The sequence below is a fragment of the Hirundo rustica genome, chromosome Z (genome assembly GCF_015227805.2).
Source record: "Hirundo rustica isolate bHirRus1 chromosome Z, bHirRus1.pri.v3, whole genome shotgun sequence".
NCBI classification, from domain to species: Eukaryota; Metazoa; Chordata; class Aves; order Passeriformes; family Hirundinidae; genus Hirundo; species Hirundo rustica.
Window position 1 is genome coordinate 85,007,913 of NC_053488.1, and position 69,381 is coordinate 85,077,293.

The window sequence follows — 69,381 nt, forward strand, 5'->3', positions numbered from 1 at the left end:
GCCAGAGACTTTAAGGATTTGGAATGATGAGCCCGGCCAAGCAGGCAAGTCTGAACCCTGGGATGCCTCTGAGGAGCAGTGAGAAACAACCATCACACGGCTCTGTGGCAGAGCAAGCCACACACCTTGGGATGAGCTGCAGAGCAGGACTGAGCTGCCCCAGAGCCAGTGCAGGGATGGGAGGGTGCAGCTCAGGAGCACCAGGGCCAGTGCTGCCCCAACCCCACAGCTGATGCCTGGAAGACCCGCCTGACTGCAAAGACTTCTCTGCCTCTTTGGATCTCCCTCCATCTGTGTCAATCCAGGCATGTCATCTACTGCCTGCATGATGCAGGTGCCAGAGCTGCAGCAGCAGGTGGCTGCAAGCACTGCTCCAGGCCCCAAAACCCACCAGAGGTAAAACCATGCTGGGCACATGTAAAACATTCAGGTTTTCCAGAACATTCTACTCACCTTCTTTGGGCTTTCTAATGCAAATGATGAGAGAGATGACAAGGAAAACCACAGCACCACACCCCACAGCAATCAGGATGACCACGAACAGGGACAAGCCAGTCCTCTGGAAATCTAAAGCAAAGCAACAGAGGACTTTCAGACAGGGGAGCCCTCCTGGGTGACAGCAGCAGCAGGTACATAACATTTACCATGTCCCCAAGGACAGTAGCAGCCAGCCCTGCCTGAGCACATTGAGCTGTGTCTCTGCAGAGCTGTGTCCCCACAGACCCCGGCTCCCGTGGCTCTGAGTGGGTGTCGTGTGACCCAGCACTGTGTTCACCTCACCAAGAGATCACAGCTGTACATTGTCCATCTCCTGCTGAGGTGACTAGAGATGTGAGCTGGGCAGGATAATTGCACTGCATATCATGAAAAGAAGCTTTCCATTCAAGGGTGCTGCTCAGTTCTGTATGGAAAGTGTCTAAACCTGTCATAATGTTGCAAAGCTGGAAGATGCGTAGATCTGCTTGAGACACACACTGAGGCTTTTCTGCTGTTTCAGCATTGACAGTTAAGATAAAAATGGACCAACTGCTCAGGAGCACAGCAACAACTCTGTGCGCCCCCTATTATCAACTTTTTTTTTTTTTTTTTTCATTCTTCCGTAAAAGCATCCAGAGCCTTTCAAAGAGTCACCAGGAATTTTCTAGGTCCTGTGAGAACAGCTGTTAATGCAATTTGCAGCTAAAAAGGCAGAATACTAATTTTGAGGCTGAAGTTCCTGCCTACAGAGCACCTGGTTTGGGTCTTTAATCTTCTCAGGTTTGCTGCTTTTGCTCTTACTTACCATGAGTTGTTTCATTCTTCCCTGGATATCCCACACCACTCTCAAAAGTTGTTGCTGTTGTGGGCAGATCAGCAAAACAAACATGAGTTAAAGTCAGAGTGCATTACCAAGCCCTCATTTTATCACCAGGAGATCTGGGATTAGAGCTGTCAGATCAGAAGGGAATGCCTCCATGCCCTTTACAAGGCAGTGAAAATAGGCAAACTGCAGAAATGAGCACTATATACACTATACTATGGAGAGAGTACATGTAGTACCACGTAGTCACTGGACGGATACTATATATAGTATATATACACACACCAGATACCTGTGTGTATTTTTATGCCTGCACACACACACCTGCAGTAGTGGTGGGGTCCTGTGGAATCCATGGGATTTCTGAAGTACCTCTGGACACCAGCTCTGTTTGATTTTTTCCTGCAAGAACAATCAACGTCTGTCAACATCTTCCCCCAGCATGTGGTGACCGACACCCGCTTCCACAATCCCCACGTGATTGCTGGGGCACCATAAATCCGGATGAAACATAATCCAACCATAGAATGTTTCCACAAGCAGACCTGCTCTAGTCCAGGCCTAAATTCCCACACCCCACAAAAACAAATGGGAAATCACAAGCCCCCCCTCAAAACTGCTGTCCCTGGTCAAGTACATTTTTTCAGTCAGATCTGAGGAAGCTTTTGCATCCCTTGTGTCTGCCACGGGAGACACCAGATCTGCCTCTCCTCAGCAGCTTCCATTCAGGATGGGATAACAAGCAAAAAGAAAAAAAAAAAAAAAATTTCAAAAAGAACCAAACCCAGAACATCCCATTCCATATACTCTGCAACATAGGAAATGGCATTTTCAGCAGTCCTAAGACATGTACATCTCTCCTACAAAGACAACTTATTAACCCTCAGTGGATTGGAAACTGAGGAAAGAAAGATCTACCTTCAGAAACATCTGAGTTAAAAACTGAGGTATGTGGACTTTACAATACTGTAAAGACTGTTCCCCAGCAACAAAGCCACTACCAAGCACTGGTGTCACACTGCCCCCAACACCCCATCCTTGCCATCACCTGTCACCCTGACCTGTGGTTGAATTGTGTGCCCCCATAGTTCCCACACTCGTCCACAAGGCCGCTGTTGTTGTGGGCAGACCTGCAAGGGGAGGGGGAGGGAGAGAGAGGCTTACACAGGGGTTTGAGCACGATGGTGATGCTGCTGTCATACAGAATTCCCCACATGCGGGAGAGGAGCAGGAGGAAGCAGTCCCCTCCCAGCTGACAGCAGAGGGATGCAGTGCCTGCAGCGTTAGGCAGCACCTGCAGCACTGAGCCCTGATCCTGTGCTGCTCCCTCCAATGTGTGACTGTTGGGAAAAGCAGCAGAGGGCTTCAGCTAGAGCTTCATGCCTGGGAGCTCAGCAGGCTCTGCCTGTTCCACAGGCCACGGTGTGGTCCCTGTGCTTGGCTCTGCCATCAGGGGCTTCACAGCTCTGCTGATTGAGTAACCAGCCAAGGAGAGCTGCAAGTTTTCTACCTGGCACCCATTGTGAAATCCTTTAGATTGAAAAAGGCCTCTGAGGCCACGGAGTCAAACTTGCCACAGTGTCCTGTGGAGCCTGGAGGTGTCAGAGCCCGGTGTGTGTGAAGTGCAGTGTGTCTCCCTGAGACACGCAGCTGGTGGTGGGGAGCAAAGGCCACTTTGGTTTGTTCTGCCACTGAGCTACCGCTCGCTTGTTCCTTGTTCTCAAAATAAAGCCCCGACTCCTTGTCTAAAGTTGCTGAACTGCAAAGGGCAGCATTACAGAGCCAGGGAGAACTTCAAAAAGCCCACAGAGGAATAAATAAATGTTTGAAGCAGAAATGCTGCTTTGCATCAGAAAAGAGCAGTTCCTCAAAGGGGGGGAAATGGAATGCAGGCGATGAAGAAGGACACGGGCCGCGGGCAGCGGGGAGGGATGCGAGAGAGCGCTGAAGGCAACGGCGTTTCCTCCTCTCCGGGCAGGGAAGCGGGATGCCGTTGCTCTGCCCTGCGGGCGGACGTTCTCCCGCCGGCCGCGGCCGCGGGCGCTCACCTGTCACGGTCAGCCCCACGGCATCGCTGCGCCGCACGGCCCCGCCGCCGGCCCTGTTCTGCGCCTCGCAGAAGTACGTGCCGCCGTCCGAGGGCCGCAGGCTGCGCCACGCCAGCTCGGCCCCGCTGCTCAGGAGCACGGCGTCGCCCGCCGGGGCGCCCCGGAACCAGCGGTAGCTGATGGGAGGGGAGCCGCGGGCCTCGCAGGTCAGGCTGGTGCTGGCTCCGGCGGGCACCGTCAGCCCCAGCTCTCCAGCTCTGATGATGGGCTTGGTGGCTGCCACTGGAAGACAAAGCGGAGGAGCTGCGGGTCGCGGAGCCCTGGCTGTGGTGGGGACAGTCCCCCTGTCACAGCAGTTCTCACTCTCGATGCCTCCCCAGGAGGAAGCGGCTCGGCTTTTGCGTCACCTCCATGCACAGGATGAGTTCAGCAGTGCTGCACATGGTGTCCTGCAGTCTCTGTGCCTCTATAACCCCCCCAGGCTGGGCAGAGGAAGGGCAAGCACCTTGTGGTGAAATTTAGTCAAAGAACAGCCGTGCACTATGCCTGGGACTTCCCCATTTCTTCATGCCCAGGGGAAACATTGAGTCAGTCATTGGCTACAGATGAGCCAGGGATGAACTGGTACTTGAGGACGCGCAGGTCCTCCCCGAGCCGTAGGGTGCTGTGTTCTGGGCAGAATTTCCCTGTGATTTATTTGCTCCTTTCACTGGCGACTCACCCTGACCAGCAAAATGCTTCTGCATGGAAACAACAGTAATTGACTACCTGCTCTGCCTAATTCCCAAAACCCCACCTGAGCCAAGCCTTTCCCTCCTGAACAGCCTCCTTCTTGGATTTACCTTTAACAACCTCCAATTTGGTGGTGATCTCCTTTGCTATCAGGCTGTTGTTGCTGTCTCTCCAGGTGACCTGGCAGGTGTAGGTTCCTCTGTCAGAGATCTCCAGGTTCAGGATGAGGAGAGACACATTTCCTGGGGCATCCTTTGGGACGCTGACTCTGTCCCTGTACTCAGACAGGAGGACGTGGTCACCAAAGCCATCCCTCCGAAAAATGGTGAGTGAATCCTTGTCATGTACCACAGTCCAGGCGAGGGTTTCCTGCACAAGCTCCTCCACAGGCACATAGGCACAAGGCAGAGTGACAGAGTCCTTCCAGATACCTTTGATCTCACCAGGGCCATTCAGGTCCAGAAAAGCTGCAGGAAGAAAGGCAGATGGAAATTAAGCCATGGAACTGCCAGGGTGAAGGCAGTGCCCAGGTGATGAAGCCATGGTGAGAGTGTTGGCAAAGAGAACCCACCAGATGAGAATCACAAGAAGTCAGTGGGGAGTGTGAGGGTCGGGCTGCTCAGGGGTGGGTTAAGCAAAAATCAGTGTGACATGATGAAGATGGGTGGAAGGCAGCTGATGGCCACGGGCATCGACTCCTGTCATGTGTGCAGCCTGGCTCTCCTGCTCTGCCTGCTGCTTTCCTGCCACCCCCAGCACTGAGTAAAGCATAGGGTCAGAGTTACTGGATAACTTAGGCCTGAGGGAAGGAGTTGGTCTAAAGTCCAAGTTGCAGTTCCCTGGTTTCGACCAGACAGATGTCTGCTCCAGACATCACCCTTGGAGCTTCTAAGGAGCAGCAAAGGCTTCCCTCCTCCACTGCCTATTTGTTTTTCTGAAATACACCACTCTCTTAGCCTAAGCCAGACACGAGAATCTTAAACCACTGAGTAAAGAAATCTAAAATTCTTTTTTCCTGTAAAAATGAGGACCACTGCCTTTGTCCCGGTACATTTCTCTCACTCTGAGGACTGAATCTAAGCTCTTCCCAAAACTGAGCCACCCCTGCCAAGCACTGGCAGACACCACAGGGCAGGGGCCCATGCCCAGCCCAGACTCACCGCTGCAGTGGAGAAGGGAACTCACGAGCACGGCTGCTCGCAGCACCATTCCCATCTTTCCTGGGGACAAAGCTGCTCCCTCTCCAGCCAGACTGACTCACGTTCCCCAAGCTGGGGTAAAGCAGGAACACCTCTCTGCCTGGGCTCACTCTGTCACTGAGCGTCCAGGACAACAGCTGGTGGTTTTTCCTTCCTCTTTATCAGAAAACAAGTGTCTCAGTGACCACTGTCAGAGGCGTGGGAAGAGCGGAAACCCTAAGGAAGGGTGCGAAGAGGAAAGTTTAAAAATTACTTCTATACTATTTCATATTTTCTGCTGAGTATATTTTCCCCCCTTCTGTTTCTTAATTTTTTTCCTGTATTTCTTTTGATTCCTAGGCAACCCTTTCTTCCTCTTTTCCTCCTTGTGTTGGTTGCTGACAAGTAAGCTTTAATGTGCAAATACACACACGGGTCCTCACAATTCTCTTTCTCACCAGCTTCTGTGACACCCACCACTATGCTTTAAGTTAAGATTCATAAAACTCCTTAAATATTTACATTACCAGTGCAAGACAGACGATTGTTGTAGGCCTCATCCAACTGAAATATTCTATATCACTCTACCACATTTAAGAGAGAAGGCATTCAGGTGTGCAAATCTAAAGCCAGAAATTTACCAAGAGCTGCAGGCATCTGGGCCGCCAATCCCACTGCATCTCACAGAAGGATTCTCCCCTCTCACAGGGCAATTTAGCTGCTTGGTTTAATAGATTAATTGTTTTCAATTACAAGCCCTGACTGGAATTATACATCCATCCAATGCCTTCAGGCTACTTGGGAAACAGGTGGACTTGGAGATGCCTAGAGAGAAAAAGAACAACTTGTCAAAGTAGGAATCTTTGAGACCATGAAATCATGGTTTCTTAACTATAATGATATATTTCTATTCGTTTAATGTTATAGTTAATCTCTATCATTCAGTAATTGAGCACTATCCCTGTCTGAGAGAAGTATCCATTTTCTACTGAAATACACTCTTCAAGGGATTTTACTGCCTTTTGCTGTTTTCTACAGCTCTCATTCATTCTTCTGCTCCAGTAAAAGAATCTATTCTTCTTCACTGCATTCAGCTGAGGTGAAATGAGCCTTTGCTGTGGTTACACCCAAATTCAACATCCTGTCCTCAAATACAAGTAATCAGACTAATTCAATGCAGCCAGCCAAATCCCAGTCCCTGTTCTGGACACAGCCCTGCTGTAGTGATAGTGAGACTGAGATAGTGGTCTGCAGTGGCACAGTGGGATCCTCCCTTGTGGCCCTGTATTCCTTCATCAGAAGTTTCCCATGAGATGCCCCTCCAGCCTGCAGCCACTGGGACAGGGAGAAACAGGAACAGCTGCTGTGGGCTGCAGTGTTCACATGCTTCTTGGTTCAAGGTAGGGAAAGACCACATTAAGGTCAAACCATTGGAACTCCTTTGCAGGGAACAGAGCTTTCTGGAGGAGGGTAGAAGCCTACATTGTCTTGAACTAAATCAAAGACAGTGGTTTGGCTGGGGTGGAATTAATTGTCTTCACAGTGGGTGATAATGGGGTTATGTTTTGCATTTGTGCTGAACACAATGTTGACAATATAGAAATGGTTTTGGTTACTGCTGATCAGTGTTTACCTAGAGCCTTTTGTACAGACACGTTGGTGAGGGAGCTGGGGGTACATGGGAGATGGGGAGGGGACACAGCCAGTACGGGTGACCCCAAGTGACCACACCACAGGACATCCTGCTCAGTATATAAGGCTGGGGATAAGGAGGGGGGACACATGGAGTGATGGTGTTTGTCTTCCTAAGTCACCATTACATGTGATGGGGCTCTGCTCTCCTGGAGGTGGCTGAACACCCGTCTGCCCCTGGGAAGCAGTGAAGGAATCCTTCATTTTTCGTTGCTTGGGTACCAGCTTTTGCTTCCACTATTAATCTGTCTGTCTCAACCCAAGAGTTTTCCAGCTTTTACTTTTCCAATTCTCTCCACAATCCCACTGGTGGGAGAACGAGCGAGTGACTGCTTGGGGCTTGATTGCAGGCTGGGGTGAAAACACAACAGGAAAGAATCAGTAGCAGGATCTGGACCAAAGGAAGCTGAAACTCAAACTGTGTGACTAAAAATGTTATGTAGTTATTTATTCACATGTTTACATTTATCCTGTTGGTTGGGGCAACAGTGGCAGGAAAAGACTTGTCCTTTATACAATGTAGCACCAGGCACCTGTACCTACGGTGACTGTGGCAGCAACACCTTGTTTCTGCTTTGTGCATCTCTAATACCATGATGCTGCTTTTCAAAACAAGAATCTTGTTTTAGGAGACAGCAAAACATTCTGAGCATAGATGGATGAGGTGGCATCACACAGCCCAAGAGAGACAGAGCAAAATCAGTTTTTCTTGTATTTAGAAAAGCTGTTAGCAAGCACACAGGAGATATGAACTGATGGCAAGGCTCCCACGGTGGGTGTGGGGATGGCTGGGTTGAACAGTGCAAAAGCAGATCTGAAAGGAGCATGCAAGGGGCACTTGGTACTTTCTCAGTCTGCTCTCGCCACGCCTGGGAGTGTTCTGTGGATTCCCAGCACGTGAACGATAAGGGAGAGCAATCTTTCCTCCCCAGACACAGAGTGATAAAGCCAAGGAGCCAGGCAGCAGCCATGTGCACTGATGCTGGAGAAGGAAGGAAGCTGCTGCTGCTGCGGTGAGGCCCCTGCGGTCATGGGTAACAAACCAGTGACTCCTCAGGCTGCAGTGGGCAGTGTCCCCACCCAGGCTGGCACACGGGGGCTGGAGACCCACTGCCTGGCCACTGGCCTCAGGCTCAGGCTGGGCAGCAGCTGCACTGCGCTGGAGGTGCACTGGGCTGCAGATTCAGCCAGCTTGTCACAGCAGAGGAGTCTGTCCATAGCTCCACATGCCAACTCCACTGCCGTGTCCTTACCCTGAAAAGCAGCATGTTCTGCATGAAGATCCTTCTTCTTGGCAGTGGAAATGAACAGTTCCTTACTTCTGGGAAAATCCCACAAAAACTGTAATGCCCAAGATGCCAGTTACCCTGGGTAGAGTTTGTAGAGGGGTGCCAGATCTGGGGTCTCCCTGATCCCACAGATGATCGGGTCTGTTCCATTTCTGTTATCTCCAGTGAATATTTTCATCCATACCTCATGAAGCTGAGGGCCTTTCCTACTGGAGTCTATGGAGAACATGTGCGCTACATCTGGCGTATTTTTCAGCACACAAGGTATTTTGAGCTTTGACATCAACCCTTTTGAAAAACCAGTCCCAGGTGCTGTTCTCCCAGGCTCTGGAAACAGACACTGGGCTCTCCTCATCATCCTAGTTATTCCTGAACCAGCAGCAGCTGCATCGTGAGACCGTGCCCCAGGAGCATGAAAGCTCTTAACTCTGGAAAAATCAGTAAACAGGTTTGGGAAACATTGTCACAGACAGGAACACACACAAAGAATGTACAAGAAACACAGTAATCTTTTTGCAACTCTTGCATTTAATTACTTCAGCATGTGGGTTTTTGTAGTTATTCAGTCTTCCCTTTTCTATTGCAATCTTAGGAAAGTTGCACAAATACTTTTCCCGGACCTGTACATAAACCAGACACATAGATGCACAAACTTTTTTTTTTAACTTTTTTTTTCCCAACTTTCTTAAGCCTTGGTTTCTTACCTTCTTAATAGAGAAAGTGTACTAAACACCCATGATGCACTCAGACCCAGTATCTGACAGTGAGCTGCGCTGAGGGGAGAGGACTCAGAGGAACATGACACTAATCTATGACAGAAACTACAGTCCAACCAGTGCAGGGAGTCAGAGGCACAGATCAACCTCCCAAAGAACTCTGTTGTCTGCATGGTGCTGTCAAACAGCACACCAGAAAATCCTGGTTTTCACTGATTCACTCTTGGCAAAACTGTGGCCTATGGGAAGGAATTAACAAACCAGACCTGACCTGGGACAGACACAACATGCTCACCTCCCCTTCTCCCTTCAGTTAATGAAAACTTGAGACTATGCAGCCCTTGGCCTCAACAAGCCAGAGAAATAAAGACTGAAGGCTTGAATAAGACAAACTTGACAAAAGGCAGTTCAAAAGATGGAAATGAGAAGGGTCGCGAGGTAAGAACAGGTACAGAAGCACAGAAATGAAATGACACTGAAGGCGTTACACACTCAGGAGCAGGACCTTCCTCTGCAACTCAGAGATTTGACAGTGAAGCACAAATCCAATCAAGCTGGGCCAGCACAGGTAACATGCATTATCTAGCACGCTTCAGAGTATCTACCTTGGACTCTCAAATATAAAAGAGCTCAGCACTTTTTAGTTCAGGAACGTTAGAGAGAACAAAGCCTGCAGGTAGCCTGAATTCCTAAAACTGGAAAAAATTTACTGTGCTGGAGGGAAATAACAGGTGATATCATCCAAGAGGGTTTCTACCTGCATCCAGGCCTCTTGTAACCCCAGCAGTTTGCTGTGACTTCTGCACATAGCAGGTTTGTGTGGGCTGGTGAAGCTGTGACATGCTTGGTACTAGCACACAACTTTGCTGCTGCACTGACACTGGGGCTCAGCTCCACAGTGCAGCTGCTCAGAGAGCTTGGGAAACAGCGCCAGAAGAAACTCTGGGGAAAGACTTTTTGGTGAAGTAGACACTAGTTTATGTAATCCATTGTCAAAAGACTCAGATGCATCAGGTTTACCTGGCTTTAGGATTCCACGGGCAGAAACCGCAGCATGAAACCTGGTGTCTGTACAGGGGCAGGGAACAATAGCTGCTACCAGCAGAGAGATACCTTAAGGTGACGCTCCGTGTCAGCACAAGGCACCCCAGGGCTCCCCTTCTCAATTTAAGGACGGCTGCTGGCCTTTGCTAAACATGAATCAGTCCTACTGACCATCTCCAAGGACACATGACCTGTGAACTGGGGGCAGGTTACCCCGGAACTGCCATGCAATGTGCATGAGAAATCAGCGCTACACAGGGGGGCAAGCACTCCCTACCACAACTCCTACAATCCAGGGCAATGGACGTGTGCTAGCATGTTAAAAAATAATACTCCACAGTTAAATGTCATTTTCCATAGGAAAAATGTTCCCTATACCTAGGAGCAAATCTAGGAGTATGAAAGTAATTTAAGCGGATGCAAACAATTGTAGCCAGTAACTATCAAAAAAAGCAATCTCAAATTAAAAACAAAATTTGAAAACAACTTAATTCCAAACAGTAGGCAACCCACCTATTGAAGCAGGCTCTCCAGACAGTTAAAACCAGGTTTAAAATATTACACACCACATTACTATCCAGCTAATAAAAACAAACACCACCCCCAACAAAAAAAAAACCCCAAAACCAAAAAACAAAACAAAACAACAACAACCCCTACCCCCCCCAAAACAAAACAATACAATAACAAAAACAAAACCCAAAAAAACACCGAACAAAAAACCAGCCAAACTTTACAAACAGGATACAAACAGATTTCCTGTTGCAATAAGAATATTGGATAAAAAGTTATGGAATACACTGTGGTATGTTTACAGGGTTGCTTCTTCTTCCCCTCTGTCTGGTGCCTTTACTCCACTAGCTCTTGATGTTGTTGAGCTTGTGTTCAGTTCTCCCAGATGTGCTCCCTCCTTGCAGCAAGAGAACTTCCATTAGTCTGCGCAGAGCAGGATCCCCAGGAAGCAGGAGAGGACCGAGCTCATACTTTTTGCCGCTCCACTCCTTTGGTGGTTATTCCATAGCACTAAGCCAGTTACAGATGTTCTATGAATTCAAGAAATTTCTATCTCAGAGGCCTCATCTATGAAGTTAGCAACAGGACTGAGAAGCAGGAGTGGAAAGAGTTTATACTCTCCATTCCCGTCTTCTGGGAGGAGAGGTGGATCACCCACTCCCAGAGTGTCCAGAGGCTCGGCCTGGCTTGCTGGAGCTGCAAGTGGCACAACGGTTCCACTGGCTGATGGAGGCTGGAGAGCAGGTTTCTCCTCCAGGGGAGGCAGCAGAAAGTCTTTCGGATCATCCACCTTCCCCGCAGCTTCACCTGAAGGCAGCTCTTCAAATAAGGAAAGCAGAGGGTTGGCTCTGTACTGGATCAGCTGCATATCTGAGGGGAAAACAAACAGTTCAAACTGTTTCACCAACTGAAGGCTCTTACTCAAGGCAAGGAAAGCTGGAGAGGTTGCCTCAAACTTCATGCACTACAGGAAAGCCCAGGCTGGGCTAGGATGAGATAAAGCCTACACCCATGGCTGTCAGAGTGAAGCCAGTGTCCCTGTGCCTGGAAACATCAGTGCCTGAGCCCAATTCAAGCCCCTGACTCTCACAGCATGCAATGGCAGCACAGCAGTGGTAACCCGAGCAGCTCTGCCTTTGGGGCCATCACAACCTCTGTAGGAGATACTGCCACAAGGGCATTTATAGTTCTGCTCCCCACTGTGGCACTCGTTTCAGGTTTCCATGAGAATAGGGACACAGGATGGGACCCACGTTTTCACTGTGAAAAACCACAGGGCACAGGAAGGGCCTTTTAAGACTGAGGCACAGCTTCAAGATCAGTGAAACATCACAGTCTTCACAAAAAGCTTAAGACCAGACCAAAGAAGGAGATATAGGCTATAACAATTCCATTTCAATATTCAACTTTCACAGAGTGTGGAGCTGCCACAGCACTCCGTGTTCCTTCCTGCTCACCTTTGCTTCCTGCTGTTTCCTTCTCACCTGCTCCCAGACCTTCAGTGCTCTCTGCCAAGTTCGCCATCTGAAACAAAGCAGACAGAGACTTAAGACAAATGTTTAACAACAAAAAAATGCAAGTCTTTACTGACTGGTTAACAGAATTAGATGTCAAAGGAGGAGGGAAGAGAGATGGAACAGCTGAGCAATGAGCCTGTCGTTGCACACAAAGGCCTGCACACAGGAGCTCTCAGGAGGCAGCACAGGGAAATACAGACAAACTTAACTTACTAAACAAAACAAGCTTCTCAACTAGCAATTACTTGATTTACCTTCCAAACCAGAAGCTTTACTATAATCAGTCTTGTTGGGGTAACAGTTAATCGTGGTTTCATCACGTAATTGAATTTTGCAGGCACTGCTTCAAGATAGCTGCATTTTACATCAGTCGTAGTCAAAGCTCTTCCTTACTGGGAAATCCTAGTTTAAACATTATTTCAGGACTACAACAAAAATAGCTTGCAAGGGTTATTTTTTAATGGTAAGAATCAATTTTAGGAACTGGACCAAGAGAAGTAAGTTTGTGCTGAACTTCTGTGTATCTTCTGAGGAAATCCCATAGAGCCACGTTCAGAACAACTACAGTTACAATTTTCATTTAGTACTTTTCCTTCAGTCTTCCGACAGGCATTCCAAGTGTATGACTGAACTAGGAATGTAGCACTGGAAATTATCTTGGGATCCCTCTTAAATTCCAACATGCCAACACTGATAATTGAAACCCTGGAGTCAGCTGGATGAGATGAACGAGCAGTGTCACCCTGTGCCATCAGCCCTGTTCCCACCCTTGAGTTGCATCAAGCAAGATTCAACTCCCAGCATCACACTTGCCCTCCCCACCACTGAATTAAGTCTTACTCTTACATTTTCAATACCAGCGGGAGTTTCCATCAAGCTCATGTCCAGGGCTGGCAGCTCCGGATTAAACGTCTGAAAATAAAACCAGATCATATGTCAACTAAAGTTCTTGAAATAAAACAGCAGAGAGCTCCTAAAAGGACTGCAGAACCCAGTGTGCTGCTCCTTCCACTGAAGCACGGGGACAGTGGCACCTCCATGGGCTTTCTGCTGGGAGCTTCAAGCTATGGCAGTAAACTGAGGTCACAGGAGGAGAAAAGTGATTCCAGGAATACAGCTAATATTTCACTCCATATTATCCGTATTATCCAGTTGAATCAAACACACATTCAGGATGTGATGGTATTTGATTAGGCTTGAAAAGGAGAAATGAGGCAAATTGTTTCCTTTTTTTTTTCCCCCACCTCTTCAGTTCTTAGAACAGGAATCCTGTATGACCTGGGAAAGGCTCCCAGTATTACCCTGTACACTGTGAATACCTATGAATCATTCTATTTGTAACTATTTGCTTTTCAATATGTTCCCAACTCTTACCCATTACAACATGGAATAAACTAGCAGCATTTCATGATACAACTCGAGGATGAATTCTGAGTATTTCTCGGAAATCAGAAATAGTGAGAAGACACTCACGTCGCTGAACGCTTCGGCACCAAAGTTGTACTGCTTCCCTGACAGCATTGCTTGGAGCTCTTCAAGGCTGGCATCAATGCAGTTCAGAAAATCCTGAATTTCCTCTCTAAAAAGACAAAATTGCATAGCACTGTAAGGCACAGGTGGCAGGCAGGGCCTTCTCCTGCCCCACAGGGCAGGCTGCCTACAATCCAGAATAGCCAAATGGATGAAACTGAATTCCTGTATCACCTTTCACTCCAGCTCTTTGAGGTACAGGAACAAGGAAGACTACCTGAATAGCTAGCACAGCTACAGCTACCAGGTCAAAAAGCAGCTCCTTCTTCCAAGCTTACTTCCTCTCTCCTTTTAATATCTGGTGAATATTCTCAGATCCCGGCCTGTACACCAATATCTACTGCCCTGGGACAATAAATGATAGGCAAAGGGCTGGAAATAATCTGGGCCTGAAGGAACTCCACCTGCTTTGAAACATCGGTTTGCTGCCCAACTGGACGTGTTTCCAGGGACAGTGGGCAGGATATGAGGGACAGTAAAGAACCTGAGAAGGCAGCTGCAAGCACAATGCCCACACTGCATGTCTTGCTGTGCCATGAGGTGCTACTGCACTGAATTCCCAGCTCTGAGGAATGGGCAGTTCCAAGGCACTGCCCCACATCCTGCAGTGCCCAGGAGGGAAGGTACAGCAGGGCCTTCAGACCATATGAGTGCTAGGACACCACCCCAGACCCTCCTACCTGCTGCTGACCACAGCAGAAGAGCTGTAGGAGTGAGGGTTAAAGCTCTGTCCTCGACATAGCTCTCCTGCAGCCACAGTGGGGCGGGGACCCACAGCCTGCACCCCTGACCCAGGGCTGTGTGATCTGACAGGGCACACGGGAAACAGCTTTGTACAAATGAGGGGCAGAGAAGGAAAGAAGAGCGAGGTGACCACCAGGACAATCCAGATCCCAGGAACAAAGTGCCAACAATGCCAGCCCGAGATCAGTGCCCTGCAGGTGCTGCTCAGTGCCACCTGGCAGTGACAGCAGAGGGCTGATGGGACACACTGATGGATGTTACCATAAAGGTGGGAGGGAAATTTGCCCTTTTTCAATGTGATACTAACACTTGGCTTTTTCAAGCCCTGGTAACAAAGGTGCAGAGAATTCACTTCATCAATGACAATTCAAAAGCTAATTCCCTAAGTTCTGCCAAACAACACACCTTCCGAAACTCTGACAGGATCCCACAGGGTGACAACAGCACAACACTTTTCAGAAACAAGTTAATACCTGTCCAGCAAAGGATCACTTTGGTTTCCAGAGCTGCTCTCATTTAAGATGGAGTCAATTACTGACACGGGGTCCTCTGGAGCATTTGGCTGTGCAGTGTGGAGCTCCACAGCAGCCGTGCTTATTTCGCCGGATTTGCTGACATCGTTTATAGGAACTGATGGGACGGGTTCTGCACAATTTAACTCACTTGGCTGTGACACTTGACAAAGAGGTAAGCCAGGATCCAGAGCTGCCTGTGGCTCTCTAAAATGTGACCCAAACAGAAACAACACACAGGAGAATTGATCAACTGCATTACTATTCATTTCAGGTTTAGTACTCCAAATCTTAGTAAGATTAGGCCAGTCAAGGATTCAAGTAACAAACTGGTCTTTAGAAAAAGCAGCAAAGTGGCAGATGAAGAATCTCTTACTACAGCTTATACAGAGACTATGTATTAGAGCAAAACACCTCTTTTTCCCAGGCAAAAGGCAGCAATATAGTGTATAGGAAGTAGGCAGGAGGGAAACTCCTAACAGACTCTGGAAAGAAAAGATTCCAAATCAGTCTTTATTTCACGCTGGGTATTAACAACTAAATAGGTTTTCAGTAAAATCTGTTGCCACACAGAGAATGACTTCCCTAGGATATGCTTAGTGAGAGCAGCATTGCAACTGGAGATAAAACTATACATCTTGATTTGTTAGTAATCTATATACGTTCTGGATTATTAGAGACCTATATATGCATTCAGGTCCCAGTCCAGTTGAAAAGTCAAGTACGTGTTTCATTTGTTGAATGGACAAAAAAGCCTCAGCAAATTAAACCTGCAGTGCCCATCAGTGTGACAGGCCTCCAGGGACTCCTGAAAAGACATGAACTCTGCTAATGACCAATGCTACATGCTGTAGAAAGAGAGCCTACAACAGGCCTGTCACAAATGCACATTCAGAGAGACATTTCTGTTTCCCCAAATCCAGATGGATCACCAACATTAACATAACTACCCAGTTAACAACCCAGGCATAAATACTTCATATCCTTTGGGCATACCTGGCTCTGCCACTTGTGTGTGCCACAGCAAGGAGGCCATTGGTGGCATTTTCCAGGGTGTCAGTGATATCTCGGATTATCAGACCGGAACCATTTCCATCCTCTTCATCTGCACTATGTTCAGAAAAAGCCATCTGCAGATACAGCACAGAATGAGTAAAACACAGGCTCTGACCTTTTATTTTTTCATACTGAAGCCCCATTCTGCTTGCAACTTCTCTTTTCCTGTTTACATTTCATCTGTGCCCAGGTGCACCAATTTGTATGATTTTACAGCCAGAGTGTTGCTCTAAAGCTGCCCATTACAAAAGGGAGTGCATTTGATTACCAGGTCAGGGTATTTGTAGCTATAAGGATGACTGATATCACTGTGCATCATCCTGTCCAACCCACTGTCCCCATCCCTGGGGAGACTTACAGCTTGGCCACTCTCCACAGGGATCCGGACATACTGACGACTGTACTTGGAGGGCGATGCACCCGCAGCATCCGTGAGAGACCTGAGACAAAGCACAACTTCAGTACATCCTGACTGCCAGAGGGAAGAGCTGCAGCAGTGCCAAAGACAGGCGGTAATGGCAATCATTCTTGCCCTCCTAAGAAGCTTGGCTTTTGGGATCGTGTGTCGGGATCTGCACGCAGCCTGTACTACACACACACACACAGTCTGGAAGAAGGCAGTCACATGTGCATGTTTTGAGATTTACCACTTCTGATAACTGTGCCCTTTGGAATTGAAAATGCACAGAATATTCTCTTCCCACCTGTTTTAGTGATAAGGAGGAAATACTTATTTTGTGCTTGACTGAACTGCCATCAGCTTTCTCAAGTTTGAATATACAAGTGATGGAAATAGCTGTCACACAACAGAAACTGATTTATCCCTACAATTCACATCTGGCACTGATCTGGGACCTATGAAGTAATTACCTTTTTCTTTTGACCCCAACAATATAATTTCCTCGCATCAGACTTAGTATAAATTGAAGAATCTAAAAAGGAAAAACAAAAGAAAACCAAAACCAAGTGGTCAGCATAGCAATCCTAAGACTAAATTCTTAATTCAGATTTTACTATAAAATGATATAGTTACATGACAGAAATTAACATGTATTTTAAAAATCCATTTGCAATTGTATCTTAAAGAACAAGGCAAGAGTTACAAACTGCACAGAAAAATTAGCCCACTTTCACAGTTGGCTTTTTTTGGAAATGCAATATAACAGCACAAGTCACTAGAGGATTCCAGACCAGAAACAGCTGAGGAGTAAACCAGAGAAATTCTTTTCCAGCGTGCAAGCTCCTACAGTTTCTGCATTCCAAGTTCACTTCTCAAGTGGTCTAAGTGTATCCTGGTCCAAGATCTTTCACCGACTTCATTCCATGTGCCTGCAATCTCTCAAGTTCTGGGCTCCTGTTATCATGCACTGTCTCCACACACTGACATCCTACTATGACTTCTCCTTAGCGCTTTGCTCGTGGTTCTTTACTGTGCTACTTCTGGGACACTCAGGAACTGTTAATATTTTCTTTATGCTGTATTAATACAGCCTGTTCAGCTCTGTGTCATTTGTCATTCTACATAAGCAAAGAATGCCATGAAGTATCACAGAGGCAGGAATAAGGATGGTAGCACTGAAGATGCTGCAATGGTACCTTAGACAGCAGCTTCTGTTGTTGACTGTGCTTCTGCCTTAGAACTGCCACTTCTTTCCACAGGGCCTTATTTTCTCTGCAATGCAGAATAAATCAGAAGACAGAGGATGAACAGAGTTTACTTTATATGCTCTAGTTTAACAGCTTTCAAACTTTTAGAGTACCTTGCAGAACCAATGGCAACATTCCCTCTGTGGATAACTAACCCTCAGTTAATTTGATCCACTAGCATAAACTCTAGGTTAACTTAACTCCATTTTCCATCAGCAGCAACAAACACTCACTCAATAAGGACACCCTCATCCTCTGCTGCTCCACCAATAATCTTGATCTGAGGTATTCCTTCAAAGCCTCAAAGCTGTTGAATAAGGACTTTGTGTTATACTCAGCCTGTTTCCAAACACTGACAGCCTTGGGACAGATCTAAAGGTGGTGTTCAAGGGACTTGGTTGTTTTCTTTTTTTTAACGAACAGAGAGAGAGAGAAAGGTGAACCTTATCAACCTGAACTCTGGTTGATATCTGCTGGCATACCAATGACCTGAATGAATTACCAGTGCCTATATGAAGGAGATTTGAGAGAACAGAGATGAGGATGTGCAAAGTCCACTTCCAGTTAGAAAGAAAACATACCAATTGTCTCTCACTGCATCTAACTCTGTTTGTATTCAAAAAATTAAAATGCTCTTATTGACCCAAAAAACTACTACAGGTGCTGGCAACCAGAGTGAAATCTCAAGGCAGCCAACAAACTCCCAATCTAAATCTCCAGTCTGTAACTGAGTTACAAAACCAAACAAGATTCAGAACGTTGTGTGGGGTGGAATGGGAATTCTTAGGAAAAAATATAGCTTCACCTGTTTCCAGTTCAAATGAAACCCATATTTAGCCAATCTCAATCAGATACAAGCACCATTCAAAGCATAAGCACCCCGAAACAGCCAAGTCTACCTCTTCATGTTAGCCAGCCTGACATCCATGTTGTTCTGCTGCTCTCTCATCTCCTGCACTTCAGACAGGACTTTGTGTAAATCCTCCGTGCAGACCTTGAGATCCTCAGTTCTCACTGCAGACACCTAGAATAGGCACACATGCTTTACTACAAACAGTGCATACTCCTTGCAGAGTGCAGTCAGCCTGCAGGGCAGCGCCAAGCCCCATTAAAAGACCAGGTAAGACTGCAATTCTTACAGGGCACAAAACACCACAACTGCTACAGGTGACAATCCTTAGGACAGGCTGCACTGTACGAAAAGAATGAGATGCCAATAAAAACACGAGATTAGCACTTTGTACCTGGAGACAGTAGATTCATGACTGTAATTCACAATAAAAACCACGGGCTGCAAAGGGCTTTCCCTAGGGGTTCTCTGCCAGGCCTGGTGACAGTTTGCCCTCTAGTGTCACAGAGTGAACAGCCAAAAAAACCCCACAGCCGATAGTGGAAGAACAAGATGATCATATTCCTCCTAGATGATCATAGTCCTTCCAGCAAAGGACTAACAAATTTGTTACTGGGAGATGAAGGTGCCTAGTCAGATGCATCCTACTCAATCTGAAAATTTATCTCACACCAGCTGAATTACTGATTCCTCTATTGGCGTTTCCTCTACCACCTCTCTGCTCGGTGACATTCCAAAGTTATGGAGACTTGTCTGCAGAAAGAAGAGTCCAAACTGCTCTTCTGCTTGCAGCACAATATGTGAATGTTGCTACTTCAAACAATGGTGGAAGAGCCATCAGAGAGCAAAAAGTTCACCATCTCCTTCCTGCTCTTCTACCTTAAACATTTTCCAGTTCCTTCAGCAACTTTGCAGCACAAGCATTGTTGGCTGCAACACAATTCAGGATTTTGAGAAAGCCATCACATGCACGTGTCTGCTGAATGACACATCCAGGTTTTGTGGGCATAATTTTAAATACCATTTTGTGAAATGCTGACTGTAATTGGGCCACATGGAGTCGTACCAGTGTCTCTCTCAACCTACAGCCTGCTGGGAGTTTTCTTGTCATGCTGCTAAATTCCAAGGAGGGTGTGAAAGCATCTCATGTGGATTCCAAGGGGGAGGGGAAAGCACCAATGTGGGATTGGCCTGCTGAAGTGTGAGGTAACTTCTGCGCAGGTTGGCTCACACATCTCAACTTTCAGAGGGCAGTGGATTGGTCAGAAACGAACCTATGGCATCATAAATCAACATCCCATCCCTTTGTGCTTGAACAGACCACAGCTGTTGTGCAATCACTTCTCAGACATCACTAACTACTTTCCTGACACAATCCCATGGTGCAAAGGATGGAATGAAGGGTCTGAGAGTTCTCCTCCCTCTCTGCAGTCTAGATGCTTTGCTGTTTGCTGCTTGCAGTTAGTAACTTAGGCTAATGTACACCGGATGCATCCCAAAAGGAATTCAAGACTGTCTGATTTCTCTTTAGCACACCACCTCTCTGAGGGAAGACAACCAAAAGTTGCAGGAAGTGTGTGGAAATTCTGAATGCAGCCAGCCGGCATCCAAGAAAACAAGAGACAATATAAATTCCGCCCAAGTACAAGTAACTGCTCTTCAGAGTCCCCAACTGGCTAATCGGGGTGTTCAGTCCTTGGCTGCTGAGGCACTGGCACAGGCTGCCCAGAGAAACCTGGGAGTCCCATCCACCCCTGGTTGGATGGGGCTTGGAGCATCCTGGTCCAGTGGGAGATGTCCCTGCCCATGGCAGTGGGTGGAATGAGATGAGCTCTAGGATGCCTTCCAACCCAAACCATTCTGGTATTCTGTGAAGTCAGACAGGGCATCTGCACACCAGTAGAGCTCAAAGTGAAATGGAGTAAGTAAAGCAAGTCCTGCATTCAAATCTGCAGTCCTGACAGAGGCTTGAAATACAGTTTATAGCCAATACTGGAATATAGTCCCATTCCAGACAGTAAAAAGAGCAAGAAAATTAATGACTGTTTTGCAAAAAACCCACTAACAATTCCTGTGCAACAAAGAGTGTATTTCACCAGCCTATCCAGTGCTTCCTACGAATGTCCTTGGCTCTGAGCAGAGCTTTTGTCTCTCCATCTAGAACACTCCACCCAGTGCACCACCCCTGGGACACATGGTGCCACACCTGACATCACCGTGCACCTGCCCTGCCAGGTGTGCACGCTGGGACACGCCGGTCACAGCAGCGGGGGGAGCACAGGCCCCAGCCAGAGCCACTCCATCGATTCTGGCTCCAAGCAGGGGCAGCTCAGCAAAGAATCAATCCAAACATAATTGTGGCTCTCCAGCCTGCCCTGGGCTTTTATTACCCTGGGCAATGCAGCCACACCTGACGACAGACTAAAGAAAAGATTCTGCTGTTCAAATGTCAACGTGATGTATCATGATACTCTCTTCCTCAGGATATTATGGGCTGTAATGTGCCAATAGAGGATAAATATCTGTGCAGAAACAGGTCAGACAAGGCCTGAACGTACAAAAGAAAAACAGAAAAGTGCTCATAAGGATGTAGCTTAGAGGCAACACAGTTTTGGAGGAGCAATATAATTTAGGCAAACTCATTCAAGTGAACTGGTTACTAATGACCGTGCTAATTTTTAATGGGTGTCAAATGGGCATGTATTTTCTTTTGTTCCTTTCACTTTGTGCCCTTCTTGGAGTTGGAGATGCTGACAGAAGTGCAGACCATGTTAAGCTGCAATCAGGGATATGAACTCTGGAGAAGGGCTGTGGTTTGATGATGGTGCAGAACATGGTCCTACCCCAGTTCACCACCAAGAGCAGAGCAGGTTTTGTCTAAGCACTGGCACAAGGAGGCCCAGCCAAGCACCGTCCTGGCATCACGAGGGAGTTACCTTGGTTCCCATGGCATTTGCTGGCTGTGTTTGAAACACCCATATGTGCTCCTGATAAGCCACTTCTCGTAACTAAGTGAAGTAAATATGCGCTTAGACTATACCTTGCGCTTGATGTTTTCCAGTAAATGTGCCTTCCCTTGCTTGAAGAAAGGGTGCTGGAACTCAATGACTGAGCTTTTCTCTGCTGTAATGATACCATTCTCCAGAGCAATCACCTTCCTGAAACCATCTGTGGAGAGGAAATCAACAAAGGCATTTCTTCCAGTTGAAAGCTGACCCAGAATACATACAGCTTAAGAAAAGCTCAATGCTACCAAAAAACCCACTGCACTGTAGTTACTGGGAGCAGAAACTATGAGAAACAGCCAAGGTAGCCTTTCTTAGTGCTCCATCATTTCACTGCTCTGATCTTCACAGCTAGAGAGTTCCACAGTACCACTGCCTGCCCTTGGCAGCTGCACAGCAGAGGCCATTGTGCATCCATGGGAAGGACGCCCACGGCCAAACCATCATAGCCACATACAAACCCTCACAACAGTTAGATAGAAATGAGATTTATTATGACATCTTGAATAAAATCATGTCCCAGTGGATGCAGAGTAATGGTACTTTCCCTTTTATCGCTGACAACAACACATCAAAACAAATGCTGTCATAAACCACCATGGTCTATAGAATAAAGCAAGGCAGAAAAGTTAATTCCTTGCCTGCCTCTGTGAACACCTGCAGCAGAGCACCTTCTTCATACTAGACTGCTTGCATAAAGTAAGATATTGCCAGTTCTATTTCCATCACTGCTCAACACACCACAGGGTAGATGAATGATTCAGCTGACAGGCCAATCCACCCCTCTCCTCAGTCAAGGTTTTAACACAATTATTGCACTCCAACTATTATTAGAAAGCCAGGATAGATCCAGCAGGAAAAGGAGGCTGCTACTACATTGTACATCTACGTAGGAATATTTAATCTTTTTTCATTTGTCCTGGCTATAAGGGAAGAAATGATTGTTTCTTTGGACTCTCCTCTATCACTGAAGTGATGGATTTTACAAATGCAAGCACACAACACAAAGAGAAGCATCTACCCTCTGTCCAGAGACTAAAGAGATGTGCTATAGGTTACAAAACCTATGCAGGCATCAGCTAGAGAGATCAGGCAAACCTACTGGGCAAGGACAGAGAGCTCCTCCCCATCAGTCTGAAATTCTAACTAAAGCAGTGCCTCCTCTGCTGTTTGTCCCTCCAGTGGTCCCAGAAGCTTCAGTAGTTATTCCTTTTGTTTGCTGCAGTCCTGCATGCTGCACTGTGCCCCTGAGGCACCCTCAGGGCTCCCCTCTGCCTGGCCACGCTGTACACGTGCTATGCAACGCTGCCAAATGATCCTCAAAAGTTGAGCAGAGAAAACATGATGAGAAATGTATTCCAGCTCGGCTCATCAGCAGGAATGATCTAGTTCCAACACAGCAAAGCAAGCAAGAGCAATGGCAGCCCCAAAATCCAGGCAATTTTTTTTCGCATTCTAGGTATATGGGTGTACACACAGCCTCTGCTTCCCTAGGGACACACAGGTCAGCTGTAAGAGCAACGCTGGAGCTCAGGGAACCTCACTCCACTGTAGGCACCAGCACATATACTCCTACAGCAGTTACTCAAAACAACTTGGAGCTAAAACACAAAAACTAAACAAAGCTCTATCATCAGTCTTTTCTTTTGCAAAGCAAACTTAAGGCCAGGGCTCAGGTTTTCAGGGATGAAAGAGTTGCCAAGTCCATTTGCTTGTTTAAAGAAATCCAAACCAAAGCCAAGTAGCTAGGAACTTGGCAGACAGAGTGGGAACTGCTGATGCTTACACATGTTGAGTTGCCGTATGAAGCTGGAGATATTGTTGTGTTTGAAGTACTTGGGGAGCAGCTCCTTGGCAAACCTCTGCTCATCCAGAATGCAGAAATTCTCGCCATTCTAGAAAATAAGCAGAAGTAACAGTTAGCGAATAAGCACAGCTTTTCTAAGGTGTTGCTCTTAAGCGAAGATCATAAATCAGCAGAGACTGTTCTGACAGCAGACAAGGGCAAAAGACTCCACCAAGTGAACTGTCTGTGGGAACACTTCTGAGTACTTGGGACTGGACTAAAAAGTTTGAATTCAAAGACACAATTACACTGAACACTTCTATTGAACAGGAAATTTTCTTAAAGCCCTGACACACCAATCTTAATCCAAAGCAAAATCGTTCTACAAACCTGCTCCCTTTGTCCCCGTGAAACATAAGCATTGCACAACCCCAATGGAATTCGTGCCGCTAAAGAGATTTCATCTCCCTTCATCAGTCTGCCCAGCTCCTGACAAGATTCTTCCATTGTGCATGCTATGTCATCACTAAAAATAACCACGTAACGTTGCTGAGTTACCGAAAGTTCAGACAACACAACCCAGCGGTGACCAGGAGTAAGTGTGACACCAGCACCGCCAGATTTATCATACGCTCAAGATCAAACTTCCTGGAAACAGGGAGAGCTTTTTGCATCACTTTTATGTTGTTCACGGAGAGAACAAAAATATTGTGTCTCTTTTCATCTTTGCCTTTGTAAAGGACAAACAGCTGGAAAAAAGTGTAGAAAAATCCTACGGACTTAAAAATGACAGGAAACGAAACTAAATACAGTGCGTGTCTGGGGCGTCTGGTCGGTGTGTCCGTGCCCTGTGCCCGCAGGGCACGTATCTCTCCGCTCCGGAAGGAAAATGGGCAGCTAATGGCTCCTGACAGCGTCCTTTCACCGCTCAGAGCTGCTGACCGGGATTTGGGGACTGTCCCCCGGGGCTGTCCCGCTGCGCCGGCACCGCCGCCGCGGGCCGCACGCGGTGGGGGGGGGCCCGGGCGCGGCCCCGCGCACGCCGGTCCGGCAGCACCGCCGCAAGCGGGGCGGGGAAGCGGGCTCGGCGCGCTCCGGGCGGCCGGGTACCCTCCGCCACCGCCCGCCCGCCCGCCCTCAGGGCTCCGCAGCCCCGGCCCGGCGCCTCCACCACCCTCGAGTCCTTCGCGCGGGCCTCCTCGGGCCGGGCCCGAGCCGCCACCTTACCCTGCTCCAGCAGATGACGTCGTCGCTGTCCGGATCCTCCAGCAAGGCCCAGAGCTTGGCGAGGAAGCCGGGGACGGGCACGGGCCCGGAGGCGGGCGCGGCGGGCGCGGCGGGGCCGCGGGGCAGCGCGGGGCGCCTCCCGCATCCTCGGACCGCGACGGGCCGCGCGAGCGGGGACGGGCCGCGCGGGGCCGCGCGACGCAGCCAGGGGCGGGGCCGCCGCGCGGAGCGGCCGCCGATTGGCGGGAGCCGCCAAACCCCGCCCCTCGCCCCGGCGGCCGCGAGCGTGACTCTTGTTGTGCTCCCGGGGGAGCGCGCGGCCGCGTGACGTCACCGCCCGCATTTAAAGGGACCGCAGCCGCTGTTCCGGTCAAGTCCCCGGGGAGCGCTCGCCCGGTCCCGCCGCAGGTCCCGCCCAGCAGGTGGGTGCCGCCGGCCGCAGCTCTGCCTGCGCCTCCGCCCGCCTCCCCGCACCGGGGGCCGAGCCCTGGGCGGGGCGGGCAGGTGCGCGCCGCGGGGCGGGCTCCGGGGCGCGGCTCGGCTGAGGCGCGGCCGGGCCGAGGCGCTCCCGCAGGTGCGGGGCGGAGCAGTCCGGCCCGCCCTGTGGGCGGGAGCGGGCGCGGTCGGCGCTGCGGGGCCGGGCCGGGCTCGGGCTCGGTCAGCCCGCGGAGGCAGTGCCCCTTTGTCCCTCCCGGGCTGGTCCCCGCCGGCGCTCCCGCGTCCCGCTCTGCAGCCCCGCCGCGCCGCCTCCCGCTCCGCACGTAAGGGATGAGCCGCCCGTCCTCCTGCCTTCTTCCGTGCTTTCCCCTCGCTCTCGGGCTGTGGTTTCCCTGCAGTCAGGTGTCGGGGAATATCCCTGCATCGTCCGCCTGGATCAGATGGGAGTTGGATCCCACCAAGCTGCCTGAGTTCTGATTTCCGTTCATTCGCGATTCCTGTGCTGTCGGGGACCTGGTAAAGGGCAGTCCTGGGGGAGGATTCTGCTGTAAAGTACAAGGTTCAGGGATGGATGTCGTATAAAACTTGGGTTGGTTTTGGTATTGTTTCTTTTTTTATTATTATTTTTCCTTAATCAAGGCAAATATTAATATCGGTGAAAAATGGAAAGCAAAAACTTTTTGAAACTAATTTAGCTACTTTCACCTTGCACTAGTCGAGTAACTGAATGGTGGTTAGCTACTGTGAAGGGCGTGTGAGCACTGACTGTGTCATCTGCTACATCTCCATTCAGGGATGTTTTTTGCCGCTCCCTAGAATTGCCCCCAGAGGTGTGTGCGATGTTGTGGTCAAACTCCAAGCAGAATCCCAGGTGGGGCTCTTTGTAAAGCTTTGGGAAGGGTGTCCCGAAGGCTTGTCCTTGACTCTTCAGTGGCAGAGCACGGCACAGAGCACACTGCGTGTGACTCCCCTGACGGGCGCCGTGCGGAGGAGGTTCGGTGCGGTGAGCAGGGGCTCCGGCACGGCGGGTTTGTCACCATCTGCATTTTTCATGAGAAAAATGAAAAGAGAGAGCCGCTGTTCCCCCGTGGTGTGGCACTTCCTGCACAGGCCAGCGGGATGGGAGCGCACAAAGAGCAGTGTGCCCCGGCTGCCTGGGCTCGGCGGCTCCGGGCCTCGAGGAAGCCGCCCCGTGCGCAGGAAGCTCCCGCGAACTTTGCCCTGAGTTGACACGAAGGCCGCAGCTTGGGCTGACTCAGGAGCATCCCGCTGCCCTTCCCTCGGGGTGTGTGGTGGCAGGGTTCAGGCTGGGGACTGGTGCTGCTGTTTCTGCGTTACCGTCACCTCTGCCTTTTGCTGGTCTGCTGCGTGAAGCAGCGCAGGTACGGCTTTCCGAACTCTATCCTTTGAGTCCATGTTGGCGCAGAGCGAGTCAAGAAAGGTATTTTACCTCCCTGTGAACAGCAGCGGGGAGTAAATCAGTGGCTGAGTGGTGTGTAGGGCTGGGTATGAGCCAGAGTGCTGCTGTTGCTCCCACCCTGCTGAAGCTGCTTTGAAGGGGCTGTTCTGTATCTGAGTTTTGTCAGGTGTATGACCAGGAGCTTCTGAAGGGGACTTGCTGGGGGAGCCACTGGAGCAGAGCTATGCTGTGTTGGATGGATCCAGACCACCGATTTAGAGATCCTGACAGCTCCCTTCTGAGAAAGGAGGGAAAGAATGTGTGTCCAAGCTTCCTCCAATTTAATGACTGTTTGGAAACATTGGCTTCTGAGAATAGCACAGCATGTTTGGAAATCAAGAAGTGAAACTTTGGAAGGTGTTTAGTCTATTGCTGTGTGCTGGGGCTGAATCATGGCTGTTGGGTATTAAGTGTTAGAAGAGATTTCAAAGCAGCTCTGTGTGACGCTGTGCTGACTGAAAGCTTAGAGAATATCCAGCTTTGCTGCAGACAATTCATGTTGCTGTTACGAACAAAGACAGTAAGAATAAAGAATGACAGTCTCTTTATGAAAAACCGTAGCCGTGGTGCTGTGTCACCATCCTTTTCTGTATGAAAACTGATTCTTCTGAGTCTTCTTGCTAGGTCATGTTTCTGATTCTCTTGCTATCTGTTTCTCTCTGCTATTCTAAGTTGCTGTTATATGTCTCAAGAGCTGTATCTCAGCATCTTGTTTAGGTGCAGTTTGTTTGTTGGCTAAATCCAGCTTTGTTAAGGGTATCGTTGTGTGAGGGCTTTTGTCGTCATTTTCATGTGATTTTTAAATGCAGTTTAATCCTTCCTTATCTTTTGGTGTAATTCTACTGCCTCATATTGCATCAGCTTCGCCTTCATTCAGGCTGTTGTTTGAGCCTGTGTTCACATAACTGATGATTTCAGACAGTTTCCCTAACTTTTTCCCAAATCTCTTTGGAGTATTTCTGATGTTTATTGCCAGCAAGCTTGGTGTCAATTGGAAGTTTTATGAGCGAGCTACTTACTGATCAAAATCATTGGGGAAATAATGGAACAGAAAGGAAAAACCTTGTACAGCCTGTTTGAGATATAATCCTGTATTACAGATAGCTGCTCCCTAAGAGCCATCTTTAAAGAAGTTAAAATTTAAAATTACTTCATACTGACTGAACTGTACTTGCTCGGGTGACTTAGAATAGCGAGATCTTGGTGACAGTTTAAAATATGCACATACCTGCTCAGGACTATTTCCTTGAGCTTTGTATGCGGACCTGTAGGATGATTTGGAAGGTGGGCAGTAGTGAAAAAAGAGTTAATTAAACTATTATGAAAGCAGCACTTTTGGTATTGGGGGCTCATTACCAAGGCATGATCTCCATCCACTTGAGGTGTCAGTTTTGTTACAGAGTGATTTCCTTCTTCAATATTTGAATAATGATACCAATAATACTTACACCTGATTTCTTCATACCCTCTCGAAATGTCCAGGACCTTCAAACCAAATGGTCATATTCTGTTTCATTCTTTTTGTGCTTCCCAAATAGGTGTAGCTTCCAAGGACGCCTTCCCTTCAGGCTGCGATGGGGTCAGTCTGGTGGTTGCTGCTCTGCATCCCCGTGCTGTCTCCCGCATTTGCTGGGGGTGTCATCCGAGTCTATTACCTGGGGATCCATGAGGTGAACTGGAACTATGCTCCAACTGGGAGAAATGTGCTCGCTAACCAGAGTATTGCACAAAACCGGTACGTTCGCTTCTAACAGAATTTAGTCTGGGGCTGGCTTTAAGCTGTCATTTGATGTGTAATTTAATGCAAGTATTTTGGGGCATCTCAGCAAGCAAGAGACACACTCCTGTAGATTCTGATATTTATGAGCTTAATGTTTAACTTGTTTTATGCTCCTGTGGTAAAACCTGTGTCAGTGGGAAAAGGGATGGTTAGTCTGGAGAGTCCAGAGCCCACACACTAGAGAGAAGTGTATGGAAAACAAACACGGAACAGAAAATAGAGGAGATACAGAACGGATTGTTCTAAAATAGCCCAGATTTTGCAATGCTCTACCCTGGAGTTTCATTTTGCTTAGTTCCAGCTGGTGATCAGCTTGTTTATCCTGAAGCATGATGACTTTTCATCTTTTTATAAATGACTTCGCAGAGCCAGCTTGTTTTCATTTTGGTGGAATTTCGAGCCTTAGACTTAATGGGACTTCCTGCAAGGGATTTTAGGGGATGTTTGAAAAACATTTTTGTTTTCCTTACGAAAATAAATTTGGAAACTGCAATAATTGGTTTGAGTAACTACACAAACAGTGTTTTGGGTTTAGCTTTCAAAACATCAAGCCTTTTTCTTTGGTTGCTGTTTTTTTGTATGTGTGGTTTGCTTTGTTTTTTATAAGGTTTCCATAGCATTTTAAAGGCATTTGTGCTTTTTTTCCTTGCCCTCATTTTCTGTGGCAGATAGCTGGTATTTTTTGACCTGCTCTCAGTGTTTTACCCCTCCATAATAACTAACACTCAGGTTCAGACACCCCCTTCAGAAACAGCAGAGCGGAAACTGGAAGGGTGCGCAGAAACATCAAGGTCTATCAGTTTAGCTTGGAAAACTCTGTTCTCTGGAGAGGCTGTGTGGGTGTAAATAAGCTCACAGGAAACACCCCAAAATTCAGGATTAATAAAGATGTTACCACTGACTCCTAAAGCGATAATGAATGCAGTGGATTTTGTTTGGTTTCTCTCATAATACACGAAGAGAAGGAAATTAAATTCAGGGCCATTGAATTTAAAAGCAATTTAAAAACTGTTGTCACTGCAAACAATTAGTTAATGGGACCTATTTGTACAATGACTGCAGAAATGAAACTGCTGGTGATTAGAAAGGGATGAGATGTTGATATGATTGGTAGAGGTAGCAAATTATTTCAAGGAGGTTTTTTTTGATGGGAAGAGATGGACTGTTTGAGGAAAAAGAGGCACATCTGTAAAACAAAGTGAGAATTATCTTAAACTCTTTGCTGATAATGGCTGCCGGGATGACTTGGCAGGGCTGAACTCTGGAATGTATAGCCAGGGCCAAGCCCTGCCTGTTTTTGCACAATGGGGCCAATGCTCAATATTTGGGTCTCCACTATTCATTCTCTGAGATGTGCGTTAGAGTTTAGCTCCCTTCCAGGGCTCCTCTATTGCTGTGGGTTGTCAATCCGAAGAGGGAAGTGAGGGGAATGACCTTGGATCTCGTTTAGGCTGGTTCTACTAATACCTGGACTGTGATTCATCTCTTATCTATTAAGAATTACCCCTAAAGAGCAAATATGCTCGTGAGTTAAACTTTAGTATCTGTATGAGGTTTTAACTCTAGAAGCTGGTTACATGCTAGGTATGTACCTGCCTGACTTGTCTGCCACTCTGGAAGGAATTTGGAAACTGTTAAGTACAAAATCATCTTTCAGACTTCAAATTTTGGCCAGAGAGCTCAGGACCCCACTCTGCCTGCCTTGTGAATTAGCTGAAAATGCCTCAAAGGAATTGAAGTGTGATTTGAAGAGCCCAGTGAAGGCTGAAGGAGGCATGATTCTCCCTGTGACACCCACGTGGGATTGCCTGGGAAGCACTGTCCTTCCCATTTCATGTTTGCAGGGCACAGTTCAGGGTGCATTTTGTGTCTGTTGGTGAAGAGCTGGGGTTGAGGTTGTGGCCATGCATGGGTGGCTTAGAGCATCCCAGGGTCCTCTAATGCCAAGGCTTTTGGCTGTATCCCGGAAAGTGAAGTGTCACCATCACTCTGCTGCAGTATTGACCAGCTGTTGTGTATAATGATGACTCATAGTGCCTATCCCTTTGAATTCAACAGCCAGGCCTCAGCATTCCTGCAGTCTGGGAAGGACAGGGTGGGAAGCACGTACAAGAAATCTGTCTATAAGCAATACACGGACTCCACGTACACCACTGAGATCCCCAAACCCGCCTGGCTGGGGTTCCTCGGGCCTGTCATCCGAGCAGAAGTAGGGGATACCATTGAAGTACACCTAAAAAATTTTGCTTCTCGACCGTATACAATCCATCCTCATGGTGTTTTCTACAAAAAGGACTCTGAAGGTAAATGAGCTACTGCCATCATGGAGACAGATTTTTCTCATTGGGAATTTAGGAGTATGTGTGGAGGAGAACTGTCCATAAAGCCCCACCTGGAAAGCAGTGGCATTTGGGTGCTTGGTAAAGACACCAGGTGTTGGGTTAGCAGGGTCATGGGGCTGGAGTCCTGACCTGGGCCCAGGTTTCTTGATTTTAGAACCTCCAAAACACTGATCAGCTCCAGAGAATGTAAGGAGACTGACTGTGGGGGCACAGTGCAGAATTGAAGGCAAAGCAGTGCCAGGCAGAACGGAAATAATCCTGCTGACTCTGTGCTGACCTGTTTACTGGGCAAGTTGCCTTACAGTGGCTGTGTGCCTCTGCCTCTTTGAGGAAGTGATGATTAAACACTATTTCAGCCTTGGGATGGTGCGTCTCAGTTCAGTATAAGGTTACATGTGTGGGCGTCTTGGCTCTTCTTGAATGGATGTTGTGATTGCTCAATTGTTCTAGGATCCCTGTATCCTGATATGTCCCCCCAGGATCAGAAGAAGGATGATGCTGTTTTCCCAGGAAGGAATTACACCTATACTTGGACTGTCCCTGAAGATCACAGTCCAACTGATGATGACCCAAACTGCTTGACCTGGATCTACCACTCTCATATTGATGCACCAAGGGACATTGCATCTGGATTAATTGGGCCTTTACTTACATGTAAAACAGGTGAAAACACCAAGAGAAAGCAGCTGAGGCCTGCAGTTCTGTAATGTAAAGGTCTTGTGGTGACATGAATAAGGATAGGATGTGAAGATACTCTGGTGTGCAGCTCCCAGCTTCAGGGGGAAATGCAGCTTGGTTAGAGAGGGCAGTACCTTGGTTCTAGCTGGATTCTGGTCATTGCATTGTCATTATCCCTTAGTGGTTGGGCAGGTGGGCTTGCAGGCCTCTTGGTCCCAGAGAGCTGCTTGAATCCATGTTAAAAGCAGGTCTCTTGTCTGAGATCTAGTTTCTGTATTAAAAATGTGGCGAGTGGTTGGTTTCAGCAGGAGTGAGAAGACTGAAGGTGGTGTAGTTGAGGCCTGCAGTGGCAGAGCTGCTTGGGAGAGGGAACTGTACGAGTAGGGGTATTTTGGAAAAGGGTGCGTTTGCTGCTCTGTGATGAGCTGTGAGGATGTTGGGAAAGCATCTGTCTCCAACTCATGTACCAAGACTTACTCTGCTACTGCTGTTTTAATCTCTTGCCTGATGTATGATTTTCTGCAGGAGTGATTTTTCTCCGTTCATTCCTCTCTCCTTTCACCTCAGGAACACTGACTGGCAGCTCTCAAAGACGCTGGGATGTGGATGTTGATTTCTTTCTGATGTTCAGTGTGGTGGATGAGAACCTAAGCTGGTACCTGGATGAGAACATTGCATCATTCTGCTCAGATCCCGGCTCTGTAGACAAAGAAGATGAGGAATTTCAGGAGAGCAATAAAATGCATGGTCAGTGCCACCTCTGTGAGGCCACTGTGTCTGCTGAGACACTCAGGAGTATCAGTGCTCCAGGATCTGCTCTGAGATCCCGTGCTTAGGAAATAATATCTCAGGGACAGGGCAACAACTCCATAAAACGGAAGTATTGTTTTGGTTTTATCTTTGGCTTGAGTGAGCTTTTATACCCTTTGTTTTAGGAATGAGCTGTGGAGCTGGGCTCTCCAAAGGAGAAGAGGAGGAGGAGTTCTGGTTAGGTCCACCCTCCTGTCGTGTCTGTGCTGTCACCTGCTGGCAGGAGCTCTGAAGGCCTCTTTTCTGCTCTCTAATTTTGGCTTGCTTGGTTTTGCAGCTATTAATGGTTATGTGTTTGGCAACCTCCCTGATGTGAAGATGTGTGCTGGGGATTCTGTTTCATGGTACCTCTTCGGGATGGGCAATGAAATTGATATTCACACAGCCTACTTCCATGGAGAGACACTCAAAATCCGGGGCCACAGGACAGATGTGGCCAGCCTCTTCCCAGCCACTTTTGTTACAGCAGATATGATCCCCAGGAACCCTGGGAGATGGCTGCTGAGCTGCCAGGTCAATGATCACATACAAGGTAAGGCAGAGGGTGGAATGTGTCTTGGACTCTGTGTCCTCTGTTTTTGATGTACATGATGTACAGTGTGGTAGGGAACAGTGCCTTGGGCATGAAAAATGTCCCCAGATGAGCGGGTGATGCCTTGTCGTGTAAAACTGGGAGTGGGCTGGTTACTAATGTCCCGGGCAGCTTTGGTGGGGCTGACTTGTACTACGGTGTGATGTTTGATATTTGGTACAGCTGAAAGCTGAGATGAGGCGGTGCCTTAAGAGCTCTGGTCCCTGTAAGAGGCACTTGCAGGATAGATCTGAGGACAGGAGAAGACTCCAGTTGCTCTCTGCCCATACTTCCACAGCATCCAGTATCTAAGGATACAAGTTCTGCTCACTGACACAAAACTTGCTGTGGAGTCACTTGCCTTGTCCCATCCATGTGACTTTTGGGACAGCAGAGGGGAGGAAGGTGTGACTGCCCTTTAGGCTGGCTGGAGGGGCTAAGTGAGTGTCTACCTTTGTGTCTTGGACAGCTGGGATGGGGGCACTCTATGAAGTCCGGCCCTGTTCCCGGCAAGCTGCGGAATCCAGCCTGGATGGGAGAGTTCGGAAATACTACATAGCTGCCAAGGAAGTGCAGTGGGATTATGGACCCTCGGGGCTCGACCGGATCGGTGGGAAGCAGCTCAGTGACACAGGCAGGTAAGTGAGAGGCTGCTGGGCTTGGGCAGTGTTTGGGGAGCCTGGCCTGTATCAGGAAGGCTGCTCAGGAAAATGTGGAATTTCTCTTTTCAAAACACATACCTGCCTTTCACATATGGTCCATTTCCTGGGGAGGCTGATCACCCCATCTAGAAAGGGAGGCTGCTGTAGCTGGACTGCACCAAGAGCAGTACAGGTACCTTGGGGTCTTCCCATGAGAGTGATGTGTGGCTCAGCTGTACCCACAAGCAGCAGAAGTCCCAGCAGATGTATTGCCACATTTGTCTCTGGGCTTAATTTCTGCTTGCTAACCTAGCAAACCTAACCTAGGAACAGGCTGATCTATTTGAGAACATTTCTGTCTAACCTAGGAACAGATTGATCTGTTTGAGAAGTGATTCAAAAAGCCCCTGGTGCAGCAGGCACAGGGTGGCAGAGCTGGCCTGCAGATGGGCCTCAGCATGGTGTTGCTGCAGGAAGCAATTTCTAGGAAATCAGATGCAAGGACTTGGATGGCAGCCCTCCATCCCATGTTCAGGTGACTGGGGTAGCAGTTGGGAGACTTCCCATTCAGTCTTTGGCTAACTGAAAGAGAGATTCTTCTCCTTCCACAGAGATTACTTCCATTCCCTAGTAATCTCTTGGAGAGGATATACCTTATTCAGATGGAGAAGGGAAATGTAGAGTGGTTAATTATTTACCCAATGCCATGCAGCAAGCCTTGCAGACCTTAGACCTGTGAGCTGGCCTTGTAACTGCACTGCCTCTCCTGCAAGGCTTGTTACTTATATTTGGTGAGGGTGGTAGTGGAGGAAATAAATACCTTTACAGCTGTTTATTTTAGTTGTGAGCAGGGCTGTCCCCAGCTTCTGAAGAGGTTGAAGTCCTAGCACTGCCTTCCCACTGACTGCACTGCAGATTTGTTCATTCCTTCACAGATCTTGTGTAGTGATGCTGATCACACCTGGCAGGTTCACCTGGGAGAGGGCTGTGTGCTACAGGTGCTTCCTGAACACACAGGTGGATGAGTCTGTAAGGGGAAAAAAGGCTTTGCAGAGTCAAAGCTGTGCTTGTTCCAGACTAAAAGTGTTGTCCTTATCTGAAATACTGCTTGATTTGGAGATGCTGATGGCCTTGAGCAGGAGGACAGAGCTGATTTTTCTATGACATGCCCTGACATTTGCTTTTTGCATTTAGTCCTGCTGAGCAGTATTTCAAGCGTAGCAGCTACCGAATTGGGGGTGTCTATTGGAAAGCAAAGTATGTGGAATATACTGATGAGAGCTTCCGTGAGGAAAAGCAGCAATCAGAAGAAGAGAAGCACCTTGGAATACTTGGTGAGTATCATCCAGGAACACAAATTCTCTGTCGGTGTCAGTGAGAAGGATGCTGGTGTGCTGGGTGGCTGTATCTGCCTGCTCATTTTGAAGTGCAGGAAGGGGCACAAGAGGTGCTTCACAACAGTCATATCAGAGAGCAGAGGGAACAGGCCAAGGTGCAGGGTGGTAGAATGGACAGAATCGCTTCAGGGGTCATTCCTAAGGTGTTCCAGAGGTAAGGGACACAGCATGGTATGTGTGACTAGAGCTAAACAGGTCACAGCAATAGCTCCTGTTGATGTGGCCTGAGTCTCTTCAAGGCATGCTGCAAACCCCATGTTCTCACAGAGAGCCTTCTCTCCTGACTGGGTGCTTGGGGACAGGTGTGGTAAGGGCTTACAACTCCTCTCTGGCTAGCTAGGTCATGGGTTTACAGGCTCTGGTGGGCTTGAAGCACATCACGTCTCTGAGGCACATGTTTTGGGTGGCTGAGGGGCCTTCTGTAGGTGGGGGAGAGATGTGGGCCTGTCCTGAGGGCATTCCATCACATCTGGCTGTTCTGTTACTTACCCGTGTGAAGGCGTGGTGCCTCTCTGAGTTCTCTTGTGGACCCAAACTGCTTTCAGACAATCCTTGCCATCCCCTGCTTCCACTGAGCTCCCTTCTGCAGCAGCAAGGCCAGGCCATTGGCTGGCTCTCATCTTTGGCCCTGCAGCTCGGAGGAAGGTGCCCTGTCTGCTTTGGTTTCCCTGCTGTCCTGCGGAAATGCTCTGTTGCTGATGTACTCTTCTCTGCTATATTCTAGGTCCAGTGATCAAAGCTGAAGTCGGAGACACCATCCTGGTGACATTTTTTAATAAAGCCTCCTGGCCCTTCAGCATCCAGCCACATGGAGTGTCCTATGGGAAGGCGTCAGAAGGGATGTGGTACCATGATGGTTGGTGGATCCCTTTTCTTGAGTACACCCCCATCAGAGGTGCTGGGTGCTTGGTTGACACAAATGAAGTAAAGCCTGCTTTGAAAGTAGCTGGTGGGAAGGTGTAACTGAGTTTGTTCAGGGACTCGGGAATAACCCTGTAATCCCTGTTTTAAAGGCCTGTCCCAGAGTGGGGTTTCTGTGGCGCCGCTGCACAACTTCACCTACCGCTGGACTGTGCCAAGGCATGTGGGGCCCACGTCCAGCGACCCTCCCTGCCTCACCTGGATGTACAGCTCGGCTGCCAATCCTGTCAAAGACTCCAGCTCAGGCTTAGTGGGGCCTCTGCTCATCTGCAAGTCAGGCACTTTGGATGACAACAACAAGCAGGTAAAGGGGTTTTCCTGGCCCGTTCCTTCCAGGTTTTTGCTTTCATGTAGAGAAAGGAAGCATCAGCAAAACATTAGGGAGCATATTAAAAAGAAATGTGCAGTAGTGTAACTCTAGGAGAGTCGAATCAAAGCCTTGTTCTTGGCCAAGTTAATGCTGGTACAGCTGGTGCCCAGGTCTCGCCTGGGAAAGGCCAGTAATGTTCTGGGCTCTCAGAGCTGCCCTCAAAACAGTTCCTGAGCTCTGCTTTTAGCTCACAGACAAACGTGGCTGAGCAACTGTATCTTGGAACAGCTACCTTATAGGCAACTCTTGTCCTGAGGCTTGTGTAGCAGGCGGCTGAGAGGCATGTGGAATAGACCTTGCAGTCCCAGAAACACTGAAAAGACAGTTTTGCTTACAGGTGTTCTGCTTGGGTGATACAATGCTTTGGGATTTAAGTGAGCCTCATTTATTGTGCCAGAGAAGTTAATTTTCAAGCAGAGCTGGTTACAAAAAAGCATGTGAAAATCCATGACAGTCTTACGCTTTTGATAGAGAGGTGAAACCTGAAGGGCAGCCAGAACTTCCTCTTGGAATTTCACTCAGGAGTAGTCTATTCCTGGCAGTAAGTCTAGGGAGGACAGTAAATTCATATCTCCTGGGGAGATACCAGACAGAGGAGCAGAGCCTAGTTGTGAAGGACAGCAGGTAACAAATCAAACCCCCACTGCTGTCCTGCAGGGTGGCTCAGGGAGTGGTGACAGCTCTGGGGACTGCTGCCCTCAGAGCCTTCCCAGGGGAGCTCACATGCAGTGGGGACACCATGTGACTTAGGAGTGCAGAAGAAATCAATGTGCTACCCAGGGTGGAGATGTGGATCTGCTGAGCAAAGAGCATTGGGAATACATACAGCCCTCTAGGTGAGGGAGCTGTGTTAATGATAAACATGGGCAGGTATTGGAAGGGTGTAAGCGAAAGAGACAGACCTTTGTAAGTGTAAAACAGGGAAAAATCACCTGGGGTCGCAATTCTGGCTCCACAATCTCAAGCAAACCTTTAATGAATGCTTAATTGTGGAAGGTGCATGGCCACTCTGCTGTGGCTGTGTGCTGCAGCCTGGGAATCGCTCACCTTCTCAGCAGGCTGGCTGCCTGTGTGCTGCTGGGGACAGTGACACCAGTGAGGAGAGTCTGGACACCATCAAAATGTTATTTTAGTGGGGAAACACCATGCATTTCTTAGGAGAATTAACACTGTTGAGGATTTAGGGTAATTAAAAAATCCCCGATCCAGGCCTGTGATAGGAGGCAGGGGGGATACGGTGTGGTCATCAGCCTGCCTTGTGTCTGGGCTCTGGTCTTGGGTCTGGTTTGGACAGACACCTTTGGCATGGGGGAGGAAGGAGCCACTGACTTCATGGCCTTGGCTGTGTTTTTTTCATTTTATTCATGTGACATATCATGGAAAATAAATAAGTGGTGTCTTTTGTGAAATAAAAGAGGAATGTTCAACATGAGTATGGGGACAGAGTCCCGTCCCTTAATAAGCCACGTTTTAAAATAAAGGGGAATATAAGAACTAAGCAAAACAGCTTTGACACTAAGGATGGTTAATTGTTGCATTTTAAAAGTTAACAGCCATCATTGTAATTATAGAAAGGGATCGACAAGGAATTTTATCTTCTCTTCAACGTGTTTGATGAGAACCTCAGCTGGTATTTAAATGCCAACATAAAGTACTACTTGAGGATGGAAGAGACATCTGTGGAAAAGGATGATGGCTTTGAGGAGTCCAACAGGATGCATGGTATGGTTGGATGCTGCTCTATGACAGCTGGCAGGAACCTGCAAAGCACGGGCTGATGTTCACCTAGAGGCTGAGCTTGGGGCTGGAAGGGCTGTGTGGTGTTGGCCTGGAATCAAGCCAGGCTGGAGGAACCGGGTGAGACATGGACAAGCAGCACAGCTGACTGGAGAAGTGTGCTCTCAGTGTATCCAGGGGTGAATTACAAACAACCCTTCTCCTGACTGGCAGGCCTGTCCTACACGGGGAGTATGCTCAATATCTCCTGGCTGACACTTGTCTGCAGAGAGTTAACTGCTTTCTCCTTTCCAGCCATCAATGGACTTATGTTTGGTAACTTGCCTGGGCTGGATGTGTGTGAAGGAGACAAAGTGTCCTGGCACCTCCTGGGCTTGGGCAGCGAAGCAGATGTACACGGAGCTGTGTTTCAGGGAAACACCATGCAGATGAACGGGATGCGGAGAGATTCAGCCAATCTGTTCCCCCACACATTTGCCACTGCTTTCATGCAGCCTGATAACACTGGTGAGTGCCTGCACAGCTGTCTGAGTAGATGGAAGAGTCTCCCACTGTGGTGTTTGCTCCTAGTGGCAGATTCTCTAGTGTGGTATGAACTCTTACAGGGTGAGTTGTGCTACAGGTGCTTACTGTGTAAGAAAGCCTCCTTTGAGATGATTTATGTGTAGGACTTTGTTGTGCCATTCCTGTTTGATTTTTCCAATGACTCCTTTTAACCTTGGCCTGTGGCAACCAAGCTCCCTAAGCACCGCAGAGATACACCAAGCACACACTGACACCGGTTGGGGAAACAACTGATTTCCTTGCTCATCCTGCCTCCCTCAGGGACTTTTGAGATCTACTGCCAGACGAGCAATCACTACCAGTCTGGGATGAGGCAACAGTACAACGTTTCCAAGTGTGGAAGGACGGGCGCTGCCTCTGCCCGTCGCTACACGGGAGTGCGGACGTTCTACCTCGCGGCGGAGGAGCTGGTGTGGGACTACGCCCCCGACCGCAGCTGGGAGAGGGAGCGGCACAACCACTCTGCAGAGAGGTAGAGCCCACCTTCTGGGGAAACCTGTGGCAGTGTCTTGGCCACCCTGTGACCTGGTGCATATGCTGGTGGTGCTGCTGGTGGGAGAGCAGCTCTCCATGTCATTATGCTCTCCTTTGTGGCCCACGGTGGCTCTGGGAAGCCCCTTCAGCTTATGAACCCCCTGACACAAGTTAGTTGTTTGTTCCCCGTGAGGTTTTGGTTATTTCAGCACTCGTTCTGCATTTCTCAGCTATGCTGACGTGTTTCTGAGCAATGAGAACGGACTGATCGGCTCCAGGTACAAGAAAGCAGTCTACAGGGAGTACACCGATGGCACTTTCCAAACCCCCAAGACCAGGATAAGTGGTGAAGAACACCTAGGGATACTCGGTAAGCATGTGTGCAGGGGGTTCACCTTCTTCTCACACACAGCAGTGGGACTGGGGCTCTAAAGCTGCAGTGGCTCACAGCTGTAATCTGAAGGCTCACTGGATATTTAGGCATCTGCTGTGTACGTAAATGCAGAGAAATTGGGACTGTCTCCTATTCACATCTGCCACCTTGGAGACAGCAGTTAGAAGAGTTTTGTGGACAGCCTATAGGAAAGCCTGGGCTTTTCCACTTGCCTTTGCACCAGTCTTCTGTCATGGCCTGGGCAAAGCATGTTTCACAGCTGCATTTCTCTGACTGTGGGACAGAAATAATCACTGACTTCAGAGGCATCTGAGAAATGGCGGGGAAAATCTGTAACTATGAGAAATGCTTCTGGGGCAAAAGCAAGCAGCTTTGGGAAGTGGAGGAGCACTTTGCACTGACTAGGGAAGATCTGTGGAGACAGAACTCTGTGTTATGAACCCAAGGCTGTAAGTGGTGTCAGGGCAGCCAGGCTGAGGCGGCATCTGCCAGTCAAAATATCAGAGCTGCAGCTCTGATTTGTAACACTGTCAGGCTCAGCTGAATATTACCACATTTTTTGAAACTAATAGCAAGGGGTGATCAGCATGTGACATTTAGCATAACAATATTCAGAAATCAAGCCATAGCTGTGCTGTGCCCAGTTAAGATGTGTAACCTTCATTGTTCTCCTTGTGAAAATCACTCCAGTTCCCTAAGACTTGGGTTGGGACTGACATCCAGCTCTCTTTTTGGGAGGCAGAGAAGAGGAAGGGGGACATCATAAATATTGTAAGGTAGTATTTCTGGGGAGAAGACGTTGAGAGAGGGGTGGGAATATCTCAGGAGATATGCTGATGGATTTTGCTGGTCTCAGAGTACACTATTCCTGTCTCAAGGCCCTTTTCTGTGGGCGGAAGTGGGCGACATTCTCAACATCGTGTTCAAGAACAATGCCTCACGACCCTACTCCATCCACGCACATGGGGTGCTGGAGCAGCAGACTGGACATCCCCAAGTGGCAAACCCTGGTAGGTCCCTCTCTCTAGCTGCATTCCTGTGTGGGCTCACGCAGCTGATTTTATCCCAGAGCCAGACTGGTTTCCTTAAGCAGCCTCAGATGTCCTGGTTTTGTTACAGCAGGGTGCTGGAACTGGACAGGAACTGGTCTTTCAGGTCCAGCACAGTTTTAGTGATACCATTTGTGTGGGGATGGCAGCCATCTGGGATGCAGGCAGGACATTCTTCTGTGTGCAGCCTTATCCTCACACATTCAGTGTGGCCTTTCTGTGGGAAGGTGATGGCAGGTGACAGCTCAGCTGGTCCTGGGATGGGGGAGCCTCTTCTCTGAGTCGCATGAGCGCTATATATGAAAACACAATGGAATAGGAGAAACACACAAGTGCTTGCTGGGATCTGACTGAAATGGCCACTTGGTCTCATGATTCAGATGCCAGCATATTTAATTTTTGGTCCCCCTCCTGTTGCAGCAGCCCTCTTATTAGAGGATAAGAATGAGCCAAGGCATGGACTTCTTGTTAAACACAGCATAAAAGGGGTCCTGGTTTATTCCTCTTTATGGCATAGTCATCTTAACTCCAACTATTCACTGACTCTGGCTGCAGCAAGCTCCTCGTGTAGGTTTCCCTTGCAGCCTCTGACTGCTGGTTATTTCCTGCTAAACTATGGCTGCAGGGATCAGTTTGCAGACTCTAAATGCAGGCTGTTACCTAGCTAGACTATAACTGCAGACCCAGACTGACCTTGCAGCAGTGATTCTCTTTCCCCAGGATCCTGCTTCATGATTCTCTCCTCCATACTCCTCAAGATTCCTCCTCCATGATGATCCTCCCCTTACCAGCTAACCCCCTCTTTTATCTCACTCATCCTTATTGAATATAGCTGTTACTCATCAGGGGCGAGGCTGTATTGGTTAATTAACACAGCTGTTACTTATCAGGGGTGAGGTCACCCCTGATAGGTGTGTTCCCTTCTCCTACACTCTCCAGCTCTCCCAGACTTTCCAATCCACAGTCAGGCTGTCAGCCAGATCCTGTCTTTGTGAAATGGGCTGCTAATATGAAAAAGGGGTGATTTTTAAACCCCAGTGTGAATCAGCATCATAAATTCACTTTGAAGAGAAGAAATACTATCTTAAGCTTCATCAGAATGGTCATTTCCGTGGTCAGGTCCAGTCTCGAAAGCAGCAGGTAAACCGGCATTGTGCTGGTACCAGACAGTGTTTGGCATCCTGTGACCCCTCTGTTTTGCCCTGAGAGGGGAGCTTCCACCCTGTCCTGTGTTTGGGGAAGGCAGATGCAATATCTGGCAGATGCAGAATTGAATTTGGGCTTTGGAGGCAGGATTTTCTTTTCCCATTTGGTTTTGCGGCTGCTTAGTGAGCGGGTGTGTCAGCTGGTGTGCGGTGCTGTTCTGTCCCTCAGGTGACATTGTGACATACCGGTGGGAAGTTCCCGAGAGATCTGGTCCAGGGCCAAATGATTCAGCCTGTGTTCCTTGGATCTACTACTCTGCGGTGGACCCAGTAAAGGTAAAATAAAAGTTATAACCAGAAAAGCCGAATTAGATCAAATTTTTACCCTGTTTAGAAAGCAGTATGAGTTGGGTATGATTTAGAGATGGGCCCAGCCAAGAGGTGGAAGAATCACCTAGTAACATGTCCAGTCTTCTCCTTGGAGAGGAAATCATATGAATTTGTCCTGATGTCTGTCCTTATTTTTTCCTAACAAACGTTCATAAAACAATTCCATCGTCTCTCCTTGCTACCAACCTTCCTCCAGGTATTTGTAGGCTATTAGAACATCTCCCAGTTGGTCGTGGTTTCTACTGGTGAGAGCCAAAGGGGTGTCTTGGTTTGAAAAGACGGGTGTCTGCTAGGGAGAGGCAGGCCTCTCCAGGAAATGAGGAATTCAAATCCTTCCCTCCGTGTTATTATAATTCGGAAGATTGAAAAAAAACCTTTTCAGTCAGAGCTATAGGGAAAGGAATAACAGTCCTTTACTAGTAACTATAACAGGACAGACAAACAACAACAGCAATTATAATAATAGTAGAACAGAACCAAGATCCCCGAGGTGCAAGCGGTGGAAGCTCCGGCGCTGATGGCTGGAAGCGGTGGATTGTCCTCGGCAGGCAGGGGGGTGCCCTGGCAGGCAAAATGGGCACTGCCGGAGAACCCACAGCGGCTGGACCCAGGCTGACCCAAAATCCAGCAGGGCAGCGAAGAAACTCCCAATTCCTGGGCGCTCCAACAGATGATAGAAATCCTCGGGACCAAATCCCTCCGTTAACAGTGGACTCCAGGCAGCTCTCAGTCGCTCGACCGTCCTCCCCGGAAAACTGAGAGCCGAAAAAAACACCCAACCTCCCCCCCACCCTCAGCTCCCGGGAGCCTTTCCTTCCCCCTAATCTAAGTGATCAACTCCCTTTTGTCTGGGTCAAGCACCCTTAAACTATGAATATTTAGTCTCCTAGCAACTTATGGGGGGAAAAATTCCACAGGAAAACTTAACCCCCAACAAGGGGTAATCTACAAAAAGGCAGAAATTGTCCAAAATAAACCTCATGAATAAAACAGGTAGATTTGACCATCGCTAGAAGTGTCATAGCATTGATTTCACAGGGCAACAACCTGCAGGATCCTGCAATAAACCATCGCATTCAACCCAGAAATAATGGCCTTTTTATCTCAAGTTGCAGGTGTTTTTGCAGTCACTGAGTGGAAAATACTTTGATACCATCCATATTTATGACTTTTGGATTTGCATTTATAAGAGCACGTACAGTTCCTGTTCCTGTGCTTTAGGGGTTGATGCGCTCTCACAAGAATACTCGTACAGCAGCACTGGTTGTTTTAAGTGGGGTGATGCAGGAATAGAAAATGATTCCTGAAAGACAAAGAACTGTGTGTAGAAGAGGGTGAGAATGTCCTTGCCTCAGAGCTCTCCTTCCTTTTGATTAGGATATGTACAGTGGGCTGGTCGGGCCCCTGAAGGTCTGCCGGAGAGGGGCCCTGAGGTCCAGTGGAATCAGGAAGGATGTAAAGAGGGAGTTTGCTCTGCTTTTCCTGGTTTTTGATGAAAATCAGTCCTGGTACTTGGAGGAGAATGTGGAACGTTTCAGTAAGGGAAACCACAAGGAGATCGACCTGCTGGATGAGAAATTTGTGGAAAGCAACAAAATGCACGGTAATGTTGGTGTTGATTCTGCAACCTCTCTAGGTAGGAAGCCTGACTTGTGGTGAATGTCCTCATCCTTTTCCATTATCAGTGGTACAAACAGAATGAAACTGTCTGTTCTCAATATTACAGCACACCTACAGACCACATCTCTGATCTGCAGAGAAGGTTGATCATTGTGGCTCCCTGTAAGGAGGAATAGCAACATCCTGGACAGAGAGGTTAATCTCTGATGTGTCTGAGTGACTCAGAAAAGGAGATAAAATCAAGCATGAAATTAACTTGTCAGACAAATTTAATTCTGTTTGTCTTAGGGACCATCACAGTTTGTTAGACATCAAATTAGTTTTCTGAGCTATGTGGCTGCAAGACGTGGCTCAGTTGTTTTAGCTGTTTTAGGTTAGAAGGATGACTACATTTGTTTAAATTAGTGTGTTATTTATGTTAGTTTCTCTCCATATTATATCTAAGGTACCCATGACATCCCTTGATGTCACTTGAGAGTTGTGGAGATAAGAATACTGAGCATTTTGTGTACTGTCATTATTACTGTTTTTGTATGGGTGTGATAAAGACTCTCCAAATACACGTCCAGGAAGGTGTAATTGTTAACCCAGTATTACAGCCAGCAGAATCAGCATGCTGAAGTTGGATACTTGTTTTAGCCTACACAGAGTGCCCAGGGCAGACCTGGGAGTAAAAACCTGGTGCTCTGCCCTGAGCACTCTGTATGGAGATCCTGCTTCTTTCCATCTTATTCAGTCTGAGCACAGAAGTGTCTGTGTGTGTGCCCTAGCAGTCAGCTCATGCACTGTTTTGATCCTTTTCCTGCATGTGCAGTCACAGCAGGACTCCTTCCAGCTGTGCTAATTGAGAGATTAAAGTCCTGCCATGCAAGGATCTTACAAGTAGTTGGAATGTGATGTGTGTGGCCAGCCGGAGGCACAGCCCCACAGGGCTGCCCACTGGCAGGATTTACCTCCTTTCAATGTTCAGCAAGGAAGTTGCTCAGACATTTGTGTATGTAGGTATATACCTGTTTCTCCATCATTGGGCTGAAAATGCCATTTTAATGCATTTTGACTTCTAGAAGTACCTACTTCTGCTGGCTGACTGCAGGTTTTCAGCAAAGGTAGTTTTTGAGATTTAATTGAGGCCTTGAGTGCAAGTGACTTGTCCTGGCTGTGAGCAGAGTGGATAAGTAGCTGAGCTGGGGGGACTGTCCTGTGGGGGACACTAACTGCTGATACACTGGGTGCTGGATGAGCTTTGTAGCCCTTAATTTGCGGTGGCAAATTCCTCTGAGGAGGTGCAGCACCCATTCAATTTCACTAACAGCCTTTTCCCCTCTGTGTTATTCCCTGCACAGCAATCAATGGCAGGCTCTATGCCACCTTGCCTGGGCTGACCATGTACCAGGGAGAGAGGGTGAACTGGTACCTGCTGGGAATGGGTCACGAGGTTGATGTCCACACAGTCCATTTTCATGCTGAGACCTTCATATACAAGGTAAGAATTCCTGCTGATGGTAAAGCAGATGCTGACCACTGAGATCAGCACTTCTACTTGACTCTGTGTTTGAATGTTTTTTAATGACACTGCAGAAACTTCACCCAGCTGCTAAAAGGATGTGGTTTTAAATATCCCCGTCTGATCCCTGAGCCTCTGTGTTGTGCTGAGATGTCCTACGTAATCCTTGTTAGGGTTAGGCATTACCAAATTTTTTGCTTTCCTTGCTGCTTTTTGAAAGCTTTGGGGATTTTTGAGCATTAAAGAGCTGAAGTGGACCCCAACAACACTGGCAGAATTTTGTTCCTGAGAAGATGCATGGAACACTGCTGATAATGGCCTCCCTTTTCTGGCAGAATGGCAAAAGCTACAGAGCAGATGTTGTGGATCTGTTCCCTGGGACCTTTGAAATGGTGGAGATGCTGGTTGGGAACCCTGGGACATGGCTGCTTCACTGTCACGTGTCTGATCATATCCATGCTGGGATGGAGATCCTCTTCACTGTCCTGCCTAGAGGAGGTAGGGAGCTGTCACTGTAAAATATCCAGCAGCACTTCCCACTACTGTTGTGAAATTCTGAGTGTTTGTATCTCAACTCCTATGTACTACAAAAAGACAGTTAATGGAGCAAATAACTACTTAAGTGTTACTAAATTATTATGTTCCTTTAAATATGGTGATACCCGGAGCTGGAATCAAAGACAAATTGTTTTCTGGAGTTTACATTACCTATGTTGTTATTCTGAGTCTGATTTTTAGCTTGTGTCTGAATTGCCATGATCAGCTCTCAGCCAGTAATTGCTCTTACTGAGAACTGGAAGTTGTTCAGAGATGAGTGACTCTCAGTACTGGGTTTGGCTGCAGTGGAGCCCTCACGATGATGTGGTTTTAGATGTATTACCAAAACAGTGAATGCCCCAGTGTTTCAGCTGTGGGTGACCAGTGCCTGCCCAGTGTCAGGGCCATCTCTGTTTCTCTCCCAGCACTTTCCTTTTGAAGGCTAGAAAGGGCTGTGCACTGGAACTGGGGCTGCCTCTGAAGCAGGTGATACAAAAATTCTCTTTTCTCATGTAGAGAGAGAAAACATGAACAGGACAAAGGACAGCCTGCTAGTTCTGGAAAACTACACTGCCTCTGGATCTGATCCTTGCCAGATGTGCCTTGCTCTGGGCTTTGCCTGCTCAGCTCAACACCTTCTCACCCTCCTTTTGTTTCCTTTCAGAGTCAGAGCTGGAGCTGGGAGACTTGACAGCCACCCCAGGTATGGTGTGTACGGCACTGCCAAACCCTGTCTGTGGGAGAGAGAGAGGGCAGATCCCTGAGCAATACAGAGGTTTAGATCTGTGAAAGGGGAGGGAGGAGCACACACAGCGCCCACGGCCTCTTCTCTGCCAGCCTGGCAGTGCCTCAGTGCAAGGCCTTGCTTGAGTGGATAACAGGGAGGACACCAGTCAAGGAAGTTAGGCTTGTTTGCCTGTGTTAGGTGGAAAAGGTTAGTGACCTCACACCCTGTTGTGCCTGCTGTGTATGGATTCAGATTCAGAGTATGAGCTTAGGTACTGGCAGAGACTTGGAGGAGGATGCTGGGATGAGTTGTCCTCCTTCTTTGGACTGTCAGTGACCCTGTGGTTTAGGGAAGTTTCACAATCATCTCTACAAGCTGAAGGGATGGAGTCAGCATGCAAACAAGCACATCTGCCTTCTGCTCTGATGTTCCCCTGAGAAAAGAGCCCAAGCACGTGCCTGGAGTTTTTTGGGCGTTGTAAAGAACAGATGTGAAAAGACATTTGGTTGAGCAGCACTGGGAGAAGGGGAGTAGTAGATACAATCTTTTTGAAATTTTCTGTGGTAGAAGTCCGAGTAGTGTACACTGGTGGTTTGTTTTCCTGATTTTTCATCTTTCCTCACAACTCCATTTTTCAGCTGCTGTGAGGAAATTCAGCTGAGATGATTTGAGAGCCAGTTCAGGCCAGCTACAAATGCAGCTACCTACCTACAACACAGCAGGCTTTCCCCACTGTTATTGGTCATTTTCTCCCCAACATTTTCCTCACTCAAAGTGGACAAACCAGAAAAGGAGTAGGAAATACGTGAGAGCAGTAGTGGCAATATTAAATAATGTGGTTTTATACCATGTGGAGATATCAGCTTGTGTGTGCTCACCCGGCAGAAACCTTGGCCAGCAGCTGTTGCCTTAGCAGGCAGCCCCTTTTCTCAGGAGGTATCTGCTGCCTTTGTGTGGAGGCACAAGCAAGCTCAGGGTCTTGGTGACTTGCCATGGACATGGCTGAGTGAGTGCCAACTCAGTGGTTTTTAGGACTGGGAGCGTGGAGTGGGGCAATTTGCAGCAGCCCCAACCTGGACGCACGTTCTCATCTCTGGGCTGGGGAAAGCAGTGGCTGACTGGGCTGGGCACCTGTGAGACACTGTCAGGTTCTGGGGTGGAGCAGGTTAGGGAAGGAACCATCCCTTTCAAATCTCTGTGTGGGCTCAGGGATGAGGGTCTGACAGATGGATAGCACTGGGGCCTCCTTCAAATCATTGAATCATAAAGGTTGGAAACAGCCTCTAAGATCGTGAAGTCCAACCATTAACTCAGCACTGTCGTGTACCACTGAAACATGTCTCTGATTTCCATATCTACACATCTTCTGAACATTTCCAGAGATGGTGTTTCCGCTACTTTACATCAGGCTTTTCTTCATACTCCTCTGTTGCATTTCTTGCAACCTTTCAGTTCTGGTATTGCTGGCTCTTGTTGAAAATACCTTTCTGTTTGTCTCTCAGGGTTGCCGCCTGAGGATGAGGATGAGTCCCAGAAGCTGATGCTTTTTGGATCTAAGGTGACCCAAGAGCAGATAGAGGCCACAGTCATCTCTCTGGCTGTTGTAGGAGTCTTGCTGCTCCTGGCTGCTGGTGTCCTCCTGGGAGCAGTCATCCATCTCGAGAGGCAAAGGAGGCTACGACGCAATCGGAGATCCATCCTGGATGACGGATTCAAACTCATGTCTCAAAAGAATTCTGGTCTCTGAAAGCCATGTACAAACACTTTTAGCTGTGTGCTTGGAGCAGGGGCTGGATCCTTGCCCACAGCAAATATTTTGGGGGATAATTTCAATTGTGCACTGTACTTCTAGAAGCTGAGGAGGGAAAGCTGGAGTCCTGACCTCTTCATATATTCTCTTCAGCCCTCTGTAAAGAAAATGTGGGAGAGATCAAAGGACCCTTTGAACTGACTAAAAAGGTCCTTCTGAAATACTCTCCTTTCCCAAGGAAGAGGGGGGGACACTTCCTTCTCTCCAGAACAGCTCCTTGGTCTTTCCTAGCAGAATAGCTTAGGCCAGATTCCAGTCTTGCTCCATTGCCAGAACCAAGTTGGGAACTGTCTCCCAAGAAACTGTGAACCATTAATGTAATTAATTTGAAGGAGAGGAAGATAATATTTTGAGTTTTGTGAATCAGTGAAGAATACAGAAAAAATAATGTTAATTTAGACTTGGATTGTTGTTTTTGATGAGTGAGTGGGCAGACACTAATTCAGGGCACTGCATACCACTGTGGCAACCCCATCAAGGACCATGATGAGCTGTGCCTCACTCTCAGCCTTGCTGTGACACATCCTTCTGCTCTTTGCTGAGGGCCAAACTGGGAGTGGGTGGTGGGGCCAGAATTCTGTAGCTCACCTGTGGGCTGTGGAGCCATCTTCCAGCATCAGCTCTGCCCCCACATACCACCATAACATCCTGTGTCTGCCCACACATCCCACAGTTTCATCGACCTGTGGGTCAAGTACCAAGCCTTTCCCTATTAAATATGTGTCCAGCTCCCTCCCCTCAATTCCCATTTCCCAAATGGATGCAGGTTAGTGCTTCCATATTTCTGTCCCTGGTTTTCAAATGGAAAGAGCATAAAAGCAATCTGTTCTGGGTGGCTTTCAGAGGCAATTAAAGCAGCTAAGTGGCTCTAATTACAAGGGACTGCTGTGGGCTCCTTAGGTATAACAGCACCATTTTCTTTAGAACAGTGGTTATCACATACTTAATCATGTTCAATTCATATCAAGCCCCGGCATATTTCCAGCTGCCTTTTCCTTTGGCAGTGGGGACAAAGCTCATTATTTCTCTTTCATTACACTTCATTAATCCTGGTGAGGGGCAGGAGGGCTGTTCTGAATATGGATGATCAGATTCAAGCCTGGTTCAGTTGCTAATGCAAACCAGAAGTTCCCAAACCCATCAGTTGCAGGGAATTTTAGAAGCTATGGCATGAGAAACAATGAAGAAAGAAGTCTTTATTTTTTCCCCCTTGACTTATTAAAAAATAGATACAAAGTGTTTTGGGCCTGCACTGAGACAAAGGACTGTGTTTAAATGTGTTGCTTCAGGGTGGCAGAACAGGGAAAGTGCCCTTCCTGCAGCTCTGCAGCCTGGTCCCGTACTGGGCTTCGGGTGCTGGCCCCAAGCAGGGCAGCAGAGGGCTAGGAGCTGGGTTTCACACCTTCCATAAACAGCAGTCTGCCAAAATTCCATCAGTGTAATGTTTTTCTGGCCAAGTGGAGTGTGAGTGGTATGGTCTCTCCAGCAGGGGTTGTGAGGAGCACCGGGGGCAGGCTCTGTGGTATGAGGGTTGTGTCCTGTGAGCACCAAATCCTCCTCAAACTGAGAGAACTCAAGGGAAAGCTTTGGACAAAGCAGAAACAGATCATTTTTCTAGAACCTCCTCTTGCAGCAAACTGACAAAGCACAGTTTATCAGCAAGTTCACAACTTCTTCTAAGCAAGAGTCAGCTCTCCCAGCCCATGTGCATGTGAGGAGGATGTGAGATCACAGAATCACAAAATGTTCTGAGCTGGAAGGGACCTACAAGGATCATGGAGTCTGGTTCTTAGGTGAATGGCCCGTACAGGGATTGAACCCCCAACCCTGGCATTATTAGCACCATGCTCTAATCAGCTGTGCTAGTCCAATAAACCTCCACCATCAACCCGCCCCACTTTAACCCACACTGCCAGTACAAGTTCAGAACAGGTTTACCACCATGGAAGAATGGGTGTTGCAGATTTTGTATGGGATAAATGTAAGAAGTAGTTAATAGTGCCTGTTGTAGTCACCACCTGTAGGTAGTGTCTTCTGTCTGCAGTTTTAACATTATTCTTCCTAGACCCCCATTAGCTGTGATGGCACTTTCAAAAGTTGACCCAGATGATCACACACCTCTTTGAAGCCTTCCAAGCTATCTCAGGTGACTGCAAAGCAGAGTTGCTGGTTGCATTGCAGCTGCTGGCTGTTTGCAGCAGGGCTGGGATGGGATCCCTGTTCTGTCACCCTGCTCAGTGATGGGCAGGATACTGTCACCATGCCCTCAGCCATGGCCGTGTGGCTCATCCTCCTGCTGACTCCCCCTCCAACTGCGCGTGGGAGATGTGTGAGTCAAAAGCCTCTTGGCTGTGTACATGGAAATGTGAAGTGCCGTCCTTGTACTTTTTTCTGAAAACACAAAAGTTAGTGTGGAATTAACCCGTGGCACTCCACAGAACAGCTGACACTGGTGATTGTCAGTAAAAGGGTTTGCTGGGCTCTCAGCTGTCATACAGCCTCTAATTCTGAACTAAATTGCTTGGGGATCCAGACTGCCTGTGCAGCCTGTTTGCATTTTTGTTGGCATAGCAAATTATAGGATTGATAGCAAGTCTGGAGTGATGTGTTCATAGACTGTCTGGGGAGAAGAAGTCAGGCACAACACCTGCCAAAACAAGGGGATCTGCAAGGTAAAATCAGAGGATGGATCTGAGCAGAAAAGAAAGCTGCATCTGGCTTATATATGGAGTCTGGGATATGCAGTGTATGAATAAGGCAATGTGCATTCACGAGGTACCAGACCTGCTGCAGCACTCGTCTTGGAAACAATCAATAAATTCAGTCACAGACTGTTCTGGGATGCGAGAAGAGCAGGACTGGGCATGTGATTGATCAAACAGCTGTTGCTGAAATTAGCATTTATGGTGTTAAAAATCAAAGACAGGCAGTCTTGGAAATCAATTTGTTTGTTAATTTGCTCTTATTTTGGGGAAAGTAAGTCTGTTGCTCACCAGGTGCTTTATAAACCTAATATCCTTTGGTGTTCTTGAGAGACAGGCTTCATTCTGCATTTTTTAACTGTGGGAAGGATGGCTGAGATGAAGCAGTCACCAATCCTGAAAAGACACAAGGAGACAGTAAAGAGGAGTTCAGGCTGTTGGAAAAAGGTGTGGGCAGGGAACTTACTGCGTAAGAGACAGTTCAATGCATGCTGTGCATTTCTGGTAAGCACAGGAGAGAGAAATACTCTTTTATTCAGTGTCATCAAGTATGACAAAGAAATTATTTCTTACTTTGTGTATATTGATATGGGAAGCTTTGCAGTCTGTCACTGTAAGGAGCTGACAGAAAATCCTGCCTGTAGGACCTTCCTACTGGATCCTTATTTTTCATATTTGGTTTTTTTTTTCTTCCAAGGAAAGCTCTCCTTTTTAGAGACAAGTGAAGAGCAGCCATCTTCTTTGGGTCAGGCTGCCCTGCTTTGTGAGAAGCAAACAAACACAAAGCAAAGCTGAGAATGGTAGAGAGCACAGTGTGTCCCTACCTGCCTGTGGGCTCCTGCTTGCTGGAGGCTGTGCTGGGGCAGCAGCGGCTGTGTGAAGGCATGGGGGTGGCAGTGAGATAGTTTTATTCCCCTTGTCACTGCTAAATGCAGGAAGGTCTTAAGCAGAACATAACATGTGGGAGAGGCCACTGGTGTGGGCGCTTTTGTAGCATCAGTCCCTCCAGGTTTGGTGTTTCCCCCCCAGTCCTTTTGAAAACTTCCAGGTCATTGTGCATTGGAGTCAGTGGGGTGAGGGATATACCGCCAGGTATGGGGACGGGCTAATCAAAACTGACCCTCTTGTACAAGGCTGAGCATGAGGATTGTGACAAGTCCAATTTGCAGGCTCTCAGTTTGTTAAACATCAAAAAAACCCAAGAGGTGAGAGCAGCATGGATGTGAGGGGGCGGCTGGTCAGCTGGTGAGCACTGCAGTGCTCCAGCAGGGCTGGAAGAGCTTGTTAGTGCTGCATTGAGCTGAAACAAACTTCAACCTCCTTTCATCAATACTCTGTGAATATACAACTCAGTAGGTTACAGCTGGCATGTGACCCCAGAAAACTCCCTTTCTGCTTCATTTTCTCGATGCAAAAGAAACATTTTTTCTTGGGAAGAGCTGCTGTTTGATTTATCTACTCAATGGCCCAGATGTTTGAGATTGTGCTGCTATAAATCTGTTTACAAATGTGCTTGGATACATGCACATTTTTGCACCAGTCCATCTTGAGTGTTACTCTCTCGAGATTATGGTGGTCTTAAAGTCCTTTGCCTTCTGCAAAGCCCTGAGTCAGACTCAAGAAAGAGATAGAGTCTTCAGGTTCTGATTTTCAAGGTTGCGTGCTTTGTTTATTATTTCTTATCTTACAATTCTCTCAGTGGCCAAGATCTGTGCAGCTGCTCGGGTATCTGATAACTGCCCCTGCACTGGGCTGTCACTGCCTCTTATACTAATTGTTACATACTCTTCATTTATAGTTATTTGCCAATACCTACTACCTATACTAAACAGGTCATCTCTGCTCTGACCCAATCTCCTTAAATTACTTTGTGCCACCGCCACTGCAGAAAATGGAGTGAAGAAGAAAGAAGAAGCAAGAGACAATGCCCCAAATCCTCCATCTTGCTCCCATCCACTTCTACACTAAAGAACCCAAAACTACGATTCTTCACCCTGTGATAAGCTAAACGACTATCTTTCACACTCTTGTGGCCTGTAATTCATCTCTCAGTGTTGGAAGCCCTTCCCATGGACTGGGATCAAAGCCAGTGTCTTCCTGGGCTCTGTGCCAGGGTCCCAGACCCCCCTGTCCAGGTCCCAGACCCCTCTGCTCAGGTCTCTGACCCTCCAGGGCAACCAAAGGAATGCCCTGGACTCCGACAAGTCCAGTATACAATACCTTAATCTAAGGGCTCTACAACCACGAGGGAGGGGCCTCATAGGTTGTACAGCTGTGCAGGAGGGGCCCTGTTGCCCACTGCCAGTCCTGGAGCCAGTGTCTGGCTCCTGCACCAAGGTCTGGCCACACTGTTAAACAGGTAGCTCCATGCAAAACTGAGCAGTTAAAACCATTTCCCACTGCTGGAGGCATGTCATGCCTTTAAGTTGTAATCTCTTGCTTCACGAAAAAAGCCAATGCACATTTCCTGACTGAAAGATTTTGCTTCAATAAAGTTGAGTGGAAACAGGTATTCCAGCTCTACTTTTTGAATATCTGAGGGAGATTTATCTCAAAACTACCGCCTTTCTTTTGAAAAGTCTTCACAATGGAAATTATCCTTTCAGTTCACAAAGCTGTTTTGATGTGACCAGAATGATTAATTTGGTTTTCACAAGGTGTGACTGAAACTAAAAACAAAAAAAAGAAGACCTTTTAGGCTGGGACTAGAGCCTACAGTACTTGAAGTTTGAGTTTGTCCTTCTCCAATCATTGGCACAGACCCAAGGCATCTGCCTGGGAAGGGCCAAAGATTGTCCTTAAGTGAAGCTGCCACCAAGTCCAAGCTGCCCTTTCCTTGTGAGCTCCTCCCTCCACCTCCCTGCTCATCCTTGCTCCCTCTGAAGCTCTGGCTGCAAGACTTGTGTTGGATTATGGCTCATGGTTTTCTCTTTACAGCCGTTAGAGATTTTTAGCTTGGGGTGTTTTGTGAGTTAGCCTGGAAGAACTGGCCAGGATCCCTTGCCAGTCTGGGAAGCCCAGTGAGGGAGGAACCACCCCTGGGTGTTGTCATGGCTTTTATGCCTTTGTTAATCTTCCAGATGTACAGCTTGGAAATGGATCCTCCGGGGTCCTATTCTGATCCTTGGTGAGTGGAACCCCCAGATTTATGGCAGAACTGCAAATTTTAGGTGTTAAAATACCAGGTTTCACTGTTGCTTTATGAAGGCCCTTCTGTGAAATCGATTGCCTGTGATGTAGCTGAGTTACGTGATTTCCCTTGGGTGAAGCTCTACAAAAATTTGATAAAACTGATAGCAGTGTTTTATTAGCCAACAAGTTCCCCAAAGGTGGATCATCCAGCAGAGCATCAAATTACTGTCTGCACTAATACAGGATGGGAGACTAGGCCACAGCTTTTGATGCTTTGAGAAACTCAGATAAATCACTGTCAGGGTAAGTCATCATCTTCAGTCATGTTGAGAGCCTGAAAACTGGTTACAAGTGGCGAGACTGTGGGAAAGGGTCTGGACTCATCAAGCTGAGCCACAGTAACACAGGGCTTGAAATGCCCAGGGGCATCACTTAGTGCCATGGCTGATGCCTACACGCTGTGACCTCAGGGTCTGTAAGGAAGCAGCTGGCAACCTTATACAAGGCTTTGGGGATAAATTGCTGCTGCTCATTAATTTTCTAAGAATTTAAATAGCAATAGGTGATGCTGGTATTTCACCCTATGTTTCAGACAGCAATTTCGTTCTTACCCAGGGGGATATCAGTAATGCTGAAACACAAACTGTATCCTGATTTGAGGGATTTTGAATAGTCAAGTGAAGTGGAACTAAGATTTAAAATTCTTCTTATTCCAGTTTGCCCAAATATTGCCCAATCAAACCAAGCACCTCCTCAGACTTTGCCCATTTTCAATCAATATCATCAAATTCTTGTATCCTGAGCCACATGGCCCCTGCACTTGATCTGTGACCTCTGGCAGCTCGTTAGCTGCACCATTGTGCTCTGTTAGGTCTTTCCTGTGGATCCTTTTTCTTAGGCTGCTTTGTGCTCCTTTATTAATCTGCCCTTCTATAAGCTCCCTGCCTCAGTAGTGCTTCATGACAGCTGCTGCTTTACAGGTTCCACCCCTGTCTACCCACCAGGATTTGTCCCACTGACCACCACTCCCAGGATCTCCTGGTGCTGCTCTCCCACAGTCCATTTAGCAGTTCTTTGAGTCGTCTGCAACATCCAGCTTTACCGCCGCTTCTCTCTAAATGAATCTCAGAAAAAAACCCAGCAAATTCCTTTTACAAGTGTGTTGCCATGGCAATGCCACATCTGGATCTTGTGCCTGTTTGTACCTGGACCTGTACAGGTACGTCCTGTAACCAAGAGTCTGGAATCTGAGAGCAGATGATGATTTTGATGGAACAGGACAATAAGTCAATAAAGCACATTCTGAACATGTTTTGCTCCTTTCTGTGTCTGCCCCGGCCTGCCAGCTGACAGTCATGACCCAGCTTTCTGTAGGCTGTAGGCTAAAGATACATAAATTACTAAACCAGATGGGGGAGAGTCAGTGAATCCCTGGATATCTTGTCTCAAGGTGATGGCAAATAAATGTCACAGTGTGGACTGGAAGGGCAACAAACTTTAACTGGATTCATACCTAGCACAACAAATTCCTGACTGCAGGGCACAATCCCACACATGACACAGCTCAGCTGGGCTTCTCTGAGATTCTGGTTTGTTTTGTGTGATAAAGAAGAATCTTTTCAGCAGCTTGTCTACCTGTTCCATTTGATATTCCGATGCCAAACCTCTGTGAAGACAGAAGTAATTTGTTCTGTTCCTGCTGAGTGAGTCCCTTGCTGGCTGCTGGGTGTGTGTCACAGTGATATTGACTGTGTCAAACGTGATCAGCCGAGTCTGTGGAGCGCAGCACAGAGAGGAAATGTGAAAATTGATTGAGGGAAAGTTTGCAGGGCTTTGCAAGGAAGGAGGGTCACCAGGGAGCAGTCAGAAATGCGAACTGCAGTTTGTGTGTGCGGCTGCTGCCCTGGCAGCATCAGCCTCCTCTGTTTATCTGGGGTTTGTAGCTGCTTGCCCCAGGCCAGTGCTGTGGGTTCCACACCTGTGTTACCACCCCAGCCCTTGCCAATGCACCCTCAAAACATCTATGTTTGTGCTGATACTCCTCACAAACGCTTGAGATGTTTTCATTGCTGTCAGAGCACAGACATTAGCACACCTTCGTGTCCTGTGTGTAAGCTCTGGGAATTTTGCTGCGCAGAAAACAGGAAAAAAGTCCTATTGTCCAAGATGCTGATTAGTAGCAGATGGAGCAAGGTGGTGGCCGGAGATTCAGGGCTGCTTTTACCTGCTTTTCTGCAGCGAAAAGACACTACAACAAACAGAAAAATCCTAAACCAAATGCTTATGCAGAAGTAGCTTCTTTGATATTTGTTTAACACACTTGGGGACATTTTCAATGTTCTTGCAAATTTGGCTGGCTGCTTATGCTTACAACTGCTTTGCCCTCCAGCAGCTCCAGCTGCTCAGCGCTGGCTCCAGAAGTCCCTGCCCAGCATGGGTCTAAGCAGAGCTATGGATCAGGGGACAAAAAGGCGTCCTTTGTGTGCAGGGCTGGTTGTTTTGCTTCAGGTTGACTCATGCAAATGTTCCAATGATTCAGAAAGAGACAATATTTGGTTATGGAGACATGCCGTGCTGTGTGTGAGATTCAGCAATTCAGGTCCTGTTGTTGATAATTGAACCTTTGCAGCTAATAACCACTACTCAGGGCTCTCAAGGTTTTTGAGTACTATCCTGTAAAGTTGGCAGCAGAAGAGGTTTGTAGAACTGCCAGGCACAAAACCCTCTGCTCAGCATGGGAGAAGTTTGGATGTAACCCAGGGCCACTTTGCTTCAGATGGACTACAATTAAAATTTCATAATACCTTCTGGAGGTGAGATTTATGTGCAAATCAGGTACAGTGGCGCATAAAACCTTTTTGGCCAGTGCTAGAGGTTAGAAAGGAGACAGCCTGTTCCCAAACAGCTTATTATTTTTGAACTTTCATGGGGCTAAGTTCTGTAAAATTTTAGGAAAACACAAACAATAAGAACACCATTCATTTCAAAGGGATCAAGATTAGAGCTAAAGACAGGAATAGCCTTGTAAACTTCTAAGCTGCTTTTATAAAATTAGGCGCATTTCTCTGTGTTAGTCCTCAGTTAGCACCTTTGGAGCTGCTGGTATGTCAGGATTTTGTTTCCTTTTTTTGTCTCCTGTATATCTCCCTTGTTACGCAGTGTACCCGTTCCAGAGTCATGTGTAATCAACCAAACCAAATCACTAAGAAGTGATTGGAGAGAAACATTTCCAAATCAGATTATTTGGCTCCCAAATTGCATCTTCCCCCTCTTCCCCCACAACTGATTTCAGGACAGATGCAATTGCAGCCATGATCTATTGATGACCAGAGGAGATGAAAGTCGTCAGAGAAGCTGTCTGTGCTTGATTAGTGCCCGAGTCTGTCCAGCCTAAGGAAAAGATCCTTAATTTAAGTAAACAGCAGCAGAAAATTTAAGAAAAAAAAAAAAAAAAAGTAGAAATCCGTACTCTATGTTGAAAACCTCCCGCACAGGAAATCTCTCATCCACTTTTGTATTCCTTTTCAAATTCTGACTGTTAGAAAAGAGGTAATACGATCTCAGACTTTATTTCTTTCTCCTTTTCTGTTACCTCCTTTCAGGCATTTCTTCCAAGTTGAGAGCCCAGATACAATGGTAGTCTTTGAAGAAAAATAGTTACTATGATGACTGAAGCCCTGGTGCCATTATTCCTCCTTGAGATTCACCAGTATTAAAGAAATTAATGACTTTGACTTAAAAAATGCATTCTGGAAGCAGGCGAGATCTCATCAGGCTGCTTCATCAAGCAAAGCCTTTAAGGTAGTTTGACTCAGGCACTTTTTTCTTTCCCTAGCAGAAGGAACTTTTTTTTCTTTCCCTGCACCAAGGAACTCCCATTATTCTCTGTGATTCAGTTCTTTGGAATGGCTTTATCTGTCTTTTAGAACATTTTTTTCCCTCTATTTTTACTTCCAGGACAGTGAATTGGGTGACTTGCCAATGGGTCTGGCTGGGCTGTGTTCCTTCTGCTTAACAGGGAACACATAAAGATATTCTTGAGGTATTCTTGTCTCTTGCTTATTTTAGCCTGAGTGAGGCTGACTTTTATTTTTTTTTTTTCCTTTTTTCCCCCACCCTCACCTCCCCCCACTCACTCTTATCGCTCATGTTGCAGGGAAACAAAGAGGAACAAAGTCTGTTTCACTACACTTTCACTGCCAAGTAACTCCTTTGGAATGTGTTTGTGTTTCTGGAATGTGGAATGTTGTGTGCCGGGGAGAACACAAAACCAAATGATTTCCACTCTGCTGATCACTGGAAATTTACAGTATGGGCTAGAACATAAAAATACCAGTAACTTGGAGTTAAAAAAAGTTTCAGGGAAGGTTGTAAAGGAGAAAGCCATTTACTGGGGAAAATTTGAGACTGATGTGGTGATGGTGTTGGGACTGCAGGGGTGCCTGGTGCCGTCAGTGACCTGAGGGTCAGCAGAGCAGTGCTGGGGGCAGCAGCAGGGAGGACTGGTGCTGGCCATGTACTCAGGCGGGGCTGCAGAAGGGGTCACTGCACCCCATTCCTTGGAAGTATCCTGGTGGCCACAGCTCCCAGGTGCCCAGGAGGGGAGTTCAGGCTGTAGTGTCTCAAGTTTCCCTGGCTGCCCTGGGCAGGTGGCGGCCAGAGAGCAGGGTTTGACCTGGCTGTTCACTCTTCTGTCTTAAAAATACTTCTACACAATAATTTTTATAAACACCTCTGACTTATTAAAGAAATATGGGTATCAATACCCAACTGTGACAGACAAAAAACTCTCTAACAGTTTAAAGTTAGAAAGTGTATGTTTATTACGGCCGGGCAGCATGCGGGATATTTCCCTAATTCGCACTGCGAAATTCACAGGTAATTACAAAGCCTTTTATTTACAAAAGTGTTGAATACCCAAAATACAAATGCATATTCATACCCCTGTCACCTCCCATTCTTCACTTCGTATGCTAATTGACAAAAAAAGCTATTAAGCATGCGTAGTTTGCTTCCTAAAATGAGTCGGGGTCTGTTCTGGGGAGGGGTCACCCAAAATGAGGAAGTAAGATGAGTCTTCCTCCTCCTGACCGTCCTACCTTTTCAATGCATTTGTGATAAATCAATCCTTGGTAGAACTTGTAGTTTCCTGTGTTCAATGGGCTCTTTAAGCAGGAAATCTGCAGTTATCTTGTATCTTATTTACCGCATTTTGTTTTTTGTTATAAGCACAGCTACATAAACATAAAGCTGACAAGCAGTGGGTTACTAAGTCTGGGGTAGCTTATCTGAGATCCAGCTTCTGTTAACTGCAAGCAAAGCTTATCTACCTACTTCAGCTAATTCAGCAACTATTATCTTAACTTTCCTAAAATCCCTAATTCTTCAAATTTAATGTCTCACCCCCTGTAATCTCCCATACCTTTACCAAGTCACCTCATCAAATTATTTGTGGTACCTTGAAAAAAGTGCAGGGGGCTGCACCAGGGCAGTTCCAGAGGGGGATAGTTCCAGAGTCCTGTATCCTGGTGCCAACATCAGACCTCTACAGCAGGAGACACAATGAGACCAGGAGCCCAAGACTGAAAAGGAAAAAGGATGCTTCTGAAGGATTTAGTGGTTTTTCTAATATCTCCTTATCTTTAGGACCAACTCAAACAAACACCTCTTCCTGGACACACTTTCAGCTTCTTTTCTTCCCAGCTTTCTTTCAAACCCAAATGTCACATGGAGTCCCTCAAGACCAAGACTGTGCTGGAGCAGCAGCTGCAGGGCAGCCCACTCACTTCGGGATGGAGCTGCCTGGTGGGAGCTATGGGACTACCTGGTGCCACAGAGCGAGCATGGGGAGTGGTTTCTGGCACCTGTCCCCAGCTTGTGCTCTCAGCCAGGAAGAACTGCTCTGAGACCACCTCCTGCTGCATTACCCAAAGCCAAACCCAAGGATCAGCAGTTTGGGCTCTGAATTTTGCTCTTCCCAAGGCCCTTTGTTTCCCTTAACTGACTGCTGATACCACCCACCCGGCTTCCCCCAAGCGCCAGGAAACAAGCAAAGAGAAGAAAGGTTGGGATGTTATGGAGAGAGGGTAGCAGCTGCGTAATTTTACGTAACAGCACAATTTTGGGAGGTTTTAGCTGATTGTACCATATTAACGGCTCGTTTTGTGCGCCTGATGGAGCTGCAGTTGGTCTGTGCTCAGAAACGGGTCAGTGAGAGGAATGAGCTGTTAGAGCCATCACTTTTGCATTGGGGCAGCAATGAAGCTGTGCATTTCACATTGAGTTCTGCAGTTGGCTTCCACCTCTGTGCAGAGGTGCTGAGGCATGGGGTGGTAGGGTTCAGCTGGGAAATGTTCAAAACCCCTTTAAAACCAGCTGTGTCCCTGCTACGGACATCCTGCCAGGCTTTCCTCCAACTACAGCTCTTGTTTGGAACTCACTTCTGGGCACTGACATCACTCTGGCAGTTTCCCAAAGAGCCTCTCGGAGCCCGTAGAGTCAGGGGGGCTCTCAGGAGGGGCGCCGATGTGTCGGCGTGCCAGAGAGAGGTTTACCCTCGGAGTGTGTGCTGCCTCTGTCCCCGACGTTTTGGATGTTGAAAAGAGACATGGGCATTCACAGATCCTCTGGGAACATGGCATCTAAAGGAAAAAGTACATGTAAATTTTCTTCTTTTGCAAGCCAGGAACTGTAGTGAGTGCAGATGGGGCTGTAAGGAGAGAGCATAAAGCAGATGCTAATTCTGCTTTTCCTGGAGCAGTCAGATAAAGGGCAGTTGAAAAGAGAGAAGGGAATGAATGCAAGAAATGTTTTTCATACTAGGAATGCAAAGTAACCCAAGCTGGAATAGTCATCAGTGTTTCCAAACCTTAGCCCCTGAAATATCTGAAGAAATGAAAAAGAAAAAACAAAATCCAAGAATGAGTAAGAGGCACTGAAAAAGGCTGTGAATGCTTTAAGGATGAAAGAATCCCAGTAGGGGATGTCCAGACTGGCAAGGATGTGGAGGGCACTGTGGAGTAGATGAGTGCTGGCAGGTGGGGGTGAGGGGTGATCTCTTGGTTGAGCTGCATCTGAAGCCAACCTCCCCACAGCTGAGACCGTTTTTTCTTCTCACTGTCAATCTACCACCACTGTCCTCCCTGATGAACCCCTGTGCAGGGCCCGGTCCCCTGGAGGCATTTGTCTCCTCCAGGTCTGTACCAAGACCCCAAACTCAGAAACTGAACACTGGGCTGAGAGACTGAAGCTGGAAATCTTGTTATTTTAGAGAAATATGTTAAGAAAATTAATCCACAAACACCAGAGATTTATGTCCAAAAAGGAGACAGAGGAGTCCTTTTACTTCATTGGAATAAAGGGAGAGGCCATGGGGCATTTCCCCTGGGGTCTCTCAGTTTTTCGGAGGACGCAGCCTCCTTTTTATCCTAATTTCCTGGCTGTATCCCCCTCTCTCTTTCCCCATTGGCTGAGGTACTTGAGAGGTACAGACTTCCCGAAATGCCTAAGATTCCCCTTTTAATGTATAACCCCCCTTAATTTTTCATTTTTATGGGATTTATGGGGTTTTCCCCATTGTTGCTTTCATCTTTCAATATTCAATTTCATTTACAAACAAACCTATGGTTGTAAAGGCAAGTATCTTCCATTCATCAATCCTTCCCATTGTTTCTCTTATCTCTCAGTGTTAGTTTTATCTACCAGCAGACCCAGGGCTTGTTCATAAAGACAAATCTTGTCATTCTTCTCAAGTATTTACTTCTGAAGTATAGCAAGGTTGTTCTTTTAGTGTTTTTGTGGTGGTTTTTTTTTTTTTTTTTTTTTTTTTTTAATTGTATGGGGTAAAATGGATTATCCATAGCTAAAATTTCAGATTGTTGTTGACATTTATGTCCTGGCTTTCATTCAGATTTTGAGTGAAAAAACAGCATTTTCAGAATACAACCTGCAGAACACCACCTATTTTCCAGTCACTCTGAAAAAGAAAGCTGCTGTTCATGGCTGGGTTTTGGGACTGTGTGTTCAGAGCTCCTGGCATCACTGTCTTCAGGAGTGTTTCCTTTCCTTTTTATCTTCTGCATCACCTATTCAAGTACCTTGGCTCTTGACTTCTGTCTGAACATTTGTAGCTGCTGGTAAAGTCAGATTTTTTTTTTTATTTTTTTTTTTTTTTTGGTTGTTTTTCAGAAACTCCAAAATAGTTTTTAGTCTAATCCATCCTTCCAGAAAAGTTCCCTTCAAACTGAGGAGAAAAAGCTTGACAGAGACTTCCAGAGCAACTCCCCTCCCTTTGCCAGCCTGAGCTGGCTCTGGCACAACCCATCTGTCTTTTTCTCCTGGTATTGGATCGTCTAGAAAGTGAAAAACCCCGATATTGCCTGAACCTGGCAGTGCCCACTTCCATCTCATGAGGGACCATGAGTGACAGTTGCCCTGTTTACTCCCCTGTATGTCCTGTATCTGCTGAGCCTTCTTTGCCAAGAGCCAATCTTCTGGATTAGTGCATGTCAAATTCCATGTCCTGAGCCGATAGAGACTCCCTTGGCTTTACTTTACAGCCATGAGACAGTCATAGGGAATAACTTGAAATTTTAGGATATAACTTTGTCCTTTCAACTGAGAACAACTTGCCTCTACCCTCCTCAAGCGCTTTGCTGTGTGTGCTACAGCTGGTCCTCACCCTGTCTCTGGCACATAGAATTAGAAATAATTGCAGGTACGGTAGAAAAGTCATGGTAACCTGTCAGGTATATTCATAAAGGCAATTGCCCGGAGCTGGCTCTTCCTCTGGCTCTGGGGAGTTCTTCCTTGCCAGGTGAGGGACACTCAACGAATCCAGGCTGCTCTCCAAGAAAGGATGTGGTCCATTATAGTACAGGAGTTGGATCCAAGGCCATGCGGCTCCTCCCCAGTGTTCCAGTTCACTGTGAATAATTTAGATGTAAGGCTTTACTGCAGAAAGGTTGGTCTAGTGTATTTGAAGAAGTAATTTCCAGCTCCTAAGTCAAGCACCAGCAGCCTGGTGTCCCTGACATGTCCTCCATTGTTTTTTTCCTTCTGTCTGTCTGCAGCAAGAGAATCCAATTACAGTGCCTACAAGAAAGCTCCAAGAATAAAAGCTTAAATACCCTTTCAAAAGGATGTAATTGAGTATCCAGCAGAGACAGTCTGTGCCCAGCACCTTCCTTCCACATTTTTTCCCCATAAAGAGGGATTTTTCTCAGGGTAAAACCAAAAGCCATTGAGACTGGTAAATTGAGAGTAGTAAATGTTATGATCTTACCTTAAAGTCTGCCCCTAGGATGTGAAAATCCTTTGTAAAAGCTGGGTTATAGCTGCAATGGCTGTCTTATATAAAGAGGGAGCATGCAGTGAATCACGTGAATGGGACAGAGGAACACACGGGTGACTCTCGTGTTGCTGTGGGCTGAGAGGATCTTTCCCTCCCCAGGAGCCAAATCTTGGTTTACTTGCAAAGGCATTGTGCATAGAGAATAGTGTAGTTTTGAGTGGGTAGCACCTGTCTGAATTACAGAACGGCTTTATTTAATGTATTACTGGGGTATTCACTCTATTATCACTGAATGTGGTTTGTTTATTAAGTCTTATGATCAAGTCCATGAAATGTCCTGGAAAATGCCAGAGCCTGTTTGTCCCATGTTTTCTGAGTCACAAAAGCAGGACTAGTCATTGCAAATGAAGAGGAGTACAGTGTCTATGTGCCCTAAAGCAAATATGAAAAATGTAAGAGCTGCAGATTCATGGTTTATGAGAATTGTCCAGACTAATTTCTAACATAATTTTGAGAGAAATAAAACCTCAGGGGCTGGTCTATAGTCCTTGTTGTTTCTGTTATTTATCAAACTTGTATTTAATGTAGAAAAGGATAAACAATTACATTCTCTAGGCCAGAAAAATCTTGCAAGAAGCTGCATGCTGCAACAGACATATTGAATTAAATTTTCCTTGTCTGGACTTGACAATTTCAGCTGTTGAATTTTCTCCCTTTGGACAAGGCTCAGGCACTGAAACATCCTGTCTGTTTCAGTTGCTTTCAGCTCTGATTGGCAGAGCAGAGACACTTTCTTTTTCAATCCAGAAATCTCATTATTGCACTAGCAGACTTTGGTTTAGGTCTTGCCAGGATCTCTGCGCTCCCTGCTTCTTGTGGCACAGCTCCCAGCTGGTAGGAGAGGGGATTCTCTCGGAGGCTGGACACTTTCTTGGTGGGTGCTCTGGGCATCAACTCTGTGTGTCCTGAGTGCAGACCCAAAGTGGAGTAACACTTTAGCAGCTTTCACCTCCTTTCCTGATGACATGGGAAGCCCGCATTCAGCATCAGGAGTAGAGCTCAGGGGAGGATGCATGGAGAAGACCAAGACAAGAAGCCAAAAAAGGCACAGTTGGAGCATGATGGGAATATCTGCATCAGGAAAAGTTTTAACGCTGTGGTCTTGGGTTCACAGGATTTCTTGTCTGCCCTCTTGTGAAGCTTTTACGTACCTCATAAATATGAAATACAACAATCTGCAGGGACCCATGGGGACAATTATATTCAGTTTTGGGCTCAATACTCCAGTCATGAAAGCATTTTCTGTAGATCTTCGTTGGAGCAGACAGGGACAAGTATTTGAATGCGCGTACCCACTGAGATGATAGTAACAGCCTTTGGAGAAAATCTCCATTGCTATTATGATTTGCTTCATCATTAAATTCTGTCCAGTAATGGAGATGAATCATGTCTTTAGAACTCATTTCCTTGAAATTAGCTTAAATTCAGGTGCAAGTGCAAGCAGCCTTGACCCTGCATGCTTTTACATGCTGTACAATGAGTGTGACTGCTGAATTATCTCACTTCTTTATGTCAGGCATGAAAAATTTCCTAGAGGGAAGTACAGGAAAGATTCCATGAACCCATCAAGCTCAGGGACTTGTTCCCAACAGCCCCCTTAGCCTTCATGAGTAAAGGCAATGAACCATGGAAATGACCTGTGAAAATGCTTGAAATCTGATGTTTTAATGTTCCCAAGGATCTGAATTTTTATAGTATAGCTCTGATTCTTCTGTCCCTCATCAACATTGACCTGTTGATGAAATTACGTTGGATCACATTAGATCTGTTCGGAAGATGGATATGCATCTCAACTGACATGTTGGCAATCTGACATTTCAAAGGAGCACTAACAAGGAAAATGCTAATTAATCCCACAAAAATAAAAATCTACAGAAATTGGTCTCTCAAGTAGTGTCAACATGTGAAAGCCAAAAATCTTCTGTAGAAACAAAGGGTGGCACAATTCACCTGGATGAGTCGGCGAAAGTACATTTCCCCCTTGCTTTGCCTGTCTAACCAAGAGGAGCTAGCACCAATGAACCCCAAAGCCTGCTTTGGGCAGCTCAAAGTGTTTGCCAGTGAATAACAACTGCAGCAAACCAGCGTGTGATTGCTGAAGCGTTTGTACCCTCGACAGAATAAATCTGTTCTGCAGCAATATGGGATGAGAGTCATCCACCTCTGGCACCCGGGACATCTCGCTGGTGTTTGGTTCATGTGTGTACAGCCAGGGCTGCTCTGTGCCCTCGCCCTCCTGATACACAGCAGGGAACACAGCACAGGGACCTGTCGGAGCCATACAGCAAAAGAGCCCAGGGATGGAGCCCTGTGTGTCCCTGCAGCCTCTGCCAGACTGCTGCAGAGATGCTGGCAGGTGCCTGAGCCCCCCGGGGCTCAGCACAGACTCCAGCTCAGCCGGGATGCAGGGAATGCTGCCGGCCATCCTGGGTGCCCCCTGGGCATGCTGTGCTGCTGCTCTTATTGTAAGATTAAGTTTCACTTTTCAATCTATCTATCCTCTGCACCACATGAGAAGAGGAGGGGGCTGGGGCCAAGCACAAGGCCCTCAGGTGTTCTCTGCTAAAACTCTGGGATGAAGAGAAAGAGAGATGCCACAAAGCAGTGAAGGTGCTTCACCCCCACGTTGCTGTTGTGCTGGGTGCCCAGACAAGAGCAGAGAGCAGGCAGGGGAGATCATAGCACATCCACTCTTCATCTGTGTTTTGCTGCTCTCTGGATCTGCACATGTCAGGCTGTGCTGTTGCCGACGAGTGGGTTGTGATACACCTCAGGAAAAAGTGGGAAGAGATCTGCCATTGGCTCCTTCCCGTGCAGTGTGTCATCTGGCAGCTGTGTATATCACAGGGAACACAGGGACCACTCTGCTGCTGAGCAAAGCTGCTTCACTGAGTAGTCAGAGATACTTGAAGGGGGAAAAGCAAAAGGCAGCCTTTGCTTTTTTGTTTCTGACAAGCTCTGAAAACTATTGGGAAACAGAAACCTGATGGACTAAGGACTGTGCGGAGAACCAGTAAAGCAGATTTCCATGGATAAGTTGCAGATTGAAGAAGAGCAGTGCCCAAAAGGAAATATTCACTGAGATTTGTTCCTTGGTGCAGAGAGAAAGTGTTTGGGGATCTCTGATATTTCAGCCTCTGAATCAGCTTCTCTTTGGGGGACATATAGGACTTATGAAGGACAGCTGCCAGGGAGCCTCTGAGGTGAAGCTGATGTGTCCCCAGCACAGGCAGAAGGATCCATTTATCAACTCTTTTCTCTAGTTTGCAACCATGGGGCAGATTTTTAAAATGCAAGTGTGTGTGTTCCCTCCTGCAACCACTGGCTTTAGCAGCTGAGCTGCCAGAAGGCACTGACGAGCGTGTGGCTGGACCAGGGCTCTGCTGCCCCAGCCATGAGACAGCACACCTGGTTCCCCTTGCAGTACATGCCCAAGCCCTTCTGGAGAGCGGAGAACCACAACTCGACCAGCTTCTTCTCTGCACTCTACGGCTTCCCTAACCAGTCCTTCTTCCACAGTGACTTGAATCTGGAGGACCTGGGGGACTTTGATAGTGGGGCAAAGTACGAGGGTGAGTCCCAGAGCAGGACCGTGCAGGCGCTGCTGATTGTCGCCTACTCTGTGATCATCTGCATCTCTCTCTTCGGCAACATCCTGGTGTGCCACGTGGTCATCAAGAACAAGAGGATGCACTCTGCCACCAACCTCTTCATCGTAAATCTGGCCGTTGCTGACGTGATGATCACCACCCTGAACACCCCCTTCACACTGGTGAGCCCCGTCCAGCAGTGCCTGCCGGTGTCTGTGTGTGCCTGTCAGCTGTGTGCACTAGGGTTGAACGGGCGGGGACCAGGCTGGTATCCAGACTTACTTTTGTTCCCCTTCCCCTTTTGCCTTCTGGAGAGGGTGCAGTCATGGCCCCCATCCCAAACCTCCCCTGAGAAAGTGGAGCTTGGTCATGCCCCCACCTTGCAGTCCATTGCATGGGTCACTCTGCTGCAGCTTTCCATCTCTCTGGGCAAGGCACAGATCTGGGAGCCCTTTTGTTGCCTGTAGATGGGGAACGAAGTGGGGACAAGTTTGACACGAGAAAATCCAACTAATGGCTGGTTTCCTATGGAAACAACATGAACCAGGTCAGTCCCTGTGCTCAGGGAAGTGCTCAGGCTGCTCTGAAGAGTGTCGGTGACATGTCCTTCCCTCACCACTACAGACAGTGCTTCCTAGGGCTAATCATCCTTTTTTTTTTTTTCCTTTTTTTTTTTTTTTCCCCCCCAGTGACTAAAAATATATGATATTATAGAACATTCAGTGAATGGGGTGGGGAAAAGTAAAGATTAATTTCTTGTCCCACTATGTCACAGACTATAAATGCCATGTAAACAGGACTCTGCTCCTGGATTTGACCCAGTACTCCTGTTCAAAATCCTCTTGCTTCATCCCTGCCCTGAGTGCTCTTCTGCCTTCCAAAAGCAGGTCTTGAATTAGCTATTTGAATTCACCCTTTCTTAAACCGATGCTGTTTTTTGGTGGGATTTCCCTGCCTTGCTCTAATAGGATTTACATCCCATAATTTGTTCAGGGAGAGCCTGGTGCCCTCTTGTGTGTTTGCACACCAACAGCCACACACTAGGCATGTGTAATTAAATTTCTATCAGCTCTCTCAGGAACGAGCTTTACATCAGCTCCAGAGATCCAGCACACTGCTCCAGTTCAGAAACAGTGCTGCAAGAGTTGCCCCTGCAGGGAAATTAATTATATTAATTGAAAACAGATTAGCTAGTCTTGACTAATTTTCTGTGGACAGATGCTTTGTAGTAAATATACTTTTCTTCAAAATAGCTTAATCTGCAACAAAATGAGTGACATTAATTTGTAATTAATATTACACTGTCAGAAATAACAAGGGAATGAGGTAATTTGGCACATTCTCCTCTGCAGAGAAGCCATCATCAGTAGCACCTCTCTGGGAACAGGTGAGATGGATTTCATGGATTGCTCTCACTAAGTTTGGAGGCCATGCAGCTTTCAGCATCCGCATGTCCAAAGGTATAATGTTTTCTGGGAGGCACCTAGTGTGCCCTGAAGAGCCTCATTGAGGAGCAGATCTAAGATTTCTTTATGTGTTCCAGAAGGGTAAATGTACGCATATACACAGGTGCACAACATACACAGAGTGCAGCTCAAGCCATTGGTTTGCCTGGTAAACCTCACATTAGTTTGAGATCTTCTTGCACAGACACTGTTTCCCAAGGAAAAACTGAGGATAAAGCACCTCCAAAGTCTCAGGAATCTATATTAAAGCATTTCTTCTGTAGTGTGCACCTGAGAAGACAATTTGCTTATCTTCAGGTACTGCTCCTCTTATTCTGATGTTGTCTGTTCTTCAGGTGCGGTTTGTGAGCAGCACCTGGGTTTTTGGAAAGCTGATGTGTCACATCAGCCGGTTTGTTCAGTACTGCTCTGTCCACGTGTCCGTGCTGACCCTTGCTGCCATTGCACTGGACCGGCACCAGGTATGTTGAAGACACTACCCCTATGTTTGCTAGAAAATATTGTGCTAAATACATAGCTGTTTCCTCCTCAAATCGCAGTCCCTGGAAACCTGCACTGTCTTGAGACTCAGGCAACAGAGGGGAGAACTCTAGGTTTCACGTCAGTGGACAAAACACTGATTTTTAGAGTGAGGGTGGTGAAATACTGCAACAGGGTGTCCAGAGAGGTTGTGGTTAGTGGGAGTCTCTGTCCTTGGAGATACTGAAAACTTCACGTGGTCAGTGCCAGACAGCGTGGTCCACTCCTGCTCTGCCTGGGCCATTGGGCTCGGGGGCTCCCTGCCCTCCTCAGCCCTGCCTCAGAGCACAGCCCCACCGACAGGGTGGGAAGAAGTGCTGAATTCAAGCATCAGCCCGCCCACACGTTCTCTCCAAATAGATTCATGAGTCTATCGGTTCTGACGCTTGCCCCATTCCACGCCTAAGACTGGAAACTAGTAAGAACTATGTTAAGTCATCCAGTTCAAGGTAAGAAATTCTCTCCTCCTCCAGCCCTGATACTTACCAGCCAGGAAAACCTTTCAGGACAAGCAATGAATACAGACTGAAGGGTTTCCCTGAGACAGTTTGTAATTTGTTCTTTAGCTGATAAGGTCTGAGTGCTGGGAGGCCAGATCCAGCAAAGTGAGCTCTCAGGCAGACTGGATTTCTGGCGGTGCTGGAGTCACTGAAACAGTTGCTACGGAAAAGCCGCTTCACGCGATAGATGCTGCGGCTGGATGAAATTGAAAACAAGAACTGGCTCCACCTCGTGTCAGAGAATCACAGGGACTGCCGGAGCGCAGATCGGCTACTTTTGTCTTTTTTTTTTTTTACCACAAAAAGTTTGATAGTCTGCCCATTTTATGTGCAATACTACAGCTCCTGAAATCAAAGCACTTTGACAGTGATCCGT

General features: G+C 47.4%; 4 protein-coding genes and 1 long non-coding RNA gene across 10 annotated transcripts in view; 2 read left to right on the plus strand and 3 right to left on the minus strand.

Annotated features, from left to right (window-relative positions):
• The window catches only part of LOC120765571 (V-set and immunoglobulin domain-containing protein 4-like), a 7,632-nt gene extending 2,297 nt beyond the window's left edge, over positions 1–5,335 (minus strand). The window contains exons 1-7 of the mRNA XM_040090572.2: positions 5,241–5,335; positions 4,191–4,547; positions 3,349–3,630; positions 2,362–2,430; positions 1,625–1,702; positions 1,283–1,336; positions 454–567 (exon numbers count right to left, since the gene is read on the minus strand). Coding sequence (XP_039946506.1) covers positions 454–567; positions 1,283–1,336; positions 1,625–1,702; positions 2,362–2,430; positions 3,349–3,630; positions 4,191–4,547; positions 5,241–5,295 — 1,009 coding nt within the window. The 5' untranslated portion in view covers positions 5,296–5,335. The remainder of the gene's footprint in view (positions 1–453; positions 568–1,282; positions 1,337–1,624; positions 1,703–2,361; positions 2,431–3,348; positions 3,631–4,190; positions 4,548–5,240) is intronic.
• Positions 5,336–8,749: 3,414 nt separating this feature from the next.
• On the minus strand, positions 8,750–26,240 carry LOC120765853 (heat shock factor protein 3-like). The gene is made up of 15 exons (XM_058424198.1): positions 26,163–26,240; positions 25,530–25,749; positions 24,387–24,532; positions 23,160–23,268; positions 21,409–21,536; positions 18,418–18,542; positions 17,468–17,543; positions 16,742–16,803; positions 16,230–16,311; positions 15,812–15,945; positions 14,777–15,022; positions 13,503–13,608; positions 12,876–12,941; positions 11,970–12,036; positions 8,750–11,382 (listed from the first exon to the last, which is right to left on the minus strand). Exons 1-15 carry the CDS (start codon positions 26,238–26,240, stop codon positions 11,051–11,053), a joined length of 1,977 nt encoding a protein of 658 aa, XP_058280181.1. The 3' UTR covers positions 8,750–11,050.
• HEPH (hephaestin) lies at positions 24,764–48,142 on the plus strand. Of its 6 annotated transcripts, none has more exons than XM_040089680.1 (21): positions 24,764–24,808; positions 27,822–28,018; positions 30,122–30,366; positions 30,856–31,068; positions 31,651–31,830; positions 32,171–32,425; positions 32,934–33,102; positions 34,300–34,439; positions 35,227–35,358; positions 35,516–35,727; positions 37,365–37,515; positions 37,825–38,037; positions 38,356–38,566; positions 38,799–38,938; positions 39,841–39,972; positions 41,386–41,492; positions 42,924–43,149; positions 44,510–44,649; positions 45,006–45,168; positions 45,872–45,910; positions 47,437–48,142. In XM_040089680.1, exons 2-21 carry the CDS (start codon positions 27,858–27,860, stop codon positions 47,679–47,681), a joined length of 3,474 nt encoding a protein of 1,157 aa, XP_039945614.1. In that variant the 5' UTR covers positions 24,764–24,808; positions 27,822–27,857; the 3' UTR covers positions 47,682–48,142. The 6 variants fall into 6 exon arrangements, with proteins under 6 accessions (XP_039945614.1, XP_039945612.1, XP_039945616.1 ...); XM_040089678.2 differs by lacking the exon at positions 24,764–24,808 and adding an exon at positions 25,064–25,147; XM_040089682.2 differs by lacking the exon at positions 24,764–24,808 and adding an exon at positions 25,189–25,340.
• Positions 39,534–40,802, minus strand: LOC120765159 (uncharacterized). The gene is made up of 2 exons (XR_005704384.2): positions 40,705–40,802; positions 39,534–40,304 (listed from the first exon to the last, which is right to left on the minus strand). It is a non-coding gene; the product is annotated as an uncharacterized LOC120765159 (long non-coding RNA).
• Positions 48,143–66,294: 18,152 nt separating the features above from the next.
• LOC120765410 (G-protein coupled receptor 83-like) overlaps positions 66,295–69,381 on the plus strand; it is a 5,289-nt gene continuing 2,202 nt past the window's right edge. Inside the window, exons 1-2 of the mRNA XM_040090252.2 lie at positions 66,295–66,702; positions 68,322–68,447. Coding sequence (XP_039946186.1) covers positions 66,325–66,702; positions 68,322–68,447 — 504 coding nt within the window. The 5' untranslated portion in view covers positions 66,295–66,324. The remainder of the gene's footprint in view (positions 66,703–68,321; positions 68,448–69,381) is intronic.

Bases quoted from the DNA above. Each gene is read 5' to 3' on its own strand.
- LOC120765853 (XM_058424198.1), bottom strand. From the start codon at position 26,240: ATGGACTCAAAGGATAGAGTTCGGAAAGCCGTACCTGCGCTGCTTCAC. The intron at 15,946-16,229 runs GTAAGTCTCCCC...CTGTATCTGCAG, and splicing joins CTGTGGAGAGTGGCCAAGCT to ATGGCTTTTTCTGAACATAG. The intron at 15,023-15,811 runs GTATGCCCAAAG...GTCACATTTTAG, and splicing joins CACACAAGTGGCAGAGCCAG to AGAGCCACAGGCAGCTCTGG.
- HEPH (XM_040089680.1), top strand. From the start codon at position 27,858: ATGGGGTCAGTCTGGTGGTTGCTGCTCTGCATCCCCGTGCTGTCTCCC. The intron at 35,728-37,364 runs GTAAAGGGGTTT...TTGTAATTATAG, and splicing joins TGGATGACAACAACAAGCAG to AAAGGGATCGACAAGGAATT. The intron at 37,516-37,824 runs GTATGGTTGGAT...TCTCCTTTCCAG, and splicing joins GGAGTCCAACAGGATGCATG to CCATCAATGGACTTATGTTT.